The 72,089-nt window shown below is 43.8% G+C and overlaps 2 protein-coding genes across 3 annotated transcripts; one reads left to right on the top strand and one right to left on the bottom strand.

Moving 5' to 3' along the window:
• The first annotated feature begins 12,038 nt into the window (after nt 1-12,038).
• On the top strand, nt 12,039-46,260 carry aimp2 (aminoacyl tRNA synthetase complex interacting multifunctional protein 2). 2 transcript variants are annotated; one of them, XM_084329416.1, is made up of 4 exons: nt 12,039-12,283; nt 30,299-30,520; nt 32,115-32,349; nt 45,290-46,260. In XM_084329416.1, the coding sequence occupies exons 1-4, from the start codon at nt 12,152-12,154 to the stop codon at nt 45,679-45,681; spliced, it is 981 nt and encodes a 326-aa protein (XP_084185542.1). In that variant the 5' UTR covers nt 12,039-12,151; the 3' UTR covers nt 45,682-46,260. The 2 variants fall into 2 exon arrangements, with proteins under 2 accessions (XP_084185542.1, XP_084185543.1); XM_084329417.1 differs by having other exon boundaries at nt 12,059-12,166.
• Nucleotides 46,261-49,577: 3,317 nt separating this feature from the next.
• On the bottom strand, nt 49,578-52,699 carry zbedx (zinc finger BED-type containing X). The gene is made up of 2 exons (XM_084328698.1): nt 52,404-52,699; nt 49,578-51,986 (listed from the first exon to the last, which is right to left on the bottom strand). Exons 1-2 carry the CDS (start codon nt 52,593-52,595, stop codon nt 50,274-50,276), a joined length of 1,905 nt encoding a protein of 634 aa, XP_084184824.1. The 5' UTR covers nt 52,596-52,699; the 3' UTR covers nt 49,578-50,273.
• Nucleotides 52,700-72,089: the final 19,390 nt, after the last annotated feature.

Consider the following 72,089-nt stretch of genomic DNA (forward strand, 5'->3'; position numbering starts at 1 on the left):
CAGCCTGCAAACTACCTGGCGTTCTATCGCCATGCTCTAAGACAAACTCTAACCTTAACCAACTTCGAAAGAGTGCCTAAGCTTAACCGTCGAAAGAACTTGCCGTCACGCTCTAAGACAAACTCTAACCTTAACCAACTTCGAAAGAGTGCCTAAGCTTAACCAGTGTAGAAACAGGCGTCGGCCAATCAGAGAGCGTCTTGCCAGAAATGCGGCTACGGAAAGTATAGACGCTGGAGAGGGAGAGGAGGAAGAGAGTGATAGGGAGGTGGAGAGGGAGAGAAGGAAGAGAGTGATAGGGAGGTGGAGTTGTTTTGTTCCTTGATTTATTTCCATAATACAGTTCTAAAACCCACAAAGCAGTTTACTCAATAAAGTGTCTTCATATATTAGCCTGTTATAGTCGGATTGCATAAATATTTACCCATTTTCTTCAATATGGGGAACAGCATGAGTGAAAATAAATTAATCCTATTTTCGATTGAAAAAATATGTATATTGTGTCTTGGGGCCATATGGGGGCCATATAAAATAATGTTTGATATGGGTACTGGTTATGATGAGCTAATAAGTTAGTAATGAAGTACAAAACAAAACTGGATAATAATCCTTATTTTTTGGGGTGGTTGGTACTGAGTTACACACCGGGTCCATTAGGACCCAGAGTTTTTGTTAACACCAAAATAAGATAAATAAATAAGCAGCGCACAAGGGTTAAAGTGTTTCTAAAGATTCTATTTTTTAAAGTGACATTTTGTTTAAAGTGATTTTTTTAGCGGTTGCCGCATGAGTGGTGTGTGTGTGTGTGTGTCTGTCTGTGTGTGCGCATGTGTATTTGTGAGTGGAGAGTTCAGTGTTCAGTGTTCTGATGGCCTGGGGGAAGAAGCTGAGTCGGAGTCTCTCTGTTCTTGCAGCGTGTGACCGTAGGCACTTGCCTGACCGCAGCAGCTTAAACAGGCTGTTGTTGGGGTGGTGAGGGTCATTCATAATTCTGCAGGCTCTGGATTTGCACGTCCTGTTATATAAGTCCTGCAGGGGTGGTAGTGCAATACCCGTAGTACGCTCAGCTGAGCACACCACTCTCTGGAGTGACTTCCTGTCCTGTGCCGTGCTGTTTCCAAACCAGACAGTGATGTTTCCAGTCAGAATGCTCTCTACAGCCCCGGAGTAGAAGGAGTGGAGTATCTTCCCCGATACTCTGAACTTCCTTAGCTGTCTCAGGTGATAGAGGCGCTGTTTCGCCTTTTTCACCACAGAATCTATGTGTGTAGACCATGTCAGGTCCTCTGTGATGTGGACTCCCAGGTACTTGAAACTGCTCACCCTGTCCACGATAGCCCTGTTTATCCACAACGGCGTGTGTGTCCCCTGCTGTATTCTCCTAAAATCCACAATCAGCTCTTTGGTTTTACCAATGTTCAGGAGTAGGCTGTTGTCCCGGCACCAGCGTGCCAGTTCATCAACCTCCTCCCAATAGGCTTTCTCGTCGTTGTCCGAGATCAGCCCCACCACCACGTGTCGTCCGCAAACTTCACTATGGAGTTGGAGCTAAACCTGGCCACACAGTCATGTGTGTACAGTGAGTACAGCAGGAGGCTCAGAACGCAGCCCTGGGGGGACCCGATACTCAGGGTGATTTTGCTGGAGGTATGACCGCCTGGGGCCTGTCACTTAGAAAGTCCAGGATCCAGGCGCTCATGGCGGAGCTCAGACCCAGATCGATCAGCTTGTCAACCAGTCTGGTGGGGACTATGGTGTTGAAAGCTGAACTATAGTCAATGAACAGCAATCTCACATAGCCCCCCTTCTCACTGTCAAGGTGAGATAGTGTGTTGTGCAGTACTTGGGAGACCGCATCGTCAGTGGACCTGTTTGCCCTGTATGCAAACTGCAGTGGGTCCATGTTACTAGGGAGGGAGGCACAGATGTAATCCTTGACCAGCCTCTCAAAGCATTTCATGACTCCAGTTCCTCTAGGATGGACACACAGGCTGTCTAGGATGGGGACACAGTTCCTCTAGGATGGACATGCAAGGCCTACCGTACTTGTCTCTTGGCACTTCAATTATTGATGCTTCATTGTCACCAAAGACTCATACTGTAGCAAGAAAGGAGTGCCAGGCTCAGCTTACTTATTAAGTCTGTGTGAAACTTTAATGTGCACCCCATCCATCTACTGATAACAAATTGACGTTGTGGGCCACAGCAGTGGGGATGGGAGGCAAGACCTTTCAGATTTCAACTGAGCATGAACCACATCCAGCACAGCCACCTCTGGTCATATTTAGATTCATTCTCTGCCTTCCTTTAGCCTGCCGAGGTATCTTTGATGCCCTGCAGTCACCCGATAGTCTGAGCAGAGATGAACGTCGTGAAAGATTTAACTGGCGTGTTAGGATGACTGAATGGGCCTGGTGAGGCTCTATACAGGAACACCATTCATAATGCAGGGGGTGACAGCGCTCGCCTCTGTTCTCCAACAAGCATTAGTCCTGCGCCTCTGCTTATGATATATGTGTGTATGGTGCCCCTCATTAATGAGTAATAGCCTATGCACATATCGGTGGCCATTCCCATTGATAACATGCAAGAGCGTTCGTGTAAAGGTTTCTCAAAAATCTATTTCCACTTTGGCCCTGTAGCTCCACACTTGGATGTATGATAATTGATACTTTTTTTATTTTCATTTATGTCGATGTGCTTATTAAGTAGGCTAATGTGAGTTTGCAATTTGAACTATGGCTTAATGCCACCACACCCAGCCCTAAACCTTGTGGGCAGGTGTTTCATGAGGCAACGCCCTGGTGTTGAGTGATGGTTGGCGTAGAAGAGGTAGACAGACACTTTGGGGACTTTTCCAAATGAGAAGGCACCATCAGATAAGACAGCAAGTGTCATCCAGTCTGCACTTACTTTGACTGGCGGGATAATGGATGTGTGCTCTCATGTGGAATCCTGGAAAGTAGAGGCACCAGAGGCAGGCCCGAACATAGACATGGCTGGGCCCCTGAAAAGGTCCAGTGAATGGGCCCCTCCCCAAACCTGCTCAACTCATATCATATATTAAGCATACGTTTATTGCTGGCCTCCATGGGCCCCAGAAAGATTTCCCCCTTCATGGGCAGCCCTGACCAGAAGAGGTGAAGAACTTTGGGTTCTGACAGATATAGAAAAGATATAAAAGTGTCAAAACCTGTATCGAACCTGCTTCAATCTCATATATATATACACCTTACTTATACAATTCACTTAGAAACTCAAGTAGCAACTTCAGCTTGAGACCCAGCAATATAACGTAATCCTGACTATTCCCAAGGGGCACTCAGGAACTTAACTTAAACATGTTAACTGTAAACTTAACTACGCTTATCATTTAAACATGTTCTACTGATGGTATGCTAGTGTATGTGTCTTTCTGTTTATGGCTATTTTGCATGAACATGCTGTATTTATTTCTTACCTGCCTTTGCTCTCATCTGCTGCTATACATCGATCTGAATTGATGAATTGATTCATTGAGCTCTTGTGTTGATGTATTTTGTCCTGCCTTTGTCTATTATTGACCTTAATCTTGACTCATTACCTACCTTTACGCCAGGTTTGGGGCGAGCAGTGGCGACGTTAGCTCAGCGGCTAGCAACGTCACTGACGCGTGCATGCGGGGGGGGGGGGGGGGGGGGGGGGGCAGGACGAATACTCAAATACGCAAATCAGCTGGCCCCGGTGTTCACAACCATATTTAATCTATCCCTGGCTGAGTCCGTGGTCCCTGCCTGCTTCAAGGTGTCCACTATAATCCTTGTACCAAAAAACTCCTCCCCAGCAGGCCTAAATGACTACAGACCGGTGGCACTCACCTCTGTGGTCATGAAATGCTTTGAGAGGCTGGTCAAGGACCACATCTGTGCCTCTCTCCCTAGTAACATGGACCCATTTCAGTTTGCATACAGGACAAACAGGTCCACTGACGATGCAGTCTCCCAAGTACTACATAACACCCTATCTCACCTTGACAGTCAGAAGGGGGCTATGTGAGATTGCTGTTCATTGACTATAGTTTAGCTTTCAACATCATAGTCCCCACCAGACTGGTTGACATCGATCTGGGTCTGAGGTCCACCATGAGGAATTTAGCATGTCTATTTTTATCATGCACATCTTATGTCTTCTTATTACCTGTTTTTTTATGTCTATTTTATTATTAGTATTTTTGCACAATCGATGCGGGCATGACCACCCGCATTTCACTGTATGCCCTGGTATGTATGTGACAAGTCATTTTTCAAGATTTTTGGAAAAGAAGAAAAAACACATTTTCCAGCAAAGGTGTACAAGTTTTTAATAAAAAAATTGAAAATAAGTTCCACAAGGTGTATCAACAAGTTTGCAAAAATACAAAAACACCATTGCGTAACAAAATAAGGTGACTTTTAAACAAAATATGTTGTGACTTGGGCATTTTTTCCTCATACATACATACATACATGTCATACACGTCATGCGATCGCCATCTGTGTATGTAACGTTAAAATGCACAAGTCACACGAGTGAGTTAGGCAGATGGGATTTTTTTTACGTAACAAGCGTTCTGATTGGCTGAGGACATAGGCACTAAGCCAGGGCGATGCAGCAGTGTGAGGATTACAGTTAAGCAGAAATCTCAATTTGCCCCAAAAATTACTTAGGCAATTATTGTATGATGCTAAGGAAATGTGTCCTTAATACATTTTAAGAAAAAGATTAAGTAAAAAAAAAATAAAAAAAGGAGATAAAAAGGACATAAGCCTCAGGTCACTTCTGTGTTTAGATTATCTGCTGATAGACTGGATACACAACTGCTGCAGTGTCAGACCCTTATGGGCTTTACACACCATAGTCCTGCAGTGATGTAGTCACCAACATAGTGGATCCAGATTCTATAACTAAACCCCTTCAACACCCTTTCAATACCACCAGCTCAATTCAAGCTACGGTCAGTGTAAGATTTCCGATCAGATTTTTTGTTTGAAATCTTCCCCAAAACATGTCTTAGTGAGGACACACTGACTCACAATCTGCTGTGGGCGGGTTTTGTTGACCGGCGTAGCAGCAGTGCAGAGAATTCCATTCATTCAAAACAGAAGCTCAAAGGGAATTTTGTTGGAATAATAAACTGAATTGATCGTGATTCTCGTTCAACACAGTCCAGCAACGAAGGCCATGTAGACTAACCAGTGCCACTATAAGGTTTGTGCTCATTCCAACAACATTTCCTTTGAACTTCTCTGATTGGTTAAAATCTAGGATATTTTGTCCCCTCAGCCATCATACTGTTTAACACCTCAGGTGAGGGCAGCGGCTCATGAATCCCCTCCCATTGGACATGTGCAATAGCGAATGTGCCTTTTTTAACACTGTGCAATAGTGGTTATTTATCTTAATTTATTGATTTATTTGACTGCGGCTACCTTTTTATATTGTATTCACTTTTACATCAGCTGCTACACACTGGCTACTGGAACTCACCCACAATATACCAATAGACTGTATGTTCCTGTTAAGATGTGTTTTGAAGAAGAAGAAAAAATCGTACACATTGTAGCTTTACCATATGCCATTTGGTGGATGTTTTTAATCCAAAGCATTTTACAGTTCCATGAGTGCATGGGTGGCCTCAGAGGGAATCAAACCCCTAAGCTTGGCAGTATAGTGCCATGCTGTACCCATTGACCTACAGGACACACCAACATATACTGTAGCCTAGAAAATAATGTCTGTTCAATTGTGTGCATGCAATTTGAGAATTAACCCTAGGTCTATTTACCATTATCTCACTTAACTACAGAGAACATATCCGTTGCATGCCTTCTGTCAATCACAAACAAAGAGGACTCAATGCACTTCCTCCTATACATCTGTCAGTTACCCAGTAAGGGTGTGATGTCACCGAGAAGACCCAATCAGTAGCCATGACACACTAGCCCCCCAATGTTCCTAGAGCAAGCATTTGGTCTCCACTTCCCTCTCTGCCCTTGTTCCTGCATGATTCATAGAACTAATCTTGCACTGTCAGGTTTCAACTCCCTCAGTCTCAGGTTCTAGCCCCGGTCTTACTCCGGCCATCAGATCCAGCCATTACCTCAACAGGCCTCTCCGGTCAACCCTGGAGCGGGGCCCACTTGCTCTCTCTCTCTTTCTGTCTGTGTTTCTCTTTCTCTCTCTCTCTCTCTCCTCCAGGGCCTCAGCAGACTGTGAATTATTCAGGGTTAACAAGCAGTCGGAACACCAAACTCAATTATGCGTTTTAATTAAATCTCTCGTTGTCGTTGTCTCTTTCTCTCTCTCTCTCTCTCTCTCTCTCTCTCTCTCTCTCTCTCTCTCTCTCTCTCTCTCTCTCTCTCTCTCTCTCTCTCTCTCTCTCTCTCTCTCTCTCACACACACATCTTTCTCTCATGCTATGCAGTGGATGAGAGAGGAGGATGTGACTCAAGTGTGTAACACACTATGACCAGTGCCTCTGACAGCGAGGTGACAGGGAGAAAGGTGGAGGCAAAGGGGGAACATGTCAAGGGAGAACCGCTCGGTATCAGGCTTGGTCACGACCTCTTCAAGTGCTTCCTGATAGTAGGGGTTGGGTTGGGTTGCCACGTTGATTGATTTGAGCCAAGGCTGTACAGGAGGACTTTCGTTGCCTCTGTGTTACTACTATAGCATAAGTAGTAGGACTCAAATTGTATCTTTGTTTTCTCCTTTGGCCAGGAAAGGCTGTTGCATAAACTACAAAGTCAGACACCACACATCAAAAAGATGAAAACTGCAGCCTAGTTTGTGTTTGCCATACAAACCGTTTGGCATTCAATATCAGTTCACTAGTAAGCACAGTTTAGGAGGACTAAGCTACCAAGTTCTTGCACGCACACATGCACACACACACACACACACACACACACACACACACACACACACACACACACACACACACACACACACACACACACACACGCACGTATACGTGCTGACGTTGACCACTACATAGACAAATACACACTAACAATAACACACACACACACACACACACACACACACACACACACACACACACACACACACACACACACACACACACACACACACACACACACACACACACACACACACACACACACACACACACACACACACACACACACACACACACACACACACACACACACACACACACACACACACACACACAGACAGACAGACAGACACCTCCATGATCTCAGCACTAAAAAGAGCCGACTAGGTTGTCATTGAAGACAGGTGACACTGCCCTTCACATCCTGATGCCTTGCACATGGGTATACAGGAATACAGTCACACTTTACACAGATATCCTAAATCCAAAATGTCAAAACTGGCATGGAATCCTATAATGAAGTGATCTGCTTTTCTTAGTTAAAATAACAATCTCACTAATTTTCATATAAATAAATGTTCATTTTACTACTCTACCACTGCTGATTGAACTCAATAGTGTAGTGATTCCAGCTCTACCCAGTTCATGAATGCTGAGAACGAGTAGGATATTCTCTGGAAGTCATCCAGGGCACAGGAAGTGATGCACTCTATGTCAACATCAGTAATAGCCCCTTTTTTGGAATAAATAGAAGATTACCTCATCTTTCAAAATGGAAAGCAAGTAAGTTCAGTGCAGTAATCACAATAAATCACAATAAAACAAAAAAACAAGGATCTATGGATTGCCATTAAGACGTTTGCTTAAAAACAGCAAACAAATTTAAGTTGCAATATGTTCTCTTTTGTACTGAGCAGCATTGCCTAATCTTAAACCTTCATCCCATACAGCTAAGCAGCAAGCTGTGGGTCTAGCAAACTGGAAGTTTAGCTTTACTTTTGACCCAATATGTTTGTGAAGCAAATCAGTAAGTCATGAAGTTTAGAATGAAGCCTTTCAGCCGCAGACACAGAATAGCTCCCAACTTTTTGGTGGCACAGAACGTTTTGGGAAAAACACAAAAACCCACATCACATTAATCTCATTGCACAGTATGGGGGAGATATTTTTATGATATTATCATTAATTTGCTCCACTTCTGCTGAGTTACACTTCTTCCCCATTTCAATGTGGTGTGTATTCCCACTCTGTAGTATGTTCTTATTGTAGGCCCAAGCATGACGCAAAAGTGGTTTTGGAAATAGCTGCCTTGTTACATTTCGCTGCCTTAACCTTAACCTATACAATTTCAAATCCTAGAGAGCAGAGCAAAGCAAAACAGGAATTTCATCGTTTTCTTCCAAAAAGTCACAGCTGGTCAAAGTAGCTAAATATGGATAGGGGTAGGGACAAAACACTGTTAAATAATTAACCATACATTTAAATAAACTATAGTTTTATTTTGCAATCTTGCAATATACAAGTGCAATCTATAGGCTATCTCCAATAGTATTGAACTTTCTCTAGTGTGAGCTAAGCACTAATCTGAGAACACTTTGCTTTTTCAGTCAGTATATAGTATCAGTAGGAACTACTGCTATTCTTAGACATACTATGTACTGTATATGACCCCTCATACCACTCAGTACTTATATGTATTTGAAATACATGCAATTAGCATTTTGTAGCCATCACAAAATCATCATGTCATTTGTCAGATACTTCGGAGGACAGTATATCTGTATTTGGAAAATACCAAAATACTTATTCTCAAAGATAGGTAAAAAAATATATATATAATATATATATATATTTCGAAAACTAGCAACTCATCACATTGTTAGGAGTATTTCAGAAGGCTTGCTCTCAGACCAGTAAAGATGTAGAGTTAATAAAGTGGTCAGACTAATAGGGCAGATGGTACAGAATGGTACCTGTTATATCATCTACTCTCTACATCCAATCACATGTCCTTATACTGTAGCTGTGAATCACTACCCACTTTCAAAACCCCTCTCAAAGAACACCTAAGGGAGACTGCAATTCGAAACTGGCCCCTGTAAATGTCCTAACCCAACCCCCTCCAATGTACAGTAAATGACCAAGTATGGTTTTGTAAATATTCCAATGTACAGTTTTGCTTGTACAGTTGTGTTCCCCACCCACCCCTCCTACCCAACCCCCCCCCCCCCACCCACCCAACCACCTCCAATGTACAGCCCCCCCCCCCATCCCTGTTTCATCTGTTGAGGAGTAGCCTATTTGTAATTTGTAACAAGATACACTTTGATGTATTTGTGCTCATCTCTGTGATCTGTGACCTCTTGTACTCTGGTTTAGGGCAAAGGTCTCTGACACACCCGGACCAAAGGAGTAGATAGGATGCCATAGAATTACATAGGTTAGCCATGGATGCACACTGAAATACTGGCCGCTATGAAAACCAGAGACAAAAAATGCTTGGAACTTCATAAAAGTCAGACAAAGCTTTCCAAAAGCTCAAACAGTGAACTCCAAGCCCACGTGGTTGAACAAAAAATTCAAAGAAACAGACTAAGAAATGACGTAAACACCATGATCAAAACAGCAAACAAAAATGTCATCAATGACAAAACTGACGAAAACAAAAACAAACCATGTGAACTTTGGAAATTACTCAATAATCAACTAGGCTGCAGTAAAATACGTAAAACCAGATTCTCAAACATAAACATAAAGACGGACAACACGCTCATCACAGACAAGCTGGATGTAGCCAATTACTTAAACATCTTTTTCACAAACATAGCCACAACACTTGTAAACAAACTACCCTCCCACTCAGGGCATTATGGGGTAGAACACATAGTAGAATACTACAAAAACCTAGGGGTCCGCAAAGACGACTTCAAACTAGAAATGGTAACAACCGATGAGGTACTCAAAAAACTGAGCGCCCTCCAACCTGGCCACTGGCCATGACAACATCCCCTCCAAATTCCTCAGAGACGCAGCAGCCGCCATCACCCAAGTCATCACACACATAATAAACCTCTCCATAAGACAGGGACACGTCCCCAAAGACTTCAAAATTGCGAGAGTGACCCCTCTGCACAAAAAGGGCAGCAAATTAGACCCAGGCAACTACCGCCCTGTTTCTATTCTTACCTCCATCTCGAAAGTCATGGAGAAAATAGTCTACGAACAGGTCGAAAAGTACCTGGCGGAAAAAAAATCAACTCTACGAATTCCAATCTGGCTTCAGAATATCCCACTCCACTGACACATGCCTTCTCTATTTAAACGACCACATCAAACAAGAGGTGGACGTGGGCAAATACTGCGGCATGGTCATGCTGGACCTAGAAAAGGCCTTCGACACTGTCAATCACTCCATTCTGATTGACAAGCTAAAAGCAATTGGTTTTGATAGTTCATCAGTGAGCTGGATGCAATCCTACCTGGAGGGGAGAGAACAGATGGTGGAGGTAAACGGTACTCTATCCCCCCCCTCACAGTGAGCTGTGGTGTTCCACAAGGAAGCATACTAGGACCGCTACTGTTCCTAATTTATGCAAATGACATGTTGTCAGCTTGTGACTGCAACTTGTTCCTGTTTGCGGACGACTAAGCCCTGCTGGTCTCTGACAAGAACAAGTTGCAGGTTGAAAAAACCCTCAGCTCGGAACTAGGCAAAATCTGCATATGGCTCGCTGATAACAAACTATCATTACACATGGGCAAAACAGAGTCCATTCTCTTCGGTTCAAATAACAAACTCAGCAAGACCGACGGCTTTTCAGTTACAGTGGGTGACAATATTGTCACAAGGAAAGATGAAATTACCTACCTGGGTTCCATCCTAGAGGCAAATATTTCCTGTGACAAAATGGCATCCAATGTAATAAAAAAAGTCAACCAACGAACTCGATTCTTGTACCGGATCTCCTCTCTGGTAAACAAGAATACCCTGAAGACTCTGGCAGGAGCACTCATTCAAGGGTACTACGACTATGCTTGCACCTCATGGTACCAAAGCACCTCAAAGGTGCTACAAACAAGATTACAAACATCACAAAACAAACTAGTCAGACTACTACTTGACCTTACCCCTAGAATGAACCCACCTCACCCCTGCACACTTTGACAACCTAGGATGGCTTAGAGTAGACGACAGAGTACAGCAACTTGCAATGGGCCTGGTCTACAAGATACACTATACGACTAAGGTACCCATGTACATGTCAAAATACTTCCCAAAGGTCAGTGAATACCACGACCACAACACCAGAGGAAGCTCAACAAATCATGTTAAACCCAGATTCGGCTCAAACAAGGGACTAAACACGTTTCGCAATTAAACCCCCCACCCCCACCTAATAGACAGTCTCCTCCCCACCGCATGTATATATTCTTTCCCCGCCGTATATGTATTTTTTTCTCCCACCCACCCACCCCCTCCAAATGTACAGTCTCCTCACCACCGGATGTATATTTCTCCCCCACCCACCCACCCCCTCCTAATGTACAGTCCCCTCCCCATCATATGTATATACTCTGTCAGGATCTATGAGTAACAGTACTGTATATTTGAATACCGTATATGTCACAAATGTATCAGTACTAAATACCTACAGTATATGTCCCTATGCCATAAATGTCATGTATGTTGAGTATGTCATAAATGTCTATATGAATTGAAAATGGGGGACCCTGATGTAAACAAGACAAACGTCTTTCTCTGGTCTGCATCCCCTTAACAATTGTGTGTATTGAGCCGTACTGTATTGTACCCATTCTGCAATCTGTTAAATAAAGTTTTTCATTCATTTCATTCATCATTCAAGGGGCAAATGTATGATACTGTGATGCCCTCTAGCGGATTATGGGTGATAATGTTACATGAGACGCACAATTTGACTACCCCTATTATTTTACTGCTGGATTCGCAGAAATCACATCATGTAAAGAGATATCCTCAACAAATTCGTTCAACTGCTCGCATGATGAAGGTATCGATCATCTTCAAAGGAAAACTATCCTAGCTAGCGCCACAAATCCAAACGGCCGTCACTTTCACCGGATGTGACGAAAGGGCACCTCGCGGCCTGTTTCCTCTCGGTTCCGCGCATGCGCGTCACGTAGCTGCTGCCTGCCAAGTGCCAAGAAAGAAAACATCCACAGGAGGCGGCTGTTGCTGGGATTTGGTTTTGTAACTTTATTTTTTGGAGGGCAGTAGTAACAGCTGGCACCATGCCCATGTACCAGGTAAATCCCATCTGTGGGAGTGAAATAAAGGTTGATTTGCCAACGTGCATGTACAAGTTACCGAATGTCCACACGCAGCAGCGGGGAAACAGCTGCCACCCCGAACACGCGCTTCAGGTAACTCCTTTCATTCCGATGGTGCTAATAATCATCTCTATTAGCTTGCTGCTAACAACAACAAGCCCATAATGACCCCCACCATTCACTGCGACACCGTAAACCCATGAGTTAATGTTTTCGAACGCTGTGTGAGACTTTGCTTATAGCTCAAGGCAGCCTAGCGTAGCCTGGCAGTATCCGATATCCATCTGTCTGGTGAAGAGAACCAAAGAGGCTAACGTTAGCTGGCTGATTGTTGGATGATGCAATGTGATTACATTTCACTGGTTGTCCCGAGGAGGTCATGTGTGCTTTATAGCTGCAAGTCATTGCAACCGGCTGCAATTGACATCTGTTAGTACTGTAGCTGTGTTGACACTTAACTTAGCTCATTCAATTTGACAGATGTGGCAGTTTTATATGTCCTGTCATCCATGATGCACATCAGACATGCTGGCTGTCTGACAGAGCTGAGCAGCATTGATTGATTGATTGATTGATTGAAAACTTTATTAACAGATTGCAGAATATGTACAATACAGTACGGCTCAATACACACAATTGTTAAGGGGATGCAGACCAGAGAAAGACTTTCGTCTTGTTTACATCAGGGTCCCTCATTTTCAATTCATCAGGACATATATGACATACATGGAGAGCAATACATTCACAATTGTTATAGCATTATTAGCTAACATTACATAACTCAAAGTAACCCTAGCCCCTTTTGTGACTATGATGCACCGAGTGAATAGTCTCTTGTCCAACCATGTAAAAAGCCTACAATCCTTCACTCTGTGCATCACAGTCAGGAAAGGGGCTACCCCAACCACTACATTTGCAACAGTCTCATTGTAGATGACAAGTCCACACATTGTTTTCTATTAACTCCTGTGCACGTTTTGATGTTAAGTATGGGCTTACAGTTTTTTTCAATTGCTTTGGTGCATTTCTCTGATTAGAATTAAAGTTCTCATAACTGTTAGTGCATTTCTCAAAACAATTAGTACAAACTGCAAAACCTAGTTGATAACCTGCCGAAGCGTGTCACTTGCTCAAAATGGATAGTTCATTCCTCAAAAGCAAGTATCCATGTCAATGAAAGTGTCACTGTCATCAAAATGAAAAGTCCTGACACCATTGTTTATGAACACGATAGTCAAATGGCTTTGTCATGTTTTCATTATGACAGATCACTCTGTAAGTGTTTTCCAATGCAAAAAAGTCAGATATTGGTGACACTACCTGGAAATGCTCAAGACAGCACTATACACTATTTGCACAGCTATTTGAAATCTACAGTACTGTTACACATTACTGTACACACTGTACACATTGTAATATTCCCTCCTTGTTCGTCTGGGACATCAATGGTTGCTCTCTGTCCAAAGGGATTTCTTCCACGCCGTCTACCTTTTGCCAGATTGAAACCCGCCTCATCAACATATAATGTGTGCAGGCGGTTCCCTGGTACACGCTTTATCCCAGAAGAGAGAGAGAGATAAAAACTATAAACTTTTCCTGTGTAACATAATGCATTTTGGACAACATATTGTACAGTATGAACTGTCATGTAAGTGTACTGCATGGTACTACACAAAGTAACCAGTTTACAGCACTGAACATTAGAGTATGCATAGAACACATAAATGTTTTACTTGTGCATACTGGTGGCGGATCTCCTTCACTCTGTTCCAGTCAAATGGCTACTCATTTGTCAATTGTACTACAATTGTTTCATGCACATTTAATTTCCACTGAGCACTCAATTGTAGCGATTGAAACTGATTCAATATTCTCAAAGATATTGTCATCCTCTATAACAGCGCTTTGTATCTCTGTCAACCTAAGCTTCATGTATGACACAATGGCAGTAGTGCAGTGCAGATTGTTTAGTGCTGAATTACTGTCCAGTATACGCTCTCCCGACGAAATGTTTGAATACAGTAATTTAATTTACAGTGGTTCTCTCAACATTTGGCTGCACCCTTTGACCAGCCTCAGCCATTGTGAGGCTGTGATTGATAGATTTTGACAACTAGTTAAAACATTTTGTATGTAATGACTCAATCAATGAAATGAGGACTATTAGTTTTATAGGGAATGACTATTCAGCAGTCATAAGTATAGTTAATTTTGACTGACATGACATAAGCAAATGATAATGTTATAAAACAGCAGAGAATTGTATGAAAGCAATTGATGCATGTCCAAAAGCATTTGCAATTTGTGGGTGTGGTCCCTCAGAGCACTATGGTATATAGTATAGACACTAATGCTCAGTCTAGCACAGGGGTCAGCAACCTTTTTGACATAGAGTGCCTGTTTGAAATATAGTTGTAAATAGTGTGCCTCAACAATATTCCATGCATCGTAATTTTTTTTCTCATAATCAGGTCTTTTTAACACTTTGGCTGCCATGGGTTAAATTCATTATCAACCGTAGGTTGCCGGCTCTATTTGTCTATAGAGAAAGTCCCCTTCTTTGCAGGGCTATAACTTTTTAAATTCTATTGCTACATTGCCATTATTAGGGCCCATTCAAAGTCCTATATGTATTGTTCATTGTGTAGCAACGTTAAACTTTTTCATTCACATATTCATAGTAAAGTATGGTCTAATGTATAAGTATGTTTTCATCTCTTTCTGCAGCTTTCTCCAGAACGTGATCTATAGCCCCAAATATATTATATTGATGATGCAATACAGTTTTATGGCAATCAGCGCGATATAAAAAATTCCAACTAGACGTACTTCTAGAAGTTACTACACGTCATCTGATGTTGACCGGATGGGCTAGGGCAGCGGTTCTCAACAGGGGTTCCCCGGCACACAGGGGTTCCGCGGAGAGCTGCCAGGGGTTCCGCGAGATGCCTGGCAATGTTCTTTAAAAATATAGAATGACAACAGTCTTATTTTGAAAATCCTATAGCGGGTCTCATTTCTGCCCACGCGCAGCTCCAGCTAAATAACTAGGCTCCGAAAGCTAGCAACATTTAGGTCATTATGATACTCTTATTTTGAAACTCTGTGGTGTCGTGACTCATATCCGCTCTACAGCACACAGCCAATAAGGATGCATCTCAACACAGCAGGCTGAGCAGTGAGCAGTAGCGTCTCTCAGCTCAGCAGTAGTAGCGTCTGGATCTGGAACGCGGACATTGAAACACAGCAAGGATAGTGTTTTTGCGACCCAAAACAAATCCCTGCTGTTTTATTCCGCAACGGGTCAAATGCATATAACATGCTTTGCAATCCTTGCCATTCCTTTGTGGCCACGTTGTGTTTAAGACCGGAATTAATGTCCCTTTAGCATAAGCTAACAACAAGCTAAAAGCCCTGTTCAGAGCGACAGAGAACAGCAGGGTGGGGACTTAGTTGGAAGGAGGACTGGGAAGGAGGGGGGGGGGCATTCTCCCTCTATGTGTGTGCGTTTGAAAAGATATGATGAAGTCAGACTACTATATTATATTGATAGTAAATGTACTGAGGGTGGACAGACAGATTATGTTGATATTTAAACATAAAAAATACAATACATAATAAATGTATCCATGATCATCATGCAACATAAAACAATTGCAGGAACGGTTTGGGAGAGGAAGGTGTTTTAGGTTGCGTGTTCCAAAAAATGTACTTAAAGTTTAAAGCTCAATATATCAAAACGTGGCACTTTATAGTGAACAGGCACTTTATAGTGAATCCAAACTATTTTTGGATTACAGAAAATTATCCCTAAAGTGCTATCTGATGCAGCTGCACTGTTTTCCATGAAAATACCATATTTGGATAAGTTTGACCATTTCTAAAAATCTGAAAATCATTAAGTCACTCTGGATAAAAAAAGACTTTACAGACAACATTGAGACAAAGCTTCCTGACACATCTCCATCCAAACTCTTGGAAGAACTCATTGAAATCTCATCTGATACCACCTGGAGAGCTAGTTTCAGAGTGTGGTGCTGAGTACCAAGTATCTCATGATGCTGCAGTTAAGGTGTTGATACCATTCAGCCCCACATATCTGTGTGAAGCTGGCTTTTCATCCATGACAGCTCTGAAAACAAAATATAGGGCCAAGTTGAGCCTTGATGATGACATGCGTGTTGCTAGGCCTGCCACGATAACACATTTTGCTGGGCGATTAATTGCCCCCGAAAATATCGCGATAAGCGATATTATTGCGACCGGTTAGAGAATATTTTTTTTGGAGAAATTTATTTCCCAAAACTTTTATTTTGAAGCCCACCGCTCCGTCTTTTCCGGTGTTTAAGACTTTTATTTTGAAGCCCACCGACCGGACCGGAAGTATTGTTGTGATTATCAGGTACTTTTTGGGTACCAGAAAAGTCACGTGAAACACTGCAGACCACTGAATAGAGACGCGTCTCTAGGATTTCATAATCATTATGTTTGCAGCAGGCACAAGTGCAATAAACAAAGGATACAGTCACTGTGTATTCTGCCTCATTTATTGATTAAACAAAACTGACATCAACACAATTTGCCACCGAGCGGAGAGTTTAGTCTCGCAAAAAGGTCGCTGACTTGTTAAGGCTTGTTGTTAGGTTAGGTGCTAATGTTGTGCTAGCGTTTTAGCATGGCTATCGTACATAGCGTGATCAATATAACTCGCTATTGATTGTTTGTATGAGTAACGTTAATGCTAGTAGAATAGACACAACGTGAGGTAATCACCATCCATTTTAAACCGGTTATTACCTAATGCTAACGTTAGCAAATAGACGCGACTGGTAACGTTACAGCTTGTTAGCCTAATGCTCGTTAACGTTAGCATAGACAGCCTAGCTAACGTTAACGCTTGTAGAATAGACACAATGAGAGGTAACGTTAGCGTTAGCAGAATAGACACAACGAGGGTCTCGTTAATGTTGTTATTGATTGATTGATTGAAAACTGTGTTTACTCTGTTTGTATGAGTAACGTTAATGCTAGTAGAATAGACACAATGAGGGGTAACGTTAGCCCCACGGAGCTCCTGTGCTGTGCTCTGTAGTAAAGCCAGCGGCCCGCCTCCCAACACGGACAGTGACTGACAAGGGGCACTGGGTCCGCCTCATTAAAACAAACGCGCAAATAGCAATTAATCGCGCCCGTCAAAATCATTGCATTCATTTTAATTATCGCGGCAATTAATCGATTTATTGCTTATCGCGGCAGGCCTACGTGTTGCCTTGTCAAAGATCTCCCCACGTATTGACCGTATTATTAGCCAGCAGCAGCGGACCTCGCATTGAGCTAGAAATGTCCACTGAGTGAACGAGTGCTTATTTTCTGTATTTATTTATATTTTTTGAGAAATGGTAACTTGGTGATCCTTTTCTGTATTTAAAAAAAATACATGATTTTCTGTTTTTGAGAAATTGTCAAACTTATCCAAATATGCTATTTTTATGGAGAACAGTGCAGCTGCAACAGATAGCACTTTAGTGATCCTTTTCTGTATTAAAAAAAAAATACATGATTTTCAGTTTTTTCTTAAATAAACATTATTTTGAAAGCAAGCACTTTTGTCATCAGATTCAGACAACTTTATTGATCCCGCGTGGGGCAATTCATATTTGCAGATTCACCAACAAGCAACAAAGACAAACAAACAACAAAACATCTCAACGACAGCACGGCAAATAAAGAATCATTGTATCATCATTGTAGCAAAAAAGACAGGACCGAAAAAGTCTTTATCGTATGTAGGGGTGCCCTGGAATATTTTATTGAACACAGGGGTGCCTTGGCAGCAGAAAGGTTGAGAACCCCTGGGCTAGGGGGCGTTTATAATTCCGTGGGCAGCGTTATACCAATCATCTAATGTGGGTCAAATGTTGATAATAGCAGTTAGTATCGAAGACGGTAACTTTACACGCTAAAACTCACCCCAGTCTCTGCGCGCCGTTGGGCGATCATCGTAGAGTAGACATTTTATCATTATGGGATGTAGATTTACCCGGTCCATCTCCAGCTTGTATAATGGTATATACGTCCAAATCATGTTTATCGAGTTATTGGCAATCGATCGCTATGTAGTGTGTCGAGATCGAGTCCCGGGACCTATTAGCGAGTGCCCGGAAGTAATACGGCCGTCCAGCACAACCTCTACGGCACTTCCTGTTAAGCGATTGCGCCGATCGGCCACCAGATGGCGCTCCTGAACCGCCAGAGAGCTCAGTGGGTCCTCCTGGTGGATCTCAGGCCAGCGGAGGGGACATATGAATCCGATCCCAGATTTTTGAAATATTGATATTAAAGACGCTGTAAGGCGTCTTCGGCAACTTGAGCATGGCCGGGAATGACGTGTTTAGGCGTTTCCCGGCACCCAAAGTGTTAATGATAATTTTTACATTATTACATCATTATTGTTATTGTTATTATTAACAATATTATTATGATGGTTGTATCAACCCTAATTCTGATTTGGGGGGGGGGGGGGGGGTGCAATGCAGACAAACAGCTGCATACAGTGCGACCATTTCACTCACATTTGCCCTTCATTTTTGGACACATCACACACCATCGGTGTGTGTACTGTACTGTATGTGTGCTGTCATAGCTCCACCTACAGGCCTAATGGAGAACACCAGGATGTGAATGGAGGGTGAATGAATGACTGAATTACTTTATTTGACAATATAAAAAATAAACATGTGACAGAAAAGCACAGTCAGGATATACTGCCAAGTAGAGTTGTTCCGATACCGATACCAGTATCGGAAAAGCCGCCGATACTGGCTAAAATGCTGGTATCGGTATCGGCGAGTACCCTCTAATGCTGCGCTCCGATACCATATGACGTAATTTATCAACAACACTGTGGTCTGTTGAGTAAGCATTATAAAACAAACGGGTGCTTAATCGATTAAAGTGTCAATGCCATTTGTCATTTTAACAGCAGATACTTTCTTAAATGTCATCGTCCCGACATAGCGGTGTTGACGGGAAGCTCATGGGTTCGCTTGGTGGCTGGTGTTATTAGCATTGAACAGCTAACCGAAAGCTAGCTTTAACATTACCTTGGCTAAAGTTGGGGCTATTCATATAATCCAGCAATAATGGCTGCAGACCTGCAAGCAAAGTACAGCAAGTTGGCAAAGGAGTATTCGTTAAATCACAATGTCACCAGTAACGTTACAGTCTTTTCATATACAGTACCGGCAGCTCATGCTATGCTAACTCAGCTCACGTTGACGTAGTCATTGAGACCACCTCGCATACACAATTAATGACATGTTGCGGACAGCCATATCGGTGACAATGTTTAGCTTTTAGTGCCAAATGATAAGAGTCTGAGGCGGAGTCTCAAAAGAGAATGTTGAATATTTATTGTGCAAAAATCACAACAGATCCGACTGCTACTGAAACGGAGCCTTGTAGACAGACTGAGTAGGGTATATCTGCAGAGCCAGTGGGTAGCGTGTGCAGCAACGTATAATGTCCGTGTGGATCATTGGAGTAGGGTATATCTGCAGTGCTGAAGCCCCATACTCATTGATTAATGATACTAATACAAATCTATACAATCACCTGTTGTTGAATAAATACCATTACTTTCTAGTTATTACTAAAAAACAGTATATATAAAACAGTATTTGTAAAAAAAAAAAAAAATTATATAATATCGTTTTTTTTTTTTTTTTTTATGTATGCACTGGTATCGGATAAGTATCGGTATCGGCCGATACCCAAAGCTTAGGTATCGGAATCGGATCGGAAAGGAAAAAATGGTATCGGAACATCTCTACTGCCAAGGATGAAACACAAAAAAGCTCAGAGCTTATTTCCATTGTGGTCCTTGTGGGGGGGGGTAGGGGAGTCTGATGCTTATACATGCATCATACAAAACATGACATCACAACACATCACATATACCATTTAACATTTATATACATAACAGACTCATACAACATGCAAGGTGCCTTAAGCTAAGTGTCTAGGTTAAGTATAGTCTCTTTTGAGCCATGTCTTCAGGCTAGGGCTGGGCGATAAAACGATAACGATAACTATCGCGATAAATTATTTCCTCGGAATAAACATGAAACGTGGTCACAAAGTTTCGATATATCGATTTTCCAAGCTTGGATATGAGCACACGCACTAACAACCAATCAGTGAAGGAGATGGCCGAGAGCGAAGGAGACCCGCGCTGCACCTCTGGATAGAGAGGTAGTCAACAAGGCTGGCTAGGATAATTAGCTTGCACGGCGCTATTTTATAGTTTATGTGCCGAGTGTGTGTGTGGTGTGAATTCTGATGCCACGGTTATAGTAGTGTGTGGTATACGGTGGACGTCGTTGCAATGTATTGGGGCGGAAGTTGGAACAGAGTATTTTAGGGATATTTAGTACATAGGAAACATGGCTGGCTAGGATAATTAGCTTGCACGGCGCAATTTTATAGCTTGGCTGGCTAGGATAATTAGCTTGCACGGCGTTATTTTATAAGTTTACGTGCCGAGTGTGTGTGTGGCGTGAATTCTGATGCCACGGTTATAGTAGTGTGTGGTATACGGTGGACGTCGTTGCAATGTATTGGGGCGGAACAGAGTATTTTAGGGATATTTAGTACATAGGAAACATGGCTGGCTAGGATAATTAGCTTGCACGGCGCAATTTTATAGCTTGGCTGGCTAGGATAATTAGCTTGCACGGCGCTATTTTATAAGTTTACGTGCCGAGTGTGTGTGTGGCGTGAATTCTGATGCCACGGTTATAGTAGTGTGTGGTATACGGTGGACGCCGTTGCAATGTATTGGGGCGGAACAGAGTATTTTAGGGATATTTAGTACATAGGAAACATGGCTGGCTAGGATAATTAGCTTGCACGGCGCAATTTTATAGCTTGGCTGGCTAGGATAATTAGCTTGCACGGCGCTATTTTATAAGTTTACGTGCCGAGTGTGTGTGTGGCGTGAATTCTGATGCCACGGTTATAGTAGTGTGTGGTATACGGTGGACGTCGTTGCAATGTATTGGGGCGGACCAGAGTATTTTAGGGATATTTAGTACATTGTCATGGGATACACTGCTTGCTCTGGCTAACTGCTAACGTGCACGGACTGATGACGACATCAACTCGAGACATTCGCTGATTCGCAGCAGCAAAACAAGTCTATTAATAGCCCGTCCATCGGCGCCGGGCATAAGAAGTTAATTAAACTTGACAGACATTATATCGACGATAATTATCGATATCGAGTTATATGAAAATAATTGTATAATTTTATCGCGATAACGTTTTTGGCCATATCGCCCAGCCCTACTTCAGGCTGGACTTGAATCTAACGGCATTGTCTACGATTTTCAGGTCACTGGGCAGACTGTTCCAATAGATAGCTGCTGAATCAGGGTTTCCGTTAGAAAAAATTGTTGCCGGTCTCCGTGACCTGCAAGATTTCAATCTACCGGACAAATGAGATTAATTCCGGTCATAGTTTATTGAGCTTTAAAACAATTTATAGGCAGACTATATAAAGAATGTCATCCTCAAGGCATGTAGATTTATAATATTATTATTTAAAACTAGGCTACTTTTGCGTATACAGTCATTAATATATTCCAAATAAAATAAGTCCCTCGATACTCCGTGCTGCTGCTGACTTGAAATAAAATAGACCGCGTATGTGGGCAGTCGGTCCGACACTAAACAGCAGTCTGTTATAATCACATTTTTATGAGCTAACGAATTCCGTTATATTGGACATTTGTATTAATTATATCAAGCGAAGAACTGAGAAATTTTGCAGAGAGAGACGGCAACGTTATCGTGGCCGGGTTTGCGTGATGTATTTCTCCACCTCCCAACGACTTGGTGCTGGTCATAATGTCCGGTGAAAACAACTCCCTCCAAGCACAACTTGATCACCCGAACCGTACCAAAACAGGCCAAAATTAAATAGCCCATGCGACGAACGATTCATTACATTCGTTTCATCGTTGCTCCACCAAGCAGCCGGTCCAACAATGAAAGCTGTTATCAGCGCGAGCCGGCAGCAGTTAGTTTGCAAGAAGCATCCAGCTGCAGACCCGCAGAGCAGCTTTCCAGGTCTGGGGACCGCACTGTGCCAGCAAAGCTGGTGGGTTATGTGGGTCTGCAGCTGCATGCCTTCCGCAAATCCAGCAGCAAGCTCTCGCTGAGCGAAGCAACGACAACAAACGCAATGATTGTTTCGTTCACCCAACTCCAGCCCATCCAAATACAATTCAAATAATCAAACTGTGCCCAGAGGGAACTATTTTCACCGGACACTATGACCGGAGAGATTAAATATGTCGGACTTCAACAGATTTTGCCGGCCAAATACCGGTAATTACCGGCTAACGGAAACGCTGTGCTGAATACAGAAATTACTCCTTCCCCATACAGCTTCTGAATCTGACTGGCACAAAGTCAGTTGAGCTGCGCCTAGTTGGGTATGCATGGGTGTCCCTGATTCGGTTGAAGTAGTTGTTGAAGTACACTGGCACTACCCCGTGCACTATTCTGTGAACTAGGCACATCCCTATCTGGTTTACTCTGTCTTCCACCTTAAGCCATCTCATGATCTCAAAGTGTGATGGGTCAAGGTGGGTTCGGGCAGGTAGCCTTAGGGGCCTTTCTCACTCACGTTTGGACATCGAATCACTGCTCCCGAGAATGGGGGGCAGTGTTCTCACTCACCCCTTTTGCGATGCGAAACGGCGCTGATTCGTTTCACCCCCCGCTGAACGGGATCTGTTCGATGAGGTGGTCTCGGAATCGCGCCGTGCGGTGCGGGGGGCGTGACACACACAACGTCGTTACTGTCATGCTTGCTTGAATTTTGGGCAGATAACACCACACACAGCAACAACTGGAGAATACCCACAAAAACGATATTTATGGGCAATTGTTTGTATTGAGCCGTATTGTATTGTACCCATATGCAATATGTTAAATAAAGTTTACATCCATTCATTCTGCTAGCATTACCGATTGGCACTGCCACTGGATAACATGAGCTAGTGTTAGCTATCAAACCCTGTTAGCTCAAAGCTCCTCTTTCAACTTAACAAGCATTAAACAAAATGGCCCAGTCATCTATTCACCTTTGTTTAATACACACAGCGTTGTCTCTAATGTTATCTAACTACTGATAGCTCTCGATATCATCAGTTTTGGTGCTGGCTAAGTAGCGTGAGCTAACGTTAGCTTCTAGCCACAATGCTATACTGTTATAATGGCAAATTCCATTGACGTTAGCATGCAGCTAACAATGCTACCGATCCTTTTTGAGATTAAACTATCCGCTCTTGGTGGTCACTTGTGTTGATGTTAGTTTTGTTTCATCAACAAATGACAGGCAGAACACACAGTGAATGTATCCGTTTTGTTTATTGCACGTTCTTTGCTGAAAAGAAAGTGCTACAGGCTATACTAGACTAGGCTAAGCTAACTTAGCTTAGCGTTAGCCCTGGGAAACGCTCAAAAGCGAACTCTACAACACCATCCATTCGTGATAAAATGGGGTGGGTTATATTGACAAGGCTTGACAACAGAGGTTCAAATATAACTTCATATTTATTGCTTATTTATTCATTTTATATCAGTATTCAGTCTCCAGCACCATGTTAACACTTCCTGTGTTTACATTTTCGAACGTGACATCATCACCTACGGCTAGCGTAAACGCTCAAAAGGCAAACCGTAAACAGAACCCGGAACGAAACAAGACTGCAGTGTGTACGCAAACTAGAGGGGGGAGAGGGGGGGGGGGGGAGTTCGATTCAGATCTCGGAACGGGCCAGAACGGAACGAAATAGAAACGAATAGGGTGAGTGAGAAAGGGCCCTTAGTATTACCCTGATTAGCTTGTTTTGTGAAGTCTGTAGTTTTATTTTCTGACTTTTGGGGGCACTGTTGTACCAGGAGCCACACGCATAGTCATAGTGACACTGTATGAGTGCTCCAGCAAGAATCTTCATCGCTGACTGATCTAGAAAATGAGATATTCTGGCTAGGTATCTAGTCCTGTTATTGATCTTTGTAAGTGCTTGGTGAGCCATGCTTTCCCCTGATAAGCTGTTTTCCAGGACGCAACCAAGATATTTCACAGATGTTTTGTCTGTGAGAACAGTACTATCTCCTATTCTAATGTTAAAACCTGGCGATTTTCTGAGCCTGACCTTTGACCCGAATAGAATGGACTCAGTCTTCCCCACGTGGAGGGACAGCTTGTTGTAGCCTAGCCAGTCGCTAACCTTCTCTAGTTCTGCACTCAATGTCTGCTGAGGGTGAATGTGAGGTATATCGTGTAAATAACTTTTGATTGATCGCAAGACTACACTGTAAATTTTTTTATAATAATAAGTTACCAGAATTTAAAAATATTTAGTTCAGTTACTGTGCATTAAGGTTTTCAGTTTTCAATCCATAATAAGTTAACAGAAAAATAAGTACACAACCACATTATTTCAACCTAATAAAACAATGTTTATTGTCATTGTTTTAAGAACACAAGTTGACTTGGTAGTACTCGCATTTAGAGTTAAAAAAAATGGCTTAACATGTGCAATGTTATAGAAAAATAAATAATAAAATGTGTTGATTAATCCCACTGGTCACAATTAGGGATGGGTACCTTTCACATTTGAACCGATACCGGTACCTGTGAATCGATACCGGTACCCAACGGTACCTTTTTTCGGTACTTTAGTCTCAAGAAATTTAATTTACCTACCTCAGTCGTAAAAAGAAAAATCCAAACTTCAAATAACTACAATTTCGACAGTTTTCGGCTTGTCATTGCTTTGTTGTTGAATCAAGTCAAATCCTAGGTAAGCATATATTGTGCGTGTGAACGTTGACATGAAAATAAAAAAGGAAAACAATTAAAAAAAAGTAAAAAAGATAAAACAATAAAAAATATTTTTTATTCGGTTTCTCACATGATTCGATACTCGGTAGTACCGACGTGTTTCGGTTCGGTGCCTCACAAGTACCGAATTCGGTACCCATCCCTAGTCACAATGGTGACCGTAATAATGTTTTTGTTATAAGGCTCTGCAAATGTTACTGAATGATGTAGCAATGTATTTCCAGCTAAATTTAAATAATAAACAAATAAAGGGTCTCAATTAAATATGTGGTAGTAAAAATAACCTGTGGGAGGATTTCAACAAGTTAAATGTGACAACAGTGCAAAATATTTCACTATATTTCAAAGCAAAAAAAAAAAAAAAAAAAAAAAAATATATATATATATATATATATATATAATTCTTGATTTAAAAAAAAAAAAATTTATGCTGCCCCCTGTGCCTATGAAAATGCCCACGCGTGCCTAGGGTTGCCTACCCCTGGTCTAGCATATCTGCATTGTGCGTGCAGTGTATGAATGACGTACACTAAAGCTAACTCCTCTTGTAGTTCAATGGGTCATTCCTGGCTATTGGTGACTTTTCAATGTGCTAACCTTTGGGGGGGAAATCATGTTTTTTGAATTATATCAGGTAAATAACATGTTTAACCTTCAGGTACTTGTATTGGTAGAGCTCAAGCACTTAAATAATAATAATTATGGGTGGATTGTTCAGCCATCTACCGTGAGAGAGTTCCACCCTGTTAGGGACATATTATCCATGTCTCACATTCTTCAATTTTGTTTCAGATAAGGATGACAAGATTTCAGGTAATTGGGTAAGTAATGTATAGGATGCTTTGTATTATGTTCCAGGCATTCTATTGTCTTAATAACTGTAATTAATTGCAATACTTCAATCCATTTAAGGTTTTGGTTACATTAATCTATCTGCCTGTCTCTGTCTCTCTCTGTCTACAGTGTCCAGATAGATTCCTCAACGTATCTCCATGTTGCTATATCTAATTGCACCAACCTTTTGTTTAGTGCTTGAGGCTCTTCAATCAGGCAAAGTACCTGACTGTCAACATACCAGCTGAGATCGCTGTGAGACATTTTGGCCATTTTGAGTTGTAGCACCAACTGAAGCTGACAGGGAAACATGTCAGTGCAAGATGCACGAGAACCTGCAGTCCATGTCTACTAGCCTTTTCAGTAGTTGGCTTCTGTCCACTAAAGATGTAGAGAAGATGGCAGATACCATCATCTGCGATCCCAATGTGAAGGATTGTGCCTATGGTGTTTGTGGAGAGTGCCAATTCACTGTTGTTTCTTTGGTTAGGCCTGTGACAACAGATCCTATTGGTCTCACTCTGTGATCTACTGAGGTCAATAAAGATGAAAACATTTCTGTTGTGACAGTCAAAATAGATGATGCTGACAGAGGATAAAGCAGTAGACCAGTTCCAAGATCGGATGGCAAGATTTCTGCAACATCCGGTGGCAATACAGGGCTTACAGGGAGCTGAGGGAGAAACTTGCGGAAAACAAATGCCTTATTCATGTTGACTTCAGTGAGAATTATGGCTGCAAGTATACTAATGAGGTTAATTCTGTCCACTTTGGGGGATCCCATCAGCAAGTCACCCTCCACACTGCATAGCTGTCAACCATCCCGTTTTCCCCGTGATTGTCGCGTATTTCAAGTTTTCAACCTTCCTTCCCGCCAGCCATCCCGTAACGCTGCTACTTCCGGACCAGGCCCCCCTCAGTGATGCACTCACTGCCCCCTGATATCTGACTCTGGCCTTCTTGGTTACCTACAATCCCCTTATTTAACTCACCAATCACTTCCTCCCACCTCAGACCCTCCATACCCAAGTGCAGAATTGCCACTTTAACTACCAACTTGATCCTTTCCGTTCTACTCTTAACCAACGCTGTCATTAGTAGTAATAGTAACTAGTATTAGTAGTAATAGTATTACCCATTCAATATGCACATGACAGAAAATATTATATGCCATATAATATTTTCTGTCATGTGCATATTGAATGGGTAATACTATTACTACTAATACTAGCCTTATGCACCGTATGACACTGTGAATATATTTTTCAGTTAGTTAGATTCTAACTAACTGAAAAATATATTCACAGTATTCACAGTGTCATAAGGTGCATAAGTGCAACAAGGTGCAAAATAATCTCGCGGTCTACTTGAAACCAGCGCGCAATCTACCTGGGCACGACTGCCCTACTTTATACTATATTATTGTCATTTGTTTAATGTAAAGTCAGTCTTACATTGGCACTGCTTTAACGTTGCATTACCCATAATCCATTGCTGTATTAGACGTGCCAGTATAACTTTTGTAATATGAATGAAGAGCAAATGTAAAGTTAATCAATACATAATGAAACAATATCTTTATCTATATCACATGTCAAAACTACTTTAATAAAAGAACATTTCCGTTTTTCATTTCTACTCATTCATCCAAAACAAGACAGCAATTCTACTTCTGCATGCATCGGGAGAATTGAGCTCATAGCACAGATTTGGAGTTGATAGAATGGACATTGCTGTTCTTAGGAAATGTTGCACATGGTGGAAATAATGGAAATTAACATTTCTAACATTAACATTTAGTGTATGTTTAAAGTTGATACATTGAGGCATGGTAGAATTTCACTTTATATTACAGCAGTATCCGTTTTTAACGTTACAATTAGTGTCTGACACTATAGACACATGTTAAAAGTCAAAGTCAACTTTGTCATTTTCCAATTTGTGCAAGACATACAGAAAAACTCAATTACGTGCCCCCTTTCCCACGGTGTATATAGAAAGAGACAATAAACACAAAAGTAACATAGGACACAATATACAACACACAGGACTATGTACAATATAAACAGTGCTTACAATTAAATTAATGAATGAATTAACTAAGAGGTAAAAGAGAACTTAGTGTAAATATTCTTTAATTTGTGTCAACGTTATAAAAATTGTATTCAACAAATGAATTATGATACACCACAATGTGCCTTTTCTATCTATGCGCAGTGTAGACAATATATATATATATATATAATATACATACGAGGGGGAGGAGACTACATTGAGAGGGGGCGGGGCGAAATATCCTGTTTTTTTAAATCCCAATGTTGACAGCTATGCCACACTGGTGTTCTGTACACATCCCCTCAGTCCCCTCCCCTCTGAGCTTTTGTTCCATCTCCCGTTCTCGGAGGCACGACCCATAGGCCATCTGGGCCCACCTGTACCCGGTGTTGGATTTTACCTTTACCTTTTGTTTAGTACTTGAGGCTCTTCAATCAGGCGCAGTACCTGACTGTCAACATACCAGCTGAGATCTCTGCGAGGCCAAGGCCAGAAGAATTTGTTGACACCATTTCGATGCCGTAGGTGAAAACAACATCCAGGTGAACTGCATGTTGTCAACATATTCTTCTGGCCTTGGCCTCACAGAGATCTCAGCTCGTATGTTGACAGTTAGGTACTGCGCCTGATTGAAGAGCCTCAAGCACTAAACAAAAGGTTGGTGCAATTAGATATAGCAACATGGAGATACGTTGAGGAATCTATCTGGACAGTGTAGACAGACAGACAGAGACAGGCAGAGAGATTAATGTAACGAAAACCTTAAATGGATTGAAGTGTATACTTACCTAAAATGTAGACACGTATAGCAATGAATTACAGTTAAGACAATAGAATGCCTGAAACATAATACAAAGTATCCTATACTTACCCAATTACCTGAAAACTTGTCATACTTACCTGAAACAATGTGAGACAGACAGACGGAGAGAAAGAGACAGAGGATTATTATAATGCAAATCTTATAGACTTTTTCAGATTGACAATATAAACATTCTAAATGGCCCCATTTGTGTTTCCTATTGCAATGTTTGATAATACAGTATCTGACAGGAAGTAAACATGACAAAGCTGGTCCCCTAGCAATGGAATTCGAATGAAAGGGTATATAGACAACACTATAATAATGATCAAATTACTGTGTAATGTATATTTACACAAGAGGGTGATCAATTGATACATGATCACGGTGTGATGCGGCAGGACAGAGGTATAAAGCCAAATAATGCTTTATAACCAATTTATTTAAAAAAAAATTATAACGTGTTGCATTATATACATAATGTCAAATACAGTTTACATGACAATTTGATATGTATCAGCATTTATATATATTTCCTTACATTTTGTAATAGATTTTCCACCCTGTTAGGTGCATGTTCCACGCTGTTAGGTTCCCCCCTAACAGGGTGGACAATTTTCAACCAAATTAGCCATTGCTCTGTGAAACAAAACCTAGCTAGCTAACTCTCCAGACTTAAACAATACTTTAGTATATATCAAACACGTTTAACGTTTTTTTTTTTTATGTGGTTTACTTTACTCATAATTTTGCCTAACAGGGTGTACATTTAAGAGTAGGACATACAAACACCATAAAACTTGCAATAAAAGCAACAGATCGTTGGTGCCCCCCTCACTTTGCTTCTTTGAATTTTCGTCAAATGAGTGATTCCACTTCCTGAATGTTGGTTCATGGGAATTGTAGTTCTCTTTTATTCAGAAGGCTAAAACCCACAAACGAACAGGGTGGAACGCAATTTTGGGGACACAGTAAATTCAATAAAAAATATAAATAACAAATTTATCCATTTATATATATTTATAATAAGAGAGATTTTAACTTGAACTATATGATAATAAAGGCATATTTCAACTTATTTATCATTATATTGCAAATGTTTCTAATTGAAACTGAACATTTGCTTTGGGGACATTGTAAAAAGGGGTGTATGTGCCTACAATTTTTATTTAAAATAATATATATAGTACATGCATTAATGCATTGTGTTAATATTCTAAAGAGGACCTCAATCTCAATCAATCAATAAAAGCCTTTCATTATAACAGTGATTCCTTTTAAGTAAGATATAACAGGTTATATCCTGAGGACGGAAAAGTCACCAAATAGCCAGGAATGACCCAGTTATACTAATGCTCTTCAAGGATGAAAAATGATCATCCTTACAATTTGATGTACCACCTCCTTATCTGTGTTTCATCTATCCTCTCGCCTCTATCTCCCACGTCCCCCTCTCTCCTGTCCCTCTTCCCCTCCCTCTCCTGTGTCCCAGCAGAATGGAGAGGTGGACCCTGCTGTCAAAGCCCTGGAGGCCCGGCAGGATGAGATCATGCGGAAGCTGTATGAGCTGAAGGCGGCCGTGGATGGCCTGGCCAAGACGGTGAACAGCCCTGATGCCGACCTGGACCTGACGGTCTGCAGCAGCCTGTCCTCCTCACACAGCCCCGGCTCCACAACCTTCAGAGGCACAGCGGACTTGGACACACTGCTGGGCAAGGTGGGAGACGAGAGATGCACTCTGACTGGCCACCTTCCAGAGGTTCCCACTGCTTCATAGTTTATCTGTGGTGGTGGTGTCTGGCCAGTGTGCATTAGATAACATGTAGTCTGCAGTGGAAAATACTCTACATATCTCACAAGAGGCACTGGTGATATGTTATTGTGTCAGCATTGGGAAATCTATTTGTGGCCGCCACAAATAAATCTATGTATGGGAAACGCTGCTTTCCCAGTCATCCACTACATCCTATTATTCTGCAGCGAGACATGACTGGCTAGATTCCTAGACATGATAGAACATGGCTAGATTCATAGACATGATAAAACATGGCTAGATTCACAGACATGATAGAACATGGCTAGATTCATAGACATGATAGAACATGGCTAGATTCATAGACATGATAGAACATGGCTAGATTCACGGACATGATAGAACTTGGCTAGATTCACAGACATGATAGAACATGGCTAGATTCATAGACATGATAGAACATGGCTAGATTCATAGACATGATAAAACATGGCTAGATTCACAGACATGATAGAACATGGCTAGATTCATAGACATGATAGAACATGGCTAGATTCACGGACATGATAGAACTTGGCTAGATTCACAGACATGATAAAACATGGCTAGATTCATATGAATGGAAGGGATGCAGACCACTAGCCTAGCTTAAAACTCCGGGAGACGTGATTTTGCCCAACAGCTAGTAGGGGTGTAACGGTACACATATCCGTACCAAACCGTTTCAGTACTGGACCTTCAGTTCAGTACTCGCTGTGTACAGAACGAATGCAACGGTACGTTAACCACTAACGGAACGCATGTGCATAACTTTTTTGTGTGTGCAGAATTCTATTAAAAACTCCAAATTCACCCCTTCCCAAAATATAACCTGCGCAAAGGGCCAGATGTTGTTCGTTCAGCCCACGCACAACACTGAGATTACCTGTAATTTAGCATAGCCTCATAGTGTGTCGAACACACACACACACACCCTCTCTCTCTCTGTGCGTGAGGTGGGATTGGTGCTATATTGAGAAGGGGCTGTCTCTCGGAGATCAAATTAATCATAGTTTACGGCATATAGAACGGACATTCATACACAGCAACGCGACTCCAAACAAGGTGTGATAAACATGAAACGATATCTTTTCCTTGACATGAAACGGGACCGGCATGACACTTCTTTCTCTATTCAATAACGTTTTATCCGTTTTTTATAAAGTGCTAAAACAGAAAAGTAGGCTACTTACATTCTTGACGCTAGAACTCCCAAAATAGCGTTAGCATAAAAAAAAAGGTAGGCCAGCTGTAGTTTACATAGCTTGCATGAAACTGTCTCGAGGTTCCACAAGTTAATCAAAATCTGAAGTATTTCCAGCCGTGGCTTGAGATTGTATCTGTGTTGTGCTTCTACTGTATAAACACACTGTAATAACAGGAAACTCATCAGGAAACTGGACTTGATATTGTTATCAATTTACAATTTAGTCATTTATCTGACAATTGGCCGGGTTTCAGCTGTCCTGTCCTGTTATCGTCGTCACTCACCTGTCCATGTCTCTGTCCCCGTCGCCAGGACCTCGGTGCCCTGCGAGACATAGTCATCAACGCCAACCCGGAGCGGCCACCCCTCGCCCTGCTGGTGCTCCACGGGCTGCTGTGTCAGCGCTACCGGGTGCTGTCCACCGTCCACGTCCACTCCTCGGTGTCCAGTGTGCCCCCACAGCTGCTGTCCTGCCTGGGCCCGCGCCATGCCGACAGCTACCTCCGCCAGGGCTTCCAGCTAGGCTTTACCCTCATATGGAAAGATGGTGAGGAGGGGGAGGGGTGTGTGTGTGTGTGTGTGTGTGTGGGGGGGGGGAGGGGGCGAATAATCTGGTTTAAATTATTTCCCACGATCATGAAAACAAGATAATAGAGATAAAACGATTATCACGCCACATGCCGTGTTGCTCTCAATTTGTACTGTGTTGTAAATGCAGCGCACCCTTCCTTCAAAGCGGTGTGCCCCCCCCCAAGCCCAAACAGTAGTTTCAGCTCATGTTGAGAGGGAGGAGGGAGCCATGGCACGTTTCTCCAGTTATTTTGAAATGTCTTTGGTAACTTGATGACAGAAAGGCAGCCCTGGTAACAGAGCCTAGGGTGTAGGCAATGGATTTAGAGTTCAGAGTTTATATGGTATGGCGGGGGGGCTCAGGGAAAGAAGCTGTTCCTGAGTCTGCTTGACTTGGAGCGGAGGTTCCTGTAGTGTCTCCCGGAGGGGAGGAGGGCAAACAATTCACGATTGGGATAAGAGGTGTCCTGGACAATGCTGCATGCCTTCCTCAGATACCGTTTGTGATGGATAGACTCAATTGCAGGGAGTGATGTACCGGTGATGCGTTGGGTGGTTTTCACTAGGGATGCACCGATCCGACTTTTTCACCTAACGCCTGGGCTTTGGGTTCAATTAATAAACTATATGCCTCACTGTGTGGAAGAGACTGGGATCATTCTTTTGTGCAAGGCAACATCAGGCTTGACTTAAAACATTACTTTCCTAACTTAGTGAAACAAAATGTAACATTAACACATAGATATAAATGTACTGAATTGTTATTTATTATTATATTATATTATATGAAAATTAAAACAAATATTTAATTGTCTCCGATACCCGATCTAGCCATTTTAGTCATATCGGGGCCGATATCCGATATCAATATCGGATCGGTGCATGCCTAGTTTTCACCATCCTCTGCAGTGCTCTCCTGTCTGAGGCAGTGCAGTTGCCACGTGTGATGCTGTGGTGAGGATGCTTTCTTGGGTGCACTGGTAAAAGTTCACCAGAATCTGAGGAGACTTTCCTCAGTCTCCTCAGGAAGAAGAGGCGCTGTTGAGCCATCTTGACCAGTGTTGAGGGTCCACCACCGTTGTGTCGTCTGCAAACTTAACACATCCTGCGCCAAGAACGAGTTACGCCGTTTTTGCCCGCCATGTGTTGAACGCTGTTTTTGGGATCAATATTTCATTTTTTCGCCATGGCATTCATAATTCATCCAGCCAACCTCCGGACTCCAGCGGGACCCTGTATGAGATTGCAACGCCTCAATACAGCCGCCTGGTGGATGGTCGGGCGAGTTACACTCTCGCCAAAACCGGAAGTGCCGACTGGTGCGTCGAGGAAATCCCTCCGGCAGTGATATCTTGTTACGTGGCTCCAGACAAACACTATAGTGCATTTGGATCGCTTTCTAAACTTAATAATCAATATGATTTCGGCATTTATTGCGCCATACAAACCGGAAATGGGTGTAGGAGATCGGTGTCAAATTATTGGGATCTTTTTCCTCTAGTCTCACCGGCGAATGGTAAGAGGACAGTAACGTTATTTTCAGCCCGATTGTTTATTCATTTCACTGCAAACCATCTGATCAATATTTCAACCCATACTAAATAAAGCCGTTACTGACGATCAGGGAATTATAAACGCCCCCCCCCCCCCCCCCCCCCTTTCCTTCACGCATGATGAACATGCCCATGTCCATCCCATTGCCGTTGTGTCCTTGGGCAAGACACTTAACCTACTTGCCTCGTATGAATGTGTATGCATGTGAATGAATGTTGGTGGTGGTCGGAGGGGCCGTAGGCGATGATTATTCGCCACGCTTCCGTGAGTCTAGCTCTGGCTGCAATTGTAGCTTACCACCACCGGTATGACTGTGTATGAACGAATAATGGACTCTGTGAAGCGCTCTGAGTCAGAGAAGAGCGCTATATAAATCCAATCCATTATTATTATTATTATTATTATTATTATTATTATGAAGCATAATGTATACCGATCATATACATTTGAATTTTTTAATATAGCGTGTATAGGAAAGAAACGCCAATCGATAATCTATCATATGCTTCAGGGCCTATAACTACTGTTTTTGGAATTACAGCAGAAAAGATTAAAAACATACTTATATTCTAGAAGGTATTAACACAACAATGTATGAATGAAAAAATATAACGTTCCCACATCCTGAATGATAGATAATCGATGTTGAATGGGCCATAGTAATGTCAATATAGCAATACAATTAAAAAAGTTATAGCCCTGCAAAGAAGGTAAACATCTCCATAGGCTTTCAACGGTGGCAGACTGGGTATATTGATGGATATAACCCATGGCGCCCAATGTGTTAATAATGGTGTTGGTGCCATGTACAGGAGTGCAGTCGTGGGTGAAGAGGGAGTAGATAATGGTGTTGGTGCCATGTACAGGAGTGCAGTCGTGGGTGAAGAGGGAGTAGATAATGGTGTTGGTGCCATGTACAGGAGTGCAGTCGTGGGTGAAGAGGGAGTAGATAATGGTGTTGGTGCCATGTACAGGAGTGCAGTCGTGGGTGAAGAGGGAGTAGATAATGGTGTTGGTGCCATGTACAGGAGTGCAGTCGTGGGTGAAGAGGGAGTAGATAATGGTGTTGGTGCCATGTACAGGAGTGCAGTCGTGGGGGAAGAGGGAGTAGATAATGGTGTTGGTGCCATGTACAGGAGTGCAGTCGTGGGTGAAGAGGGAGCAGATAATGGTGTTGGTGCCATGTACAGGAGTGCAGTCGTGGGGGAAGAGGGAGTAGATAATGGTGTTGGTGCCATGTACAGGAGTGCAGTCGTGGGGGAAGAGGGAGTAGATAATGGTGTTGGTGCCATGTACAGGAGTGCAGTCGTGGGGGAAGAGGGAGTAGATAATGGTGTTGGTGCCATGTACAGGAGTGCAGTCGTGGGTGAAGAGGGAGTAGATAATGGTGTTGGTGCCATGTACAGGAGTGCAGTCGTGGGGGAAGAGGGAGCAGATAATGGTGTTGGTGCCATGTACAGGAGTGCAGTCGTGGGGGAAGAGGGAGTAGATAATGGTGTTGGTGCCATGTACAGGAGTGCAGTCGTGGGGGAAGAGGGAGCAGATAATGGTGTTGGTGCCATGTACAGGAGTGCAGTCGTGGGTGAAGAGGGAGTAGATAATGGTGTTGGTGCCATGTACAGGAGTGCAGTCGTGGGGGAAGAGGGAGTAGAGAAGGGGGCTCAGCACAGCATGCATCTTTGCGGGATGCTTGTGTTCATGGTGAGTGCATAGGGGGTGAGATTGTCTATCCTTACAAACCGGGGTCTGTTAAGAGATGTGGTCTGATTGTCACAGGTGGGGGACGGGAACAGCTTTGTATGCATCCATAATGTTGGAGTAAACATGGTCTAAAACTTTGTCTCCTCTGGTCGGGCACGAAACATGTTTACAGACTTTAGGTTGGAGTGATTTAAAATCTCCTGCAACAATAAAGGCTGCCTCTGGGTATGAGTTCTGTTGTAGCTTTTTTTTACGGGGTAGCATGTTCACCCACCACTTACTTACTTAGGCCTTTAAATTCCCAAAGGAACATAGGCCATCGATGAAGCTCCTCCATCCTCTCCGGTCTTGTGCCCTCCGCTCCAGATCTTGCCAGGACAGCCTTTCTTTCTTCATCTCCTGTTCTGTGGTTCTTCTCCAGGACACAATAGAAATTCAAATCCGGAGGAGGAAGTGGAAGTGGATAGGTCACACACTCGGAAGAAAGAAATCATGTTCACCCACCACAGTCTCACAAAATCCTGTGGGAAACACTGGTGGTGATGTGTGTGCACCAATTTTTTTTTTTTACATAAATGCCATGCACAAACCTCCACCTCTTTTTTCCGGAGCCTTCAGCTGTTCTGTCCACCCTGCAGAGATTGTGGCCTGGTAGCTCACCCTCAAGAATCCTGCTATTAAGCCAGCCAGCTACGTTGCAATCCCCTCAGTCCTCCCGCGCGTACCCCTCAGTCCTCCCGCGCGTACCCCTCAGTCCTCCCGCGCGTACCCCTCAGTCCTCCCGCACGTACCCCTCAGTCCTCCCGCACGTACCCCTCAGTCCTCCCGCTTGCAATCATGGAGGCGGAAAGCTCGCGCTATGATGATATTCCCCGGTGTCCGAGAAATCTCGTTGGGGAGCTGAAGATCACAGATGACGTTGACTGATTGTTGTAATCCATTGTCCAAAAGATATTGTTGGTTGTATGATATGAAAGCAAGACTGTTCTGGGTGAGGACTTTAAACAAGTAGGTATATTTCCGCTAATTTTCAATAACTGGACAGATGCCTAGCCTTGCATAGTTGATGTGCCACCATCTTGGATCTATATAGCCATCTTGGGTCTATATACAGCACTGTCCATCACGGCCCACTTTAAGCATGAATTTCCCCCAAGATTGTAACGTTAACTTTGTAGCCAAGGCCTGTGTCAATCTCGTGACAACAACAATAAGACGTCGGGTCAGAATTTTTCAAAAATAAAAGCTGCAACATATGCGTCTTTTCAGCTTTTTTTTTGACAATAATATATATATATTTTTTTTTAAGCAATATCGTCAATTGGGGAATCTCAATATTGCCCAAGCCTAATTGTGTTTTCAATGTCAAAATAATCGTGATTATGCTTTTTGCCATAATCGAGCAGCTATAGTGTGTGTTGTAAACAGGAGAGAAATGAGAGGGAGAGAAGGTGAGGTGGGGCGTGTAGGTAAGCGGGAGTGCCTAACAGATTTTTGCCACTCATCTGTCTTTGGCCTAGTGCCTGTGACCGCAGCACAGCAGTGGTGCCAGATATCCATCTTCTAGCTTGTTGTGACTTTTTGATAGTAATATAATTTGAACAGCTTGAAATATCATTTATTATTGTAGCAAAAGGTGTGTAATCGAATTGGCATAAATATGTTCTATAATAGCCTTAATGGAGATTCACGTTAAATTGTTTATCATATTGTTTAGAATAAACTTACATTATAGGCTATATTCTGTAACGCACCATTTTTGCCCCCAGTGGGAAGTCGGTTGAGCGCAGGCATAGGCCCCACGCTCCAATGCTAATTAGAGTGCCACCTGTAAAAGGGTGTGTTTGATCCTTCGGGAGAAGTGACAGTTTTGTTTGTTAGAATAGAAGCCATGCCTCGCTGCTGCTCTGCCTAGAGAACCTGTAAAGGGAAAACCAAATTAAACTAAATGGATTTGAGAACTACATTTCTGCCTCCTGGTCGTGAATGAAACATGAAGAACAAAAACTGTGAAATATGAATAATCATATGTGTTTTAATAAGAAGAGGATCTTGAACAGTTTATTGTGCAAACATAGCTCAGCCTCAAGGCTTTTCCTTTGTTCTAACAACAATTCTAGAGACTGAGACTGAGCAGTGGTTAACTATTAGCTAGGCTGGACAAGATATGTCTCCTAAAGTGTCTAAACGGAAGTACAGGCTACAGGCGTTCTGGTTTCGACAAAACAATTATAGAAACGTGTGACGTGCACAATATTTCCTCGTTTAAGCCACTGCAACGGCTTTGCCTGAAGAATTGACTACATACACGTGAATACTTTCCCTAAGGGGTTTGTACTTCGCGTTCGGTTTGCGCGATCTGATTGGCCACTGACGTTTCTGGTCATGTGACATGTGCGCCAATCGTGTGACGGCAAGTTTGGCACCTATTTCCGGTTCTAACAGCCTGCAAACTACCTAACGCCTAGTTTATCACTGGTTAAGCTTAGGCGACTCTTTCGAAGTTGGTTAAGGTTAGAGTTTGGAATCAGGGCTGGTGTTCTATCACCCTGCTCTAAGACAAACTATAACCTTAACCAACTTCGAAAGAGTGCCTAAGCTTAACCGGCGAAAGAACTTGCCGTCACACGATTGGCGCACATGTCACATGACCAGAAACGTCAGTGGCCAATCAGATCGCGCAAAAGTACAACCCCCTTAGGGAAAGTATTCACGCGACCGGGACGTTCTAGCTTGTTTGCGACAGGATTCGGGAAAAGTTTGGTCCGTTCGGAGGCAGCTTCCAGGGGAAGTACATACACCGGAAATTCTACCCCATAGACACTTTTGGCAGTAGTTCTTTACCAGGCTTTATCTCACGGAGATAGAACTGGGAACAAGGTTAACTATTAGCTAACTGTTGTGTCTGTAAGAGACTGTAGGAAGAGGCCGGTAATTATTATTATTATTATTTTTTTTTTTAAACACACATAGGAAGAGGCCGGTAATTATGAAGTGAAGAATCGTGTGTCGTATTTCTATTGGGGATGGGCATGATTATTCAAGTAGTCTAAATGGCTGTTAAAAAATAATAATTAAGAGATAATATAGAAATTAATGATGCGTGGCAAGTAGGGCTGCATGATTTTGGGAAATAATCTAATTGCGACTTTTCTGACATTGCGATTGCGATTAAATTCGCGATTATAATAATAATATTTTTTAAGCAGTCCCACAGAGGTTTATTGTAAAATGCGGCTTGCATCTGGCCTACGCACTGGGTCTGTTCGGGACACCGAGCCTGAAAATGTTTATTTTTACCTGGGAATCGATACCGGTACCCAACGGTACCTTTTTTCTGTACTTTACTCTCCCTCTCTGAAGTCTAAACTTCACAACACACAATCTAAAACCCCTTACCTCCCTCTCCCAAACCGTTCCTACAACAATAACAACAACTTGCAAAGGAGATCTTGTATCTCAATGGGACTTCCTGGTTAAAAAAATTATAATAATAAAAAATACCAGGTGTCCCACTTTTGGTTGTACTGTCCCACCATTTGACCGAATGTCCCGCGTCCCACATATTGAGAGGATGTCCCTCTTTTCGAAGCAAAAAAAAAACATTGGTCTAAAAGCCCCTCCCTACAGTAAACGTAGCAAGCCGCATCCTGTCCACACACATTTCTCTGCTCGTGACGCTACCTCATATCGCAGATCCGATTGGTTTTAGTACCGGTAATTTAGCGCGCTGTCAAAATGTAGCGCGCTGTCAACGTTTAGCGAGCTGTCAAAAAAGAAAACACAACATTACAAGCGAACTATGAATCAAGATGGAAAGCAGTAAAAAGAAACGGACTTGCAGTTACAACCAAGATTGGCAAACGACACATACCTGGGTGAGGCCGATGTCAGGCAATCCTCAGGGAGCTTTCTGTGTTTTGTGTCATAGTTTGTTTTCAATTGCTCATGGAGGAGAATACGACTTGAAGCGCCACAGTGGACGTGAGTCTCGCATGAAAGTGGCTCACCAAAAAGAAACATCCAGATCTATGGATATGTTTCTTCTTAAACCAAAAAATGATAGTCAGACGGACAAGGTCACTGCAGCGGAGATAACCAGCGTCCCGTCTATCACACTGTACAACACTCCCATTCATACAGGTCAGCCGACTGTGGTAGCAAGCTAGCTCCTGTCATTTGGCCAGACTCAGATATTGCAAAAGAAATATCGTGTGGTCGTACAAAAGCTACATCCATAGTTATTCTAATAGAGAAACACAATTTATTTGTATTATTATTTTTGTTCCCTAGTGTTCCCTAGTTCTGTGTTAACAGGGAATATCGAACACAAGACATTCCTGTCAAGTGATCAAGTTTGAATATTTAAAACAGATGTTAGGTGGTAACAAGCCGGCTGCCAGTGCCAAGATGAATGTGGAGAGATATAATTCTGTATTTAATTTGTATTTATTTTGATTTAACCTTTATCTATTCGGTGAAGACCAGTTATTCTAATTATTTTACATTATCTATCTGTCCCACCAAAATCTTACTGTTGTCCTGCTTTTGGACTTTTTGCATCTGGTCACCCTAGTACCGACCAGTAGGAGTCGCAGTTTACAACGACCAGGACACATACCCCACCGGCTTCCCACCCGCTAACACTGCCAATGGTGTTAGTAGGGACGACTGACCAAGCCGGAGGTACCGCTGACAGCTGGATTCGATTCCAGAGTCTCTGCGGTGGTAGGCGAGTGCTTAGTCCCCAGCCGCCGGCCAGTTACCATTTGTAATGATTACATTACCTTCACTCTTGTCTGCAGCAGGTCTCTCTGCTCATGGAACATATCGATAGTATATAAACACTGGTTCAATTTGGAAATGCACAAACACAAACCACTGTTTTTATGTTTTAGATACAACTGTCCAACAAATGTTTCATGGTAATGTTAAGTGTACTATCCATGCAACAACTTGCATGGGATTTCAGAGCGAGTTGTCTCTTTCATTGGCACAAACAAGCATTTTTGGTAGAAGTAAATAAAAAAGAATTGAGCACCCTCAAAAAGTTCACCCTCAAGTTCAGTTGAAATGGCGAGTGCTGTAGTAATCAGCAACTCGCCCATCCCTAGTTTATAACACAGTGATGCATGGACAGTAGGGTTGGGTATTGTTTTGTGCCAATTACCGATACTTTAAAATGATGCCAAAGACCAAAATAAACACTGAAATTCCAATTTAAAGCACATTTTTGTGAACAAAAATTACATCTAGAATAGGCTGCCAGTCTTTTAAAATAGTCATGCTTTATTCTTTTTAATATTCAAATTGTATCAACTTTTTAATGCTCTATACTAGCCTATTACTAGTACGTATTGGCTTATGCCGATACTATCAGTTGTTATGCATGTTCTGTCCACTAGAGGGCATTCCATTCAAAGCTATTGCTTTGTTGTAACATTGCCAATAAACATTTGGAATTACCAACAGGTGATGGCTTTCTTGCCAAGTAATAATTAAGCACAACATTAATAATGTTAACTTGGATGGATTCATTGCCCATGGACACAGTTGGGTATCTAATGCACATTACTCGGACACAATATGAAACTTCTAGAAGGAATGTCTAGAATATTTAAAATATGGCTCCACTAGACTGCTTACAGTATTTATAGTGTAATCAATTAACTTGTTGTTGTACTTTAACCATTGAGACCTTTGCTAGGCAGGTTGGTCACTGGCAGTCTTTATATCGTCACTCACCTGTCTTTCTTCTGTTACAAAAAGGTGGGGGGGTTAGAGTCATACAGCAAGACAGGGTGGAGAAAGAGAGATGCTCTAACAGACAGTCTAGCTAGACAGATGTTGATACTGGGATGGACAATGTACATGTGGTATGTCCTCCGTATACATGCTTCATTCACAAAATAGATTTTATTAAGTTTGAACTCTTATTTGATGCCTTACTCGGATCAATTAGGGGATGCAGTACCATATATATATATATATATATATATATATATATATATATATATATATATATATATATATATATATATATATATATGCATGCATACAGTACCATTATTATCAGAAACCACATCAGTATTTACCGCCATCTGTCTAATGATCTGCTGGGCAGATGTTGGCAAACACATATTGGCTGATGATGGTGTGTTCATTTTATTCATGGCATCGGTCCGATGAGTAGAACTGGGCAGATGTGAACAAACGATAATTATTACTCTTGTTTAGCTGCGCAGGGGGTTGTGTTTTTACTCTTGTCTAGCTGCGCAGGGGGTTGTGTTTTTTGCCACACAGGTTTTGTTTGGGTACTTGCACAACAGCACTGAAACAGACTGAAGAAACTGTAATTTTTTTTTTTTTTTACAGTGTGTTCATATCTCATCACTTTCAGTATATACACACATTTGGATTACCGTGGGAACTTTGTTTTTATACAGACAACGTCATGTTGATATTGCTAAATATCATATTGCCATAACAGAAAATGTATTGTCAGTATCGGATGAGATTATCATATCAGTGCATCCCTAACACAAATGGAAAATGCCCATCCCTGTGTCATATGCATTGAAAGAGTGTATGAAAATACATTTCTAGGTGTGATACTGAACCACAAAATCAGCTGGAAACCTCACAAACTACATACAAACTAAAATCGCAAGGAGCACTGCAGTACTAGGGAAAACAAAACGCATCTTGGATCTTAAATCACTGTACATTCTATATTGCTCACTAGTACTACCATATCTGAACTACTGTGTGGAGATTTGGGGTAACACTTATAAAAGTAACTTAAAACCATTATGCACACTACAAAAAGAGCAATTAGGACTATCAATAAGGTAGGATATTATCTGGAACACACAAACACTGTTTTTAAAATCACATGCCATGAATTTAAGACTGCACAAATCATGTTTAGAGCATGAAACAATTCACTCCCGGGTAATATCCAAAAAAGATTCTGTGATACAGAAGAGGAGAGGAGAGTCTAACTTCAAGAGATGGGCTGTATGGTGATGGCTGAGAAGTGGCTAGAAAACTATTCTCGTTCCCACCTCCCCGGACTACACAATTTTCACTCTGGGTGAAAGATATATTGGTGTAGATTTAGGAACAAAAAATTCTCCATTGACAAACTAGCCCATTTTGCGCAATCATAATTTTAAAGTCGGGACTAGATCTTTCCTCACGAACGGATACTTGTCACTGCAGAGTTTTATTTGACACAATTGGTGCGAGTTCGGTCACGTATCTGGCGCTCGACCAATAGCAGCTCTCCTTGTTGCCAAGTTACAGACAACAAGAGATTTGTGTAAACAGTAGAAATGGCAGAAACGGAAAGGCAGTACTCATCGACAAACTTACAGAACATGGCTCAAGTTCAAGTTTCTTTTATTGCCACACGGCCAAGTGAAAGTCCTCTGAAGACACTTCGATCCAGAACAGGCTTACCAGCTTTTGTCGGACCTGTACTTCCAGTCTTGTGCATCATTAGCAAGAAAAGCGACAAATATGTGTATGTGAAGGGCAAACGCAAGAGGGACCATCTATCTATGGCTGAAACCTTGGCTGCAGGTATGGAAAAAAATGCCTAGCTACACTAATGTGAAAAATACACTATTTAATGCTGTGCTGAGATAGTTTAGCTGTGTTTTTATAGTTGACATAACTAGCATTCTAGTTTTCTTCAGATACTGTATGTAGTTTTACTACTAGTTAGTTCATAGTGATGTTTAAAGTATGTTAGCTTTTTGAACCAGTGCTTTTGTTAACCACCCCCCCCCCCCCCCCCCCACCACACACACACACACACACACAGGGGGAGGGGTGCATGAGTTAAGCTGTAAACTAGTTGATCATATTAACTAGTCAAGCTGTACAGAGATTTAACACAGATTGACGTAGATAACATTTTCCTCACATTATCAAAATACAATCAAAGAAATTCTCAGTCCCAACACACACTCATGTCATTTTCCAATTTTATTTAAAGGCCTGTTGCTGAGAGCTGCCCAGGTGAAGCAAGACACTTTTGCATATCCAAGACAAAGACTGTGTGGCTGATCTCTCCACACACCTCACTGTTTACTCATTTTACTCTGTAGTGTATATATATGTATATTAAATATTCCTCTTTACTTTACTTTTTACTTAATTACTTTTTTTTTACTGTATGAAGCACACTCTCGGGGGCTCATACAGAAGCAAGCATTTCATCGTAAACTACCTATTTTACTATTTACTATATTTTATTGTGATGAATAATAAACAAACTTGAAACTTGTGTATGTATGTGATGAATAAACCTCTTGAATCTATTTTTGTACCTGCATTCTATTTTATCTTTAAATGGAAAATAAAAAGGTTAATGAATAACTTATTGATTTGTAAATTGTTTGACATTATTCCATTATTCCAAATGTATTATTAATACATTTTTGTCATTATACTATCCACTGCACTGTTTTGTGTACAACCTCAATCTTTAGAAAATTGTACCAGCGTCTTTAATATTGCAGGTTGGGAATCACAAAGTAAAGTGTTTTTGATACAAATGTGCTGCATGCATCACGGATTGTGTGTTTATGGAGGTTTATCGAATAATTTCCCCGACAGGACGTCATGCATCGGTGTGTGAAATGCTGTGTTGTTGGTGTAGAGATAGAAGGCGATATGATTTAAATGTACAGTATGGTTAATAACACTAACATTATGGCCTGTTTCACAGCTGTATTCAATCGATTGCCTAATAGCAAGTAGCGTATATGCATATAACATTGTTTAGAAACCTATTTTGCGAGCGTTAGAATGTGTTTGTTGTCCATTTGCGTCGAAATGTACTCCGTGAATGACACGATAACATCACGGTACTGTTTACACTATCTCTTGTTGTCTGTAACTTGGCAACAAGGAGAGCTGCTATTGGTTGAGCGCAAGATACGTGACCGAACTCGCACCAATTGCGTCAAATAAAACTCTGTTGTGATATTCCAAATATCCGTTCGCAAGGAAAGATCTAGTCCCGACTTTAAAATTATGATTGCGCAAAATGGGCTAGTTTGTCAATGGAGATCTTTTTGTTCCTAAATCTACACCAATATATCTTTCACCCAGAGTGAAAATTGTGTAGTCCGGGGAGATGGGAACGGGATGAAACGATACAGCCTTCACCTTACGGCCTAAGACAGGCTGTTCATTAAACAATGAAGAGTATGTGCATTTCAGTTTGTGGAGTGAATCTGTGGAATGGTTTGAGTGTGGGCTAGTGCTCAGTGGGATTATCATTAGTACTATTACTGATATTTTCTTTCTTTTCATAATATTTTATCTTCAGTGTGGAAATTTGGGTTTTATGAAACTGAGTGGGGGTAGGAATACATACGTTTACACTTCATCCTACTCCTTTTCGAACATTACTGTTTTGCTTGTTTGTTTTTTAATCTGCTTATTACTTTATTGTTTTATTTAAATTTATTTAATTTGTTTTTAATTTATGTTCGAAATACTCATTCATTCATTCATTCATATGGTCCATATATCTTTTAAAGAGCACCGACTGCCATACAGAGGGAAGGTGTCACTGTATATGACTACTGTATATCAAATGGAGTAGGCTATATATTTACCCTCTCTCCTGTCTGCCCCAACAGTCCCCAGACTGCAGATGAAGTTCAACGTCCAGAGCATGTGTCCCATCGAGGGCGAGGCTAACGTGGCGCGCTTCCTGTTCCGCCTGCTGGCGCCCTACCCCCGCGACCCGGCCCGGGCCACGCTGGTGGACAGCTGGGTGGACACGGCCTTCTTCCAGCTGGCCGAGGGCAGCGCCAAGGAGCGAGCCGCCGTCCTCCGCACCCTCGACTCTGCCCTGGGCCGCGGCGACCCTTGGCTAGCCGGGCCCGAGCTCTCCCTGGCCGACATCGCCTGCTACTGCTGCGTGCTGCAGGGTGGACCGGTCTCCGCCACCCCGGCTAACGTCCAACGCTGGCTCCAGGCCTGCGACAACCTGGGCTACTTCAACCCCACCAAGCCCCTGCTGCAGTGACCTGAGCTGACCCAGGACCAGATACCTGCCCCCAGGAGGGTGTCCTACCCCGGCTCTTCACTGTGCTGAGGGAGGGCATTAGAATAACAAAACACAGCCCGCTGTCTGAAATGTCTTCTGTTGTTGCCCTCTTTTTAAGGAATATATCACTGAACGGACAAAGATCTAGTAGAAGCAAGGAGGGTCAAGGAAACTAAATATATATTTTCCACTATGCTGCTCTAACTTAATATAAGGGATTTTAGAATATTCCTCTATAGGAAGGAAACATTAGAGGACTTTATTGACAGGGCATTGGTTTTGAATTAAGTCAAGATTAATGGTAATAAATGCTGTTAATTCCCACACACATACTTCTCCCACGTCGTGCCTAAATCTGATCCTGTTCTAGATGCTGTTAGCGTGTGTGTATGTGTGGTTATGGTTATGAGAATTACTAATCATTTTACAACTACAGTGGTAATGTGATGCAAGCAGGGCCTACTGATGTTCTGACATGCAGCATGACAAAGTATTACTTTGTAGCATTCTTTTTCTTAATTCATTAAAATCTCCACTTTGGATCAGATTTTGAACTGATGTTTGCGGTTTCTTTTGTCAATACATTTGTTTTTGTTACTTAAGTAAAAATTACTTAATTACACAAATTGCCAAGTCAGGGGTTCCTAACCTATTTATGACCGATGACCCCTTATTGAGGTCAGAACATTCCTGTGTCCTCAGCATTTCAAACGCATGACAGATGTGCATTGATATTGTCGCGATTGCTCATGCACGCATGAAATGTTTAATTCCTCTGGGACGTACTCCAAGCTGCTGATTGGTGTGTAGACACTGGCTGTGTGGCTTTCTAAGCAGTCTAGAAGCGCGTAGCAATCTGCTATTACAGGCATTTTTTGTTTGATTTTGAAATTATCTATTCTAGGAATCCCCCATTTTCATATCGGAGAACTTTGCGTGGGGTTCCGTGTCCAAGGGTGGAAAAGCCTGAGCTAAGTCCCTTCAAGTGGACCCTATATGTCCAACAGGTGGCAGAATGGCCTATTTAAATTAAATGTATTATTTATAAAAGCAAAACTAAACGAAGTGGAATACAAAAAACGTAATTGTACTTTTTGAAGGAGTTGAAAGAGTTACAATCCCATTCATGATCTGTTGTATATGAATTCAAAAGCACCAATGCCCAACTAAATGGAACTTACCATTTGAGGTTCCTTAGAATGATGGGCTGGCTGAATAATGGGAAGTTCCTTTACAGAGACTGAGCTGTAAGTAACTCGCTACATTACTGTAGTTATCTTAAGTAGTTTTTGGCACTTTAAATTCTGTTTGAAGCATTATATATCAATTGCCCTTTTTTTTCCACGAGAGCAGTGAGTACAATGGGATATGTAATTTATAATTAATCCTGCACTTTACCCTCCTCTACGCGTCTCGGCTAAAACCACATCCACATTTGAGACCAGTTCATTTGTCATGTTGACATTTGTCAACTATTTACTTTGAAGAAGGAGGAAGAAGCGGCTCATGTATCACAGGTGATGAAGCACATTAGTATATCCTATATCCACTGTTGCCTCCAGATTTAAAGGGTCACTTAACCAATAAAACCATTTATTTTGCACATAATCTCACAAGACATCCAAAACCAAAACCCTTTTTTAATTGGGAGTAAATTAGTTTGAATATGGCCACCAGTGATGTCATCGGGGACATTCAACTCTTGTTAATTACAGCTCCATGAAATGATGTAGATGAAAAAAAAATAGTGATACCTTGCCTTATAGGGACTGTTACCTGATAGTTTCATTACCGGTGGCCATATTCAAACTCATTTACTCCCAATAACTCAAATTAACTGAATGCGTGCAAAACTTTTGGGTTTTTGCTAAAAAGATGTACAAAATAAATGCAGTTTTATTGTGGAAGTGCCCCTTTAAATCTGGGGGCGGCATTGGCTCAGGAGGTAGAGCGGTCGTCTAGTAATCAGAAGGTTCCTGGTTTGATTCTGACTCCTCCCGGCATTGTGTCCTTGAGCAAGACACTTAGCCCCTTAACTGCTGATGAGCAGCTTGGCACCTTGCATGGTTGCCTCCACTGTCGCTATGTGAATGTGAGGCATAACTTGTAAAGCACTTTGGATAAAAGCGCTATATAAATGCAGTCCATTCCATTTGCAAATGTTGATTGTAACGTAACAGGCTACAGGAACATGTATGAATATTCCTACCAGTAAATGAGATAAAGGTTTATGTTTAATCATTCAGAAGATTGCTTTATGAAGAAGGAAAAAAAGGTGTCACAGTAATGACAATTATCAGCAAACGTGGGGTGGGATAGAATCACTGATACAGCCTTTATCAGCTGTTTTCAAAAGATGCGTACAAATGTTTTCCCCCTTTAACTGCTTCAGTAATCCAGCATGCAATGACCTATTTTTCCAAAAGTATCTAATCTAATCTCCAGGACCAGACTGCAGTCAAACATGTTTTTCTTTCTTTTTGTAATTCGGTTACTATAATCCCATTACAAGAGATCCTTTTACTCACCAGAATTCATCGGCTTTACTGACATGCTACCGCTTTATTTACTCATCTGTCACGTTCTCTGTAGGATTCTGTTAATTATACCCATTTCTACAATGTATAACCGACTAGGTATAGGCTCCCAATTTGTGGTAATGGTGACTCTCAAAATGTTTTGTGTTCCACTAATGGTAATTTTGTTAGTGGAGCCCCAAGTGGTTTGTAACCACTGATCAGAACCATTAGCAACCATCAATTTCATGATGGATGGAATATAGGTAATTTCTCCCCTTCCAACTGTGTTTAATTAATCCAACACCCAATTTTTTTTCTTCGTCTCAAAACCATTTACAGATTGAGGCAGCTTTTTATTTTGTTGTAACCAGATTGCAGTAATCCCATTACATGCAGTGCCCCCTCCCTTCCCCAGCCCTGATGGGCTTTAAACTAATCACTACTTCTGTCTACACACTTTGTTTTGGCGCCTTGTTAAACCCATAGCTACTAAATCATATCACTGTCATAAACTAGGATCCAGTGGAATAAACCATTTAAAGTGTCCCTCTGCTTTAAAACTCTGTCCATCCACCTCAGTAGAAGGTCTGCTGTTCACTCAGTTCTTTCTCAACTGAAGCGGTGCTGAACAACTGGTGCTGGACAACTGAAGCGGTGCTGAACAACTGGTGCTGGACAACTGAAGCGGTGCTGAACAGAGTCCCCAGATCCCTCCTTTCACGCAGGGGGGGATTTTGGGGGCCTGCGGGTAGAGCTCTGAGTTTGATATAATCCCGGCCTAATGCTTGCTTTACTCCAAAGTCAGAGAGAGGCAGCTGGCTGCAACATGAATAGATTGTTAAGAAAGAGCAAATCTCAACATATTATATTCTCTCTGTTGATTTCTTAACCTGTGCTAACCCGTTATATTCTGCTTGCTGTCAAAGCACATCTAAGATCTCAAAGAGTCTGCCATCAGTCTCTGGGTGTCTGTCTGACGAGACCAAACCACCTCTCGACAACTGGGCGCATGGCACAGAATACACTTGGGACACAGCAGCAATGGGTTGAGTGAATGAATGGTGCCTCCTCTCTCATGCACGCACGCAGACTAGACTACTTTGAAACTGTAATCAGTAATCTGTATGTACTACTCGGGGCTGCGTGCAAATCAAGTGCCCCCCCCCACCCCCGAGAGTAATCCAATCACTAATCTGATTACTTCTGAGCTACATCCCCATCCCCCCTCTCTCTCTGCTAGCAGCCAGTTCTTATGATTTTTTTTTAAAGCAAGACACAAAGAAACACTGTTCGACTCCACATCTCATTTTCTATTTAATATAAAAGATAACAGATAGGAATTATGTTAACCAGCGGTAGAAAACACAAACTAGCCTAACTCAAAGATTACACTGATTCAGTTCACCTCTGGAGCTACTTGTAATCACAACAATAAAATACATATAATATTGTGTATAACTGGGCGTTATGCCAAAAATAGCATATCACGATCTGAGTTTTTGACAGTGTAATGGTATGCAACGGTATAGTTTTCCAGTACAAATTACAATGTGATACATCTTTTTTATGTCCATCTTGTAATACAATTGTCATGGTCCTATTTCATTCAAAATAGTATATTTTCTTTTAATTCTTAATACTGCTGCAAGGAATCTTTAACGTAAAAATATACAGTATGCATATATATTTTTACGATATAAAAGATCCATACCATTGCATGGATCCATCATGGTGTACCTTCCAGCCCTAATTGTGTGTTACTTATTTTCAGGCCTTCACTGTCACGGTCTATGATTGTCCATAAGTGTGCCCTTTTATGGTAGGCAATGTTTGGTATGCCTATCAAAATAGGTAGGCATTCAAAAAAACATCTGGATTACTGTATATCATTTGAAATGAGATACTACTCAGGTTTGAATTTCTGTTACCATCAGCATTGGATTGTGGCATACAGCATTTTTTGATTACGTGCCAATGTATAGGATATTTATATATATATAATATAAAAACAAAAATCGAAAATAATCACAGGGAAGAAAAAACTGTCCACATTCACTCAGTGATCAAATGGCACACATTGCTGTTGTATCTCAACAGCTGGATGCGTTCAAAGTAGTCATCGGTCAGATAGGTTCTCTGCGAAGTGGCCAGGTTGCCCTTGTGACTGAAAAGGCGCTGCACAGGAGCTGTGGAAGGCAGGGTGGTGTTGTATTTGAGGAACAGCTGCTTCACTCGGGGGAAGTCTTGCAGGCACTCCAGGCTCTTCCCGGTTCCGTCAAGGTACTTACGGATTTCCTCCATCACCCCTCGCTTTTGGGCCTGGGCCGTGGGCTTCACGGGCCCATAGCTGAAGAAGTCGTCTTCCGACTCGATAGTCACCACGTTCTGACTTTTGCTCACCTCCTCTTCTCGACATGGCTCTATTTGGGACGCTTCCGTTGCCATCAACGAGCTCATTTCATCTCTCTCCGAAGCGGTCATCCACCACAAGCGGAACTGAGGAGTTGTCGCTGTAGCAATCTTTGCCTCCGGACTGCCAAACAGCTCTTGGAAGCGGACGTCGATAGCCATCACAATAGTGTTGATAACTTCACCAAAGTAATGGGCCACAGTTTTCTGCTCGTTTAGCTTGTTCTTCAGACTGAGAATGGTCGGGATGACCAGACCAAGGTAACATTTTTGCTCCGCCTGGAAGAGCTCAAGTGCGAATGCGAGTGGCTTGAACACGACAGCGTACTCCTTCAGGAAGGCCATCTCCTCGGGCTGCAACCTGGGGACCTCCAGGCGCGCACACAGCTCTGTGAGCTCCGTCTCAGTGAGGGAGACGATCTTCTGCACGGCACAGTATTCTACATTCCAGCGAATCACCGCCGGAACCACCAGTGCCATCTTTGCCAAGTCTTCAGCTGAATCCATAGCCACCTGGAGTTGGTGGGATTTGCTCCAGATGGAAAACACCTTGGCCATAGTGCTGTAGTGTAACTGGCACATAGGGCCCTGCGAGACCGCTTGCCACAGGTCCTCCGCCACAATCAGGTCCAGGGTGTGCGAAGCGCATCGTTGCAAGCTCGGCAGAAACAGGAGCATGTCCTGCTCCGGTTCCCCTTCGAGAATGTTCCCCACGTTCTCAAAGTACCCAATATCGTCGTCATTGTCCTGGCTGTCTATGGAGAACTCCTTGAAGACGTTGATGAAGGGGCTGCCGTTATCCGTGACCGTGGTCTGAACTTTACTTTCTATGTTGTAGGCCACGTGGACATCATGTATCCTCCCAGCTACAGTGTCATACGTGTGCCTGCCCTGGAGTCGGGCGAACCCGAGAGCCGCAGATTTCCTTTCGAGCGTGTTTGGATCGATCCAGTGGCACGTCATCCCAAAGTAGCTCCGGTTGTTAGCCGTCCAGATGTCGGCTGTGGTGCACACGTACAGCACGTTGTTGAGCTTTGCCACCAGCTCGTCGCGCATGCTGGAGAACACCAAGTCAACTTTAGTGAACAAGGTCACCCTGTCCATGGGGGTTTGCCCCTCGCTTAACCCCTCAACCATTTTCTTGAAACCCGGCTGCTCCAGCACATAGAACGACTGGCAATCCTCCACAATGAAATTGAAGATGAGATCGTCTATCTTGCACTGGTTCTTTTGGCTTTTGGAGATGATTTCCGCCTTGAGTTTCTTGAGCTGTCCACTCGCCTCGCTGTTATATTCTTGTTTCTTTCTTCCCCTCTTGACATCATCATTTTTGCCTTCACAACCCAAATGTTTTCTCTGAAATACAATGAAAAAACACAGCATGAAATAATTGTTCTTCTTCTTAAGCTTGAAACAGAGTTTATTTTATCTGCTCATTTATTAATTCAACCAGGATGTCCTAGTTTATAGTTTACATAAGGTTTTAGTTTCGTTTTATATAATACTAATAGCCTATAGAATGGAAATAGGGTCAAGTTTTTTGGGGAAACCGTATTCACATTTTGTCACAATATAATTTTAGTTTAGAGTGTCAGCCTATCAGAAACCACAGAAGGGGACTGGGGCGTCCACGAGTTGCTAGTTAACAACATGCAGCTAAATGTAACTAACGTTATTAATCACGAGGGCATGGCAATTCATCCTTTCAACCGTTCTGGGACTGATCTTTTTAAAACTATAATAAAAAAGCATTTAACACAAAACTTAACTTACGTCTAAATGTTTCTTCAGGTTTGATGTGGAGGTCTTCGACGTTGATAGCAGATTAACCTTCGGTAAACACAGATTACACTGCACGACGATATTTTTTCCTTGGTCTGCCTTGTATGTGAAATGGTGGCGATAACGCCAAGCATGCATCGCCGTTTTGTTCTCGACGATGGTTGCAAATGGATCGACTTCCATTTCAGATGTTGGATGTACGGAAATATATGTAAAATGTATAACAAAAAGTACCGTAATCCGATTTGGTAATCACGATTACATGTAATGTAACGCTGACTGCAAAGAAATCCTCATGAAAAAGGGGGCAGTCCTTTGTTAAGATTTTGCCTAGCAGGAGGGGAACAAGGAGGAGGCGTCCTGTCATTGCATATGCGCAGTGCGAGTCTGCGACATCTCTGTTGCTCCTACACGACCATGTGTACTGCTGTTCATACTGCGCATGTGTTATGCCTCTAGTTTTGACTGAAGATGACGAAATGGTCTCCTCCTCGCTTTTCTTCCTTCTAGGATTAGCCTCCAATTTCTACTTCCTCTTCCATTTTCTTGGTGTCTTTGACAGGCAAAAGTGAATAGGTGCCACCTTGAGGGCTAGAGAGGTAAAACTCATATTGTGAGGATGTGTTGATTCGTGTGCTGGTTTTTCATTGAAACAGACGCTTCTCCATATAACCTCAAATGGTTTATTTTTGGTTATATTTTTTATTATTCTTTTTATTTTTATTATTATTATTATTATTATTTCTATTATTATTATTATTATTATTATTATTATTATTATTATTATTATTATTATTATTATTATTATTATTATTATTATTATTATTATTATTATTATTATTATTATTATTATTATTATTATTATTATTATTATTATTATTATTATTATTATTATTATTATTATTATTATTATTATTATTATTATTGATTGATTGATTGATTGAAAACTTTATTAACAGATTGCAGAATGGGTACAGTACAGCTCAATACATACTTGTTAAGGGGATGCAGACCAGAGAAAGACTTTCGTCTTGTTTACATCAGGGTCCCCCATTTTCAATTCATCATTGTTGTTGTTGTTGGGGGTGGTGGGGGTGTTTTTCTATTTGAAATCTAACCTCATACACTCTGGATTTAGGCATGACTATTCACACCACACAACATTAGGCTACAGAACAAACCATTGAGAAAGTGGTTTAGAGCAGTGGTTCTCAAACTTTTTACACCAAGTACCACCTGAGAACGTAGCTGGCTCTCCAAGTACCACCATATGACCGGCGTTAAAATACAGTCTATTCAGCTATGCACAGTTCACGCAGGAGGCAAATGTATTCCTAATACCATTATGTATTGTTAACTTTTGTCAGACACAGCCACAATGTACAAAGGGATAGCACTAGAACTAGCAAACGCTTCCACACAACTCATACAATGCAAGGGGCATTGAGAACATAATAACTAACATTCTCACATAGCAAGTGAGAAAATTAAGAACAACTGCATTTCAGCAAATGTACTTAATTCTCTCTCTATCTCTCTCTCTCTCTCTCTCTCTCTCTCTCTCTCTCTCTCTCTCTCTCTCTCTCTCTCTCTCTCTCTCTCTCTCTGTCTGTCTGTCTGTCTGTCTGTCTGTCTGTCTGTCTGTCTGTCTGTCTGTCTGTCTGTCTGTCTGTCTGTCTGTCTGTCTGTCTGTCTGTCTCTCTCTCTCTCTCTCTCTCTCTCTCTCTCTCTCTCTCTCTCTCTCTCCCTCTCTCTCACACAGCAAGCGATTGTCCATCATTCTCACTCTCACACACACACACACACACACACACATACACACACACACACACACACACACACACACACACACACACACACACACACACACACACACACACACACACACACACACACACAATTATTTTGTTACAAAAACTTAATTTCCTGCATTCTGGTGCAGGAATTCTTGAAATTTTACCCTTTAAATGCCAGTGTTTGTGATGGGCATCACAAATTATTGTAAAAAAGGAAAGAAAACACATATTCAATACATTTTTAATGTTTACCCTTTAAATGCCAGTTTGTGTGATGGCATCACAAATTATTGTTAAAAAAAACACACAAAAAGTTAAATATTTTCAATATATCAAATGCAAAGTACATTTTTCTGGGGGGGATTGTTACAGGCTAGGCATGTGTCAATGATTAGCCGCAACACAGATCTTGATGGATTTTTTGTAATGTCAGATTTTTTATCTGACATTACAAAACATCTAAAAATAAATGGTTATGATCAGGGCTGAAGTTGAATTAAAGATTTATGACTGTTTAGACTGCATTACTCTCTGTCACAGTGATCTCCTGGTTGTTCCCCAGTTATCTAACTATCGCGCCACCGCAACCAGAAACACTGGCCTGGCCTGCTTCTAAGTTCAGTGGCCTGACTGCAAATTTTTTTTACTGGATGTTTACTGTTAATGCCTGTGTGTCTAATTTGATGTTATGTTTAAAAAATAATAATAAAAAAAATTGTAAAAAAAAAAAAAAAACAATTGTGCTTTTTTGTTAATGTTTTCAAGTATCACCAGCAGTACCACCAAGTACCACTAGTGGTACGCGTACCACAGTTTGAGAACCACTGGTTTAGAGGGTTCTGCACATTGTTGCCAACTGATACCAAACATGAATAATTATCTTAAATCGTTTACACACAGTGCACGATCTAACATTGTCCTGAGACTAGTGGATCCAAAAATTACCCAGCCAATTCAATTTCTTAAGAGTGGAGGTGGGGGTAAGTGTGCACTTTATTCATTCCTCAAGAGGGAAATCAAAACGTTATCTCAGCCATAACATCAACGTTATGAAAGATAACAAAGACTAATTTCTAATCATATTTGTAAAAACCAGACATGTTTTAGTATATGTCATAATCACAGCACGGGCCTACTTCACTCCCCCTCCTTTTCCCCTCACGTCCTCCACACGCTCCTCTTCATCCCCCTCTCCATCCACTGCACACTCCTCCTCATCCTCTCCTTCTCCAGCCACCCCTTCCTTTACCCTCATACGCCCAGCTGTACTCCATCCCCCTAATTCGCACGCGGTCAGGCACCCCACTCTCCACAGCTGCACTCAATCCTTCCCTGATGGGGGGACTACTTCTACCCCTCGACGCTGACCAGAAGCTGTCGTGGTATTAATTACCACTGCCCAGGTACGACGTCTCTGCCGAAAGCTCTGCTAGATACCAACTGTGTATTTGCCTACTCTAACTTGTTTCTCTCCTGTGCCCCAAAGGACCGCCGTCCCTGCCTGGACGTCACCTGTCCCAGAAGAGGAACACTTGTTCTCCCGCTGCAACCCAGCAGCTTCCAAGACAAGCACCAGGACCGCTTGCTTGCTCACTGCCGCCACGGCAGCCACAAGGCAGAACATAACCCTGTTCTATTCCCCCCAATTCCTGTGTTGCTCATTTGACGTTAAACACCCTTGAAACCGCTCCTATCTCTTCTCGTGTATTCAGCAATTGGGCTGTGCTCCAGACCCCAGTTCTCACAGAATACCACGACCAAGATGTCAGCACCAGCTGCACTCGAGACTGAGGAGGAGGATACACATCCATCACATAAGAGGAAGTTTCAAGGGGAGCCCGTGAGTATTATCGACGACCAGAATGCTCGGGTAGACCAACTCGCTCACTCGTTGGATGACATCATTGCTCAGCTTACCGCTCTCGCACACGGCTCTGCGGAGCGAGAAACACAATATCACCGTATCGAGGCACACTTGGCACAGCAGGCCCTCCCAGCCGCTTCCCCCGCTGCACCGAGTCCCCCGCATAGAGAACCCCCTGTCCCCGCACCAGAGCGTTACGACGGAAGCGTCTCCAAATGCCGTGCGTTTTTATTCCAGTGCTCGTTAGTGTTCGAACAGCAACCTCACACGTTTCACAGCGATAGGTCTAAGGTAGCTTACCTGTCGGCTCTGCTCACCGGCGCGGCGTTGAAATGGGCTACCGCTCTCCACTTTAACAATTCCTTCTTCTGCAATTCGTACTCCGAGTACGTCGACGACATGCGTAAAGTGTTTGACCACCCTCCAGATGGCTCAGAGGGGGCCTCCGGCTTGTTTTCGATCCGCCAGGGAAGTCGCAGCGTAAGCGAATACGCTATCGAGTTCCACATCCTCGCCGCCGGCTCCGACTGGGGGGACACACCGTTGTGAGGCGCATTCCGCCAAGGCTTGAGTGACGCTATAAAAGACGAGCTTGCGTCCAAAGAAAGACCCACCTCCATGGGCGAGCTAATCCATTTGGCCAGGGAACTGGACATGCGTCTTCGGGAACGTCGTCGAGAGAAAGCTAGCACCACTCGTCCACCTATACCCGGTCTGCCTCGCTGCGTCGTCCGCGCTGAAGAAAGTAGTTCCTCCGAGCCCATGGATCTCGACCGCTCACGCCTTCCCCCCAGCGAACGCCGACACAGGCTCGCCACAGGAGCATGTCTATACTGCGGCCAATTAGGTCACTCCTTTGTCTCGTGCTCGCTTCGCCCAAGACGACGGGGCTCGACAGTAGCGCTGGGCATCTGTTCGAGTCTTGATATCGCTCCCAGCTCCGGCCCAAGCATGCTATTCAGCGCTACGCTGTGTCTAAATAACCAATCGCTCCCGCTATCCGCCCTGGTTGACTCAGGGGCCGACGAGAACCTCATCGACGCCGGGGTAGTCTCCCGTTACAACATCGCCACTGACGCCCTGCCGATACCCTGTGACGCCAGGGGGTTAAACGGAAGACTTCTCACACGAATTACTCGCCACACCATACCCCTCCGCCTTCTGCTATCCGGGAATCACAGCGAGAATATTCGGTTTCACGTTACCAACTCTCCCCACAATCCCATTGTCCTGGGCATGCCTTGGCTCAAGTTACACAATCCCGTTATCAATTGGCCTACCGGCCTGGTGACCAGCTGGAGCGCCCACTGTCACGTCGCTTGTCTGCAATCGGCTCGGCCGCCACTAGAGGGCGCCGGTTCGCACCCCCCCAATGAAAACATTGATCTGTCTGCAATTCCGCCGGCCTACCATGATTTAAAAGCAGTTTTCAGCAAACAACAGGCTCTCTCCCTGCCTCCTCATCGCCAATATGACTGTGCCATTGATTTACTCCCCGGAGCGCCACTCCCTGCGAGTCGCTTGTTCAACCTCTCACGCCCAGAGAGAGAATCAATGGAGAAGTACGTCCACAAATCCTTGGCCTCGGGCATAATCACCTCCTCCTCCTCTCCTGTCGGCGAAGGATTCTTCTTCGTTTCCAAGAAGGATCGTTCCCTTCGCCCCTGTATCGATTACCGGGGCCTCAACAACATCACGGTAAAAGTACCCCCTGCCTTTAATCGACTCTGCTTTTGAGCCCCTGCAAGGTGCCACCATCTTCACAAAACTGGACCTCAGGAACGCCTATCACCTTGTCCGCATGCGGGAGGGAGACGAGTGGAAGACGGCCTTCAAGACACCACTCGGCCACTTCGAGTACAAGGTAATGCCCTTTGGACTGACCAACGCCCCTGCTGTCTTCCAGGCCCTCGTCAATGACGTTCTCCGTGACGTACTCCTCCGCTCCGTTTTCGTCTACTTAGACGACATCCTGATCTTCTCCCGCTCCATGGAGGAGCATGTCCAGCACGTCCGCCGGGTCCTCCAGCGTCTTCTGGAGAACAAGCTGTTCATCAAGGCGGAGAAGTGTGAGTTCCACGTCTCCTCCATCGGCTTCCTCGGCTACATCATTGAGGGCGGCAAGATCCGGGAGGACCCCGAGAAGATCAGAGCGGTGTCCGACTGGCCCCATCCCACCAACGTCAAACAGCTCCAACGCTTCCTGGGGTTTGCCAACTTTTATCGGCGCTTCATCAGGGACTACAGCCTGGTCGCGGCGCCCCTCACCCAACTCACCTCACCTTCCGTGCCCTTCGTCTGGTCCGACGCAGTGGACTCTGCCTTCGCCGAGCTGCGCCGGCGCTTCACCACCGCTCCCATCCTCGTCCAGCCGGACACGTCCCGCCAGTTCGTGGTGGAGGTGGACGCCTCCTGCACCAGAGTGGGGGCGGTTCTTTCCCAACGCTCCGCCACCGACCAGAAGCTGCACCCCTGCGCCTTCTTCTCACGCCGCCTAACCCCAGCCGAGGTCAACTACGACATCGGGAACCTGGAGCTCCTGGCGGTCAGGCTAGCCCTGGAGGAATGGAGGCACTGGCTGGAGGGATCGGAGGTCCCCTTCCTGGTTTGGACGGACCACAAGAACCTCGCCTACGTCTCAACGGTCAAGCGCCTGAACTCTCGCCAGGCTCGCTGGCCGCTGTTCTTCGCTAGGTTTAATTTCACCCTGACCTACCGGCCTGGTTCCAAGAACACCAAGCCAGACGCCCTCTCCCGGCAGTTCGTCCCTGAGGAGGGTCCCACACACCCCGACACCATCCTCTCCACTTCCTGTCTGGTGGCCACCGCCACCTGGGAGATCCAGTCCATAGTCAGGGAGGCACAGCGTGCCTAGCCGGACCAGGTAACGGTCCACCTAACCGGCTTTTTGTCCCTGACCTTGTCCGCTCCCAGGTGCTCGAGTGGGTTCACGCTTCCCGGTTCGCGTGCCACCCGGGGATCGACTGGACACTATCCCTGCTGAAGAGGCACTTCTGGTGGGTCACCATGAGAGAGGACACCTGCGCTTTCGTCCTGGCGTGCACCGTCTGTGCTCGTGCGAAGGCCTCCCATCGACCGCCCGCCGGGCTCCTTCGTCCGCTCCCAGTCCCCGGTCGGCCCTGGTCGCACACCGCCCTGGACTTCGTCACCGGCCTTCCCCTCTCACACGATAACACTGCCATCCTCACCATTGTTGACCGTTTCTCAAAGGCTGTGCACTTCGTTGCTCTTCCCAAACTCCCCTCTGCTGCAGAGACTGCTGACCTGATGGTACTCCACGTTTTCCGACTCCATGGGATCCCGGCAGACATCGTCTCCGACAGGGGCCCTCAGTTCATATCCCAGGTCTGGAGGGCTTTCTGTCGGGCTCTGGGGGCCACGGTCAGCCTCTCCTCCGGGTTCCACCCACAGACCAACGGCCAGTCGGAGCAGGTCAACCAGGACCTGGGATCCGCACTCCGCTGCGTGACAGCCTGGGACCCCTCCGGCTGGAGCGCCTTCCTGCTATGGGTCAAATACGCCCACAATTCCCTGTCTTCGGCGGCCACAGGTCAGTCCCCCTTTGAGTCATCTTTGGGCTACCAACCCCCCCTGTTCCCTGCCCAGGAAGAGGAGATCGCCGTGCCATCGGTGCAAGACCATCTCCGTCGCTGCAGGACGATCTGGGAGGAGACGAGGGCTGCCCTGCTCCGAACTGCGGACAAGAACCGGCGCTTCGCCGACCGCCACCGGACCCCGGCTCCCGCCTATGTACCAGGTCAGATGGTATGGCTCTCATCTCGGGACCTGCCACTCAAATCCGTCTCACGGAAACTAACCCCCCGTTTCATGGGGCCCTACAAGATCCTGTCCCTCATAAATCCCTCTGTTGTCAAGCTCCAGCTCCCCCCCCATATGCACATTCACCCTTCCTTCCATGTCTCCCAGCTCAAACCGGTGGTCTCCAGTCCCCTGTCTCCCCCTGCTCCAGAGCCCCCGCCTCCGCTGGTGATAGACGATCACCCGGCCTATGTGGTCCGGGAGTTGCTGGGCGTGCGGCGACGCAGCCGCAGCTTCCAGTACCTGGTCGACTGGGAGGGCTACGGCCCGGAGGAGCGGAGCTGGATCTCCCGGTCGATGATCCTGGACCCGGATCTCGTCCGGGACTTTCATCGGGCTCACCCTGACAAGCCTGGGCCGCCGGGAGGCGCCCGTAGAGGCGGGGGTCCTGTCATAATCACAGCACGGGCCTACTTCACTCCCCCTCCTTTTCCCCTCACGTCCTCCACACGCTCCTCTTCATCCCCCTCTCCATCCACTGCACACTCCTCCTCATCCTCTCCTTCTCCAGCCACCCCTTCCTTTACCCTCATACGCCCAGCTGTACTCCATCCCCCTAATTCGCACGCGGTCAGGCACCCCACTCTCCACAGCTGCACTCAATCCTTCCCTGATGGGGGGACTACTTCTACCCCTCGACGCTGACCAGAAGCTGTCGTGGTATTAATTACCACTGCCCAGGTACGACGTCTCTGCCGAAAGCTCTGCTAGATACCAACCCAGTGGCGGCTCGCCACTAGGGGCGCTCGGGCGCCGCCCCCCCTCAGGCCCTACCCTGGTTATATGAGAGAACAAGAAAAATAAGTTTTTAGTTTTTAGTTTTATAGCCCTATAAATAATATAAACATGTTTAAAATTTATAATATTTACTCATTTTAAGTATGTTTGTGTTTCCAATGCACAATATAACGTTATTATCGCAATTAAAAAACACTCGTTTTCCAGAGCAGGAAGTGACAGTTTTTTTTATTTATTTTTATTTTTTTCGTATTTCTCGGCCCGGGCTATACGCGATAGCGCTCTGAGTGCGCGTCACAGTTTGATCGCTGTATCCGTCACAGCCAATCAGTGCATAACGCGTTGTGCGTTGAAATATGACTATTATGTTGGAATCCGGGCGCGATTTGAAGCGGTCTAGCCAGTAGCGTCAAGAATATCTGTAGCCGCATTTCGCGGAGACGCTCTCTGATTGGCCGACGCCAGTATTTTTTTCCGTAGCAGAATTTCACAGAGACGATCTCTGATTGGCCGAATCCAATTTCTAATGTTCCAATTCTAGGTTATTCCTAGGTTGGTCGGTGGAGATAGTTGTGTTGTTGTGAGAATGATGCAGGCATCTGTTTGTCTTAGACGAGCGTGCCGTGACTGCAAGTTCTTTAGACTGTTAAGCTTAGGCACTCTTTCAAAGTTGGTTAAGGTTAGAGTTTGTCTTAGAGCATGGCGATAGAACGCCAGGTAGTTTGCAGGCTGTTCGAGGCGGAAATGGACAAAGACACAGCTCTTCACTCACACAACAACAAGCTATATGGATGCGGAGGGACAACAATGGATGGACATCAACACAGGCTGGATGGACAATGCCATGGAGTGGATATACTTTATCAACAAGCCAACAACAAGGTAGATTAGCGATCTTAACTCTAGTTTAATACATGATACGTTGTCTACTGATGCCGCATAACGTTGTAACGTTACAGCTTTCAGCTAACGTTAGCTACTGCTAGCTGTTAGCTCCGTTATCTTAGCTGGCCACTTTTATAATTACTTCATGGAAACGGAGTAACGTTAACGTTTAAACGTTATGTCGAGGTCATACAATACTACAGTCGACATAAGTTACCCCGTTTCCATGAAGTGTTTAAATAGCAGCAATCTTGTTGAAAATGTAACTTTACTAAAATGCTCTCTCTCTCTCTCTCTCTCTCTCTCTCTCTCTCTCTCTCTCTCTCTCTCTCTCTCTCTCTCTCTCTCTCTCTCTCTCTCTCGCTCTCTCTCTCTCTCTCTCTCTCTCTAATTTCGCCGCATGTGGAGCATAACCACTCAGACAATGAATGGTAACTTGTTTAAAATAACGAGCTTTACAAATGTGTTTATTATTGAATGGATCTGACATCATCTGAGAGAGAGCGAGAGAGAGAGAGAGAGAGAGCGAGAGAGAGAGAGAGAGCGAGAGAGAGAGAGAGAGAGAGAGAGAGAGAGAGAGAGAGCTGTGCGTGTTTGTGTTGGGCTATTGGAAACGTCGTTGCATTTGACTGACTGATCATATATTGATCGATGGCAATGGTGATAATATTCGCCAATGCGTGCCTTGTACATGTTTGCAAAATGTTTGGTATAGCGCCCCTAGTGGCGAAGTACCCACCGGCCGCCACTGTACCAACCGTGTATTTGCCTACTCTAACTTGTTTCTCTCCTGTGCCCCAAAGGACCGCCGTCCCTGCCTGGACGTCACCTGTCCCCGAAGAGGAACACTTGTTCTCCCGCTGCAACCCAGCAGCTTCCAAGACAAGCACCAGGACCGCTTGCTCGCTCACTGCCGCCACGGCAGCCACAAGGCAGAACATAACCCCGTTCTATTCCCCCCAATTCCTGTGTTGCTCATTTGACATTAACACTTTCACTGCCACTCACGAGATATCTCGGGTTTCCGATAGTTATGTTGAAAGCCACTTTTTTTTTTTTTTTTAGCGATCTGAAATCATATTGCATCACGCGAGCCTACCCTAGTATACCCGAGCGCCGCCGGCGATCAGATGTGGAAAAAAGCGCCCCCTATCGTCTCCCAGATGACATAAGGGATTTTGGAATGGACTCAATGAAAATGGATGGGGAAAAAAATCCTGTACTCCACATTTTCCAGTCCACTGATGCAGCCGGGGTTATCACAGTTCATTCTGGAGCCTCTGAGACCCGCGGAATCATGTACTGCACTGTACACACGTTGGATCCATACACTTATCGATTTTTTCGAATGGTGATCAGGAATTGGAATATACCAGTTGGATACCATCTGATGTCAGGTAAGGAATCTATGTTATCAATGTTAGGATAATCAGACTAATTTTGATGAAGATATAAGCTGTTTTGTGAAATGGGCTCTTTCGGTTTCACTGTAAAAGTCCAAGAGGAAATGAACACGGCGATTATCCGTGCGCGGCTCGAATGTGCTTGCGTGCACGTATAATATTGATCATCTAGCGTTTATTTGAAAACGATTCATAAATAGGCCGACAAATATCAACGTTCTGGAATATTCCAGTAAAAGACGATTATCATAGAATGGTCTAGAACAGTGGTTCTCAAACTTTTTACACCAAGTACCACCTGAGAACGTAGCTGGCTCTCCAAGTACCACCATATGACCGGCGTTAAAATACAGTCTATTCAGCTATGCACAGTTCACACAGGAGGCAAATGTATTCCTAATACCATTATTTATTGTTAACTTTTGTCAGACACAGCCACAATGTACAAAGGGGTAGCACTAGAACTAGCAAACGCTTCCACACAACTCATACAATGCAAGGGGCATTGAGAACATAATAACTAACATTCTCACATAGCAAGTGAGAAAATTAAGAACAACTGTATTTCAGCAAATGTACTTAATTAATTCTCTCTCTCTCTCTCTATCTCTCTCTCTCTCTCTCTCTCTCTCTCTCTCTCTCTCTCTCTCTCTCTCTCTCTCTCTCTCACACAGCAAGCAATTGTCCGTCATTCTCTCTCTCTCACACACACACACACACACACACACACACACACACACACACACACACACACACACACACACACACACACACACACACACACACACACACACACACACACACACACACACACACACACACACACACAGTTTTTATTGTTAAAAAAAAACACAAAAAGTAAAATATTTTCAATATATCAAATGCAAAGTAAATTTTTCTCAGGGGGATTATTACAGGCTAGGCATGTGTCAATGATTAGCAGCAATTACAAAAAAAATCTAAAAATAAATGGTTATGATCAGGGCTGAGGTTGAATTAAAGATTTATGACTGTTTAGACTGCATTACTCTCTGTCACAGTGATCTCCTGGTTGTTCCCCACTTAGGTTATCTAACTATCGCACTGCCGCAACCAGAAACACTGGCCTGGCCTGCTTCTAAGTTCAGTGGCCTGACTTGCTTTTTTGGAAATGTTTTCAAGTACCACCAGCAGTACCACCAAGTACCACTAGTGGTACGCGTACCACAGTTTGAGAACCACTGGTCTAGAATGAACTGTTTTTTACCTCAAAACGGGTGCTTTTCAAAATGCTCTCAAACGGAAATGAAGCGATAAAAAACCAATCTGCCTTGACAGCACTGACTGGAAAAGGATTATTTGATAAGCGACGGGCAGATTAGACACATAGCCATAATTTAAAACATAGATTAGGCGATATTAACGCTAACATTGGCGCAGATGGTGGCATTGAAGCGCTAACTCTGGCGCCACCTCGTGGCATAGAAAGTGTTAAACACCCTTGAAACCGCTCCTATCTCTTCTCGTGTATTCAGCAATTGGGCTGTGCTCCAGACCCCAGTTCTCACAGTATATGTAGAATTATATAAATATGACAATCATCAATAGTATCCCACATGAAAATATGACGTTGTTTTCTGCCTAAATCATTGTGATAGCAATGGCTAATCAAAGTTATTTCGGAATGCTGGGAATTCAAGAACCTCATAGCTGTACAAATAAATTATTGTCTGAACCTGTTATTTTTCGCATTTTGATGCAATAAATCTACTAAGCAAACTCACTTTGTTTTGGGTGAAAATTATGTAGTGGGTGTTAATTATTCAATAATCCTAATAGCTGCTGCATTTTCTTTTATAATTGAACAGCTTTGACACCAGCTGGCCACTTGCCAAAGTGACTCAATTTATTTAGTAGTCATAGCCAAGATTTTACCAGCATTTGGCTGGTGTTAATTTCAAACTCTGCACATAATTAACTGGTTAGTTTACTAAATCTCTCATGCCAGGCTGCCACTATACATTTATTTATATTCTTGAAGCACATTGGAAAGGCAAGCCATCCAATCAGAGTACATCTACAACGTCTTCCCACTGGCTCGAGGCTCCTCCGTCTGGCTCAGAGTCAGAGACACATTACGCATGTCTTTAATCTGAACCTGATGGTGTTTACTAGGCATGAATAGCACTTTTACATGTTTAATAAAGCAATTTGTCAGCTGTCTGGTCACAGTGCTGAAGGAAAGGGGGTTGGTGTGTGTGTGTGTGTGTGTGTGTGTGTGTGTGTGTGTGTGTGTGTGTGTGTGTGTGTGTGTGTGTGTGTGTGTGTGTGTGTGTGTGTGTGTGTGTGTGAGAGAGAGAGAGAGAGAGCGAGAGAGAGAGAGAGAGAGAGAGAGAGAGAGAGAGAGAGAGAGAGAGAGAGAGAGAGAGAGAGAGAGAGAGCGAGAGAGAGAGAGAGAGCGAGAGCGAGAGAGAGAGAGAGCAAGGTAAGGCTTATGTTATTTCTAAAGAAAAATGTATCTGAGAAGGATGTTATGGGAATTGAGGGAAACGAGCAACATTTAAAAATAAGAATGTCAAAAGAACAGCCAATGGAGTGTCGAATGTGAAGCCGAGGACGATAATGAAGCAGAAAGAGAAGGATGAGTGAAGAACATAATTATATCACATGAACGGCTGGAAATGGAAAAAGCATGAGAACAGGTGGGCAGGAGCAAATAGATGAAGATGAATGGTTCGTGTGAGGGAAGGAGTCAGCATTCAGAGTTCAAGTGAAGGATTGCACTTGTTTTTCTCCTACCTCTGCGCTACTGGCAGAGGTGGGAAGAATACTGAAATTGATATTAGTGTTTAATATAACATTTACATTTATTATCAGAGTGAGAAAAAAACAAGAAAGCAAGGTACAAAGTAAAAAAAATAAAACAATCACATCCACATGAACAAACAAGATAAAACACACAAATGCCAGGCGTGAAATACACCAAGACAGCCACAGAGCAGCGGCCGGAGGCATCGACAATCTCATCTACAATCTAACAGTGTCTCAAAACCCCACACTTTAAGACAACTGACCCAATACACTATTTCACTTCTCATTGTGTTCAGACCATTAAGACAGTTGTCCAATTCACTATTTCACTTCTCATTGTGTTCAGACAGAATGCAAAACACTAAACACAGTTGTCATAGTGTAGATACAATTCTCATTCCACATCCACATTCCACTCAAAACTGATTGTTTTCTTCTCAGTTGGCTATGTACATTTCTCATTTGCATTGATACGGTTGTTCATTGGGTAAATCATTGCATGCTAAATACTGTGTACAATGAGCATTGTGTTTGTATAAAATATAAGGCCAGCATGATGGGTGATTGGAGTGAGCAACTTCCCTTCAGAACACATGCGGTCAACTCCATCCCTCAGGTGCAAACTGTGAACACCATGCTCACAAACATAATATAAATGCTAAGGGTTCCAGTGCACTGTTTCCATGTAAACATGGAGCAAGAAGCAGGTGTCAGTCAGGGCCATGAGGGAGGAGTCTGAGTGCATGGTGGTGGGGCGGGAGGGAGAGGGGCACACAGAGGACGGGTAGGCAGAGGAAGAGGCAGGAGAAGAGGAATAGACAGAGGAAGAGACAGAGGAAGAGGAAGAGGAAGATGCAGGGGGAGAGACAGAGGCAGAGGAAGAGACAGAAGAAGAGACAGAGGAAGAGACAGAGGAAGAGGAAGAGACATGGGAAGAGACAGAGGAAGAGGAAGAGGATGAGACAGGAAGAGACAGAGGAAGAGGAAGAGACAGAGGAAGAGGAAGAGACAGAGGAAGAGGAAGAGACAGAGGAAGAGACAGAAGAAGAGGAAGAGACAGAGGAAGAGGAAGAGACAGAGGAAGAGACAGAGGAAGAGGAAGAGGAAGAGACAGAGGAAGAGACAGAGGAAGAGACAGATGAAGAGGAAGAGACAGAGGAAGAGACAGAGGAAGAGGAAGAGACAGAGGAAGAGGAAGATAAAGAGGAAGAGATAGAGGAAGAGGAAGAGACAGAGGAAGAGACAGAGGAAGAGACAGAGGAAGAGGAAGAGACAGAGGAAGAGGAAGAGGAAGAGACAGAGGAAGAGACAGAGGAAGAGGAAGAGACAGAGGAAGAGACAGAGGAAGAGGAAGAGACAGAGGAAGAGAGAGAGGAAGAGGAAGAGACAGAGGAACAGACAGCGGAAGAGGAAGAGACAGAGGAAGAGGAAGAGACAGAGGAAGAGACAGAGGAAGAGGAAGAGACAGAGGAAGAGGAAGAGACAGAGGAAGAGACAGAGGAAGAGGAAGAGACAGAGGAACAGACAGCGGAAGAGGAAGAGACAGAGGAAGAGAAAGAGACAGAGGAAGAGACAGAGGAAGAGGAAGAGACAGAGGAAGAGACAGAGGAAGAGGAAGAGACAGAGGAAGAGGAAGAGACAGAGGAAGAGACAGAGGAAGAGGAAGAGACAGAGGAAGAGGAAGAGACAGAGGAAGAGAAAGAGACAGAGGAAGAGACAGAGGAAGAGGAAGAGACAGAGGAAGAGACAGAGGAAGAGGAAGAGACAGAGGAAGAGGAAGAGACAGAGGAAGAGACAGAAGAAGAGGAAGAGACAGGGGAAGAGACAGAGGAAGAGGAAGAGACAGAGGAAGAGACAGAGGAAGAGGAAGAGACAGAGGAAGAGACAGAGGAAGAGGAAGAGACAGAGGAAGAGACAGAGGAAGAGGAAGAGACAGATGAAGAGGAAGAGAAAGAGGAAGAGACAGAGGAAGAGGAAGAGACAGAGGAAGAGACAGAGGAAGAGACAGAGGAAGAGGAAGAGACAGATGAAGAGACAGAGGAAGAGACAGATGAAGAGGAAGAGGAAGAGACAGAGGAAGAGGAAGAGGAAGAGACAGAGGAAGAGACAGAGGAAGAGGAAGAGACAGAGGAAGAGGAAGAGACAGAGGAAGAGACAGAGGAAGAGACAGAGGAAGAGGAAGAGACAGAGGAAGAGGAAGAAACAGAGAAAGAGACAGAGGAAGAGGAAGAGACAGAGGAAGAAACAGAGGAAGAGACAGAAGAAGAGGAAGAGACAGAGGAAGAGACAGAGGAAGAGGAAGAGACAGAGGAAGAAACAGAGGAAGAGACAGAAGAAGAGGAAGAGACAGAGGAAGAGACAGAGTAAGAGACAGAGGAAGAGGAAGAGACAGAGGAAGAGGAAGAGACAGAGGAAGAGACAGAGGAAGAGGAAGAGACAGGAAGAGACAGAGGAAGAGGAAGAGACAGAGGAAGAGACAGGAAGAGACAGAGGAAGAGACAGAAGAAGAGACAGAGGAAGAGACAGAGGAAGATGAAGAGACAGAGGAAGAGACAGATGAAGAGACAGAGGAAGAGGAAGAGACAGGGGAAGAGACAGAGGAAGAGGAAGAGGATGATACAGAGGAAGAGGAAGAGACAGAGGAAGAGGAAGATACAGAGGAAGAGACAGAGGAAGAGGAAGAGACAGAGGAAGAGACAGAGGAAGAGACAGAGTAAGAGGAAGAGGAAGAGGCAGAGGAAGAGGAAGATACAGAGGAAGATACAGAGGAAGAGGAAGAGACAGAGGAAGAGACAGAGGAAGAGGAAGAGACAGAGGAAGAGGAAGAGACAGAAGAAGAGACAGAGGAAGAGGAAGAGACAGAGGAAGAGGAATAGACAGAGGAAGAGACAGAAGAAGAGGAAGAGGAATAGACAGATGAAGAGGAAGAGGAAGAGACATAGGAAGAGGAAGAGACAGAGGAAGAGGAAGAGACAGAGGAAGAGACAGAGGAAGAGACAGAGGAAGAGGAAGAGACAGAGGAAGAGACAGAGACAGAGGAAGAGGAAGAGACAGAGGAAGAGACAGAGGAAGAGACAGAGGAAGAGACAGAGGAAGAGACAGAGGAAGAGACAGAGGAAGAGACAGAGGAAGAGACAGAGGAAGAGGAAGAGACAGAGGAAGAGACAGAGGAAGAGACAGAGGAAGAGACAGAGGAAGAGACAGAGGAAGAGACAGAGGAAGAGGAAGAGACAGAGGAAGAGGAAAAGACAGAGGAAGAGACAGAGGAAGAGGAAGAGACAGAGGAAGATACAGAGGAAGAGGAAGAGGAAGAGACAGAGGAAGAGACAGAGGAAGAGACAGAGGAAGAGACATAGGAAGAGGAAGAGGAAGAGACAGAGGAAGAGACAGAGGAAGAGACAGAGGAAGAGGAAGAGACAGAGGAAGAGACAGAGGAAGAGACAGAGGAAGAGGAAGAGGAAGAGACAGAGGAAGAGACAGAGGAAGAGACAGAGGAAGAGGAAGAGGAAGAGACAGAGGAAGAGACAGAGGAAGAGGAAGAGACAGAGGAAGAGGCAGAGGAAGAGACAGAGGAAGAGACAGAGGAAGAGGAAGATACAGAGGAAGAGGAAGAAACAGAGGAAGAGACAGAGGAAGATACAGAGGAAGAGGAAGAGGAAGAGACAGAGGAAGAGACAGAGGAAGAGGAAGAGGAAGTGACAGAGGAAGAGACAGAGGAAGAGGAAGAGACAGAGGAAGAGGAAGAGACAGAGGAAGAGACAGAGGAAGAGACAGAGGAAGAGACAGAGGAAGAGGCAGAGGAAGAGACAGAAGAAGAGACAGAGGAAGAGACAGAGGAAGAGGAAGAGACAGGAAGAGACAGAGGAAGAGGAAGGGACAGAGGAAGAGACAGAGGAAGAGACAGAAGAAGATGAAGAGACAGAGGAAGAGACAGAGGATGAGACAGAGGAAGAGACAGAGGAAGAGGAAGAGACAGAGGAAGAGACAGAGGAAGAGACAGAGGAAGAGGAAGAGGAAGAGACAGAGGAAGAGACAGAGGAAGAGACAGAGGAAGAGGAAGAGGAAGAGACAGAGGAAGAGACAGAGGAAGAGGAAGAGACAGAGGAAGAGGCAGAGGAAGAGACAGAGGAAGAGACAGAGGAAGAGGAAGAGACAGAGGAAGAGGAAGAAACAGAGGAAGAGACAGAGGAAGATACAGAGGAAGAGGAAGAGGAAGAGACAGAGGAAGAGACAGAGGAAGAGGAAGAGGAAGTGACAGAGGAAGAGACAGAGGAAGAGGAAGAGACAGAGGAAGAGGAAGAGACAGAGGAAGAGACAGAGGAAGAGACAGAGGAAGAGACAGAGGAAGAGGCAGAGGAAGAGACAGAGGAAGAGACAGAGGAAGAGACAGAGGAAGAGGAAGAGACAGGAAGAGACAGAGGAAGAGGAAGAGACAGAGGAAGAGACAGAGGAAGAGACAGAAGAAGATGAAGAGACAGAGGAAGAGACAGAGGATGAGACAGAGGAAGAGACAGAGGAAGAGGAAGAGACAGAGGAAGAGACAGAGGAAGAGACAGAGGAAGAGACAGAGGAAGAGGAGGAGACAGAGGAAGAGACAGAGGAAGAGACAGAGGAAGAGGAAGAGACAGAGGAAGAGGAAGAGACAGAGGAAGAGGAAGAGACAGAGGAAGATACAGAGGAAGAGACAGAGGAAGAGGAAGAGACAGAGGAAGAGACAGAAGAAGAGGAAGAGACAGAGGAAGAGACAGAGGAAGAGACAGAGGAAGAGACAGAGGAAGAGGAAGAGACAGAGGAACAGACAGAGGAAGAGGAAGAGACAGAGATGGAGGAAGAGACAGAGGAAGAGGAAGAGACAGAGGAAGAGAAAGAGACAGAGGAAGAGGAAGAGACAGAGGAAGAGACAGAGGAAGAGACAGAGGAATAGACAGAGGAATATACAGAGGAAGAGACAGAGGAAGAGACAGAGGAAGAGACAGAGGAAGAGGAAGAGGAAGAGACAGAGGAAGAGACAGAGGAAGAGGAAGAGACAGAGGAAGAGGCAGAGGAAGAGACAGAGGAAGAGACAGAGGAAGAGGAAGAGACAGAGGAAGAGGAAGAAACAGAGGAAGAGACAGAGGAAGATACAGAGGAAGAGGAAGAGGAAGAGGAAGTGACAGAGGAAGAGACAGAGGAAGAGGAAGAGACAGAGGAAGAGGAAGAGACAGAGGAAGAGACAGAGGAAGAGACAGAGGAAGAGACAGAGGAAGAGGCAGAGGAAGAGACAGAGGAAGAGACAGAGGAAGAGACAGAGGAAGAGGAAGAGACAGGAAGAGACAGAGGAAGAGGAAGGGACAGAGGAAGAGACAGAGGAAGAGACAGAAGAAGATGAAGAGACAGAGGAAGAGACAGAGGATGAGACAGAGGAAGAGACAGAGGAAGAGGAAGAGACAGAGGAAGAGACAGAGGAAGAGACAGAGGAAGAGGAAGAGGAAGAGACAGAGGAAGAGACAGAGGAAGAGACAGAGGAAGAGGAAGAGGAAGAGACAGAGGAAGAGACAGAGGAAGAGGAAGAGACAGAGGAAGAGGCAGAGGAAGAGACAGAGGAAGAGACAGAGGAAGAGGAAGAGACAGAGGAAGAGGAAGAAACAGAGGAAGAGACAGAGGAAGATACAGAGGAAGAGGAAGAGGAAGAGGAAGAGACAGAGGAAGAGGAAGAGGAAGTGACAGAGGAAGAGACAGAGGAAGAGGAAGAGACAGAGGAAGAGGAAGAGACAGAGGAAGAGACAGAGGAAGAGACAGAGGAAGAGACAGAGGAAGAGGCAGAGGAAGAGACAAAGGAAGAGACAGAGGAAGAGACAGAGGAAGAGGAAGAGACAGGAAGAGACAGAGGAAGAGGAAGAGACAGAGGAAGAGACAGAGGAAGAGACAGAAGAAGATGAAGAGACAGAGGAAGAGACAGAGGATGAGACAGAGGAAGAGACAGAGGAAGAGGAAGAGACAGAGGAAGAGACAGAGGAAGAGACAGAGGAAGAGACAGAGGAAGAAGAAGAGACAGAGGAAGAGACAGAGGAAGAGACAGAGGAAGAGGAAGAGACAGAGGAAGAGGAAGAGACAGAGGAAGAGGAAGAGACAGAGGAAGATACAGAGGAGGAGACAGAGGAAGAGGAAGAGACAGAGGAAGAGACAGAAGAAGAGGAAGAGACAGAGGAAGAGACAGAGGAAGAGACAGAGGAAGAGACAGAGGAAGAGGAAGAGACAGAGGAACAGACAGAGGAAGAGGAAGAGACAGAGATGGAGGAAGAGACAGAGGAAGAGGAAGAGACAGAGGAAGAGAAAGAGACAGAGGAAGAGGAAGAGACAGAGGAAGAGACAGAGGAAGAGA

This window comes from Notolepis coatsorum (assembly GCF_963971535.1).
Source record: "Notolepis coatsorum genome assembly, chromosome: 14".
NCBI classification, from domain to species: domain Eukaryota; kingdom Metazoa; phylum Chordata; class Actinopteri; order Aulopiformes; family Paralepididae; genus Notolepis; species Notolepis coatsorum.

What these genes read in the sequence shown, in the direction of transcription:
- aimp2 (XM_084329416.1), top strand. Translation starts at nt 12,152, where the DNA reads ATGCCCATGTACCAGGTAAATCCCATCTGTGGGAGTGAAATAAAGGTT. An exon ending in ACCCCGAACACGCGCTTCAG is followed by an intron (nt 12,284 to 30,298) that starts GTAACTCCTTTC and finishes GTGTCCCAGCAG; the next exon opens with AATGGAGAGGTGGACCCTGC. An exon ending in TGGACACACTGCTGGGCAAG is followed by an intron (nt 30,521 to 32,114) that starts GTGGGAGACGAG and finishes CCCCGTCGCCAG; the next exon opens with GACCTCGGTGCCCTGCGAGA.
- zbedx (XM_084328698.1), bottom strand. Translation starts at nt 52,595, where the DNA reads ATGGAAGTCGATCCATTTGCAACCATCGTCGAGAACAAAACGGCGATG. An exon ending in ACCTGAAGAAACATTTAGAC is followed by an intron (nt 51,987 to 52,403) that starts GTAAGTTAAGTT and finishes ATTGTATTTCAG; the next exon opens with AGAAAACATTTGGGTTGTGA.